The 72,089-nt window shown below is 37.3% G+C and overlaps 1 long non-coding RNA gene and 2 other non-coding genes across 3 annotated transcripts; 1 reads left to right on the top strand and 2 right to left on the bottom strand.

Moving 5' to 3' along the window:
* Positions 1 to 43,614: 43,614 nt before the first annotated feature.
* LOC128291919 (small nucleolar RNA R71) lies at positions 43,615 to 43,720 on the bottom strand. Its single transcript, XR_008281903.1, has one exon. It is a non-coding gene; the product is annotated as a small nucleolar RNA R71 (small nucleolar RNA).
* Positions 43,721 to 54,552: 10,832 nt separating this feature from the next.
* Positions 54,553 to 54,659, top strand: LOC128292281 (small nucleolar RNA R71). The gene has a single exon (XR_008282266.1). It is a non-coding gene; the product is annotated as a small nucleolar RNA R71 (small nucleolar RNA).
* Positions 54,660 to 55,416: 757 nt separating this feature from the next.
* Positions 55,417 to 56,541, bottom strand: LOC128291497 (uncharacterized). The gene is made up of 2 exons (XR_008281301.1): positions 56,461 to 56,541; positions 55,417 to 55,708 (listed from the first exon to the last, which is right to left on the bottom strand). It is a non-coding gene; the product is annotated as an uncharacterized LOC128291497 (long non-coding RNA).
* Positions 56,542 to 72,089: the final 15,548 nt, after the last annotated feature.

Here is a 72,089-nt window from a genome sequence, read left to right as displayed (position 1 = left end):
GACTAAGACACGAGCATGTCTCACTCACACGGCCTGGCCACACGGCTGTGCGACCCTTGTAGTTTTGAAAATTTTATAAGTTTTTAAAAAATTCTCTGAATTTCTGATTTAGTCCCAATTTTTTTCTAATACATATTTTGGGCCTCGAAGGCTCGTATAAGGACAATATGTATAAATTTGATTGGTTTTTGACATGAATGCTATATGTTATGTAATGTTTGAAAATTTTTGTCTGTCTGATCTGTAAGTCTGGTAATGCTCTGTAACCCTATTCTGGCAATGGATATGGAGCAGGGATGTTATATTTATTGGTATCAGAGCCACAGTTTAGTCAATTCTTAGACTGAATGTAGTGTATACGAGTCTAATTATACATGCCGTTATATAACTTGTTATAGTGTGGTATCTCTTGACTGTTTTAAAACATGTTTTTTATATAGCAATGACATCCAACCGAGTTGATTCTGATGTATAAAGTAGTACTCAAGCCTCCGTTCACGGAGTAGCTTCTAGTGGTACGAGGCCCGTATCTGAGGGCCAAGGAGGAGAGGCTAACGAAGCCTTCTTTCAGGTGATGAATGAGTAGTTCACTGAGTTTGTACGGACGAACCCGGCTGCTCAACAACCTTCATTGCCTCTTTTTTCCCAATTGGTTCTCCTTATTCCTCAAGGTACAAAACCAATCCGAGTTAGTAAGCCTCTTGCTAATAAGATTCATAAGTATAGGGATGAAGAATTTAGAGTTACCGTCGAAGATGATCCAGAGAGAGTTGAGTTCTAGCTGGATAATTCCATCAGAGTTCTTGATGAATTATCTTGTTCACCAACTGAATGTGTGAAGTATGTAGTATCTCTAGTAAAAGATTCAGCTTACTAGTGGTGGAATACATTGACTTCTGTAGTGCCGAAAGAGAGGATCACTTGGGATTTCTTTCAAGTTGAATTCTAAAAGAAATATATTAGTCAAAGGTTTCTCGATCAGAAACATAAAGAATTTCTGGAGCTCAAGCAGGGCGTATGTCAGTGTCTAAATATGACCGAGAGTTTGTTTGATTAAGTAAATATGCTCGAGAGTGCATTTCGACCGAGACTGCAATGTGTAAGTGGTTTGAAGATGGACTAAACGATGATATAAAGCTATTAGTCAGGATCCTTGAGTTGAAAGAATTTGTTGTACTAGTTGATCAGACACATAAAGCTGAAGAGCTAAGTAAAGAGAAAAGACATGCTGAATTTGAAGCTAGAGATTCGAGAAAGAGATTGATGGGAAAGTCATATCAATCAGCATCAAAGAAATCTAAAGAACATCACTACCATTTTACTGCTTCTACGGGACATTTCCAGTCCTAAACCTCAGGCTACATCTGTAGTGAGTATAGGTAGTGTTAGAAACACCAGGCTTGAGTGCAAGCACTATAACAGGCCGCATTTTGGTGAGTTTCAAATGAGGAGCAGAGCGTGTTTCAGATGTGGTTCTTTTGACCACTATATTAGAGATTGCCCAGAGAAATCTGAGAAAGAGAAAGCTCAGACCACGAGGCTGAGCAATATTGCTTCGAGAGGTAGACCACCTCGTAATCTCGGAAATATGAGTGGTAGCCGTGGTATAACGAAAGATTCTACTGTGAGATCCGAGGCACGAGCACCAGCTAGGGCTTATGCTATTCGTGCATGCAAAGATCTGATAAGTCATAACTTATACATATTTTTATCCCATGCTTAGCATATTTTTGGATGAATTATCATTAGATTTGTAGAATTCGATGCTCTTAATCCTTTAATTTCATGTTTTATACTTAGGTGAGCATAGAAGAGTAAAAAGAGTGAGAAACGGGCCAAAAACGGAGAAAATGGGTCAACTTGGGAAATCAACACGACCTAGACTTCTTCACATGGGTAGACCACACGCCCGTGTCTATTTAACAGATTCTAACATGACCTAAGCCACCTCATACGGGCATGTCCCTGTCGAGCCAAAGTCTAGTCCTATTCAAAAAAGGCCACTCTTGAGGATTTTGAAGCATTCTAAAGCCTATATAAACACCCCATGAGGTACCTAGAAAAGACACACGGAGTAGGAGGCAAGGAATTACTCGAAGAAAGCTGATTGATCCATCTCAGAAGCTGGATTCTCCTTCAAGACTGAAGATCTCCCTTCAATTTCCTTTAAGGGTTTTTGAGTTTTCTTTATGTTTTGTTATTATTATTCTTCTGAAATGTTTCCTTTTACACTTATGAAGTAAGTCCCCTAAATACCTAAGGGGAATGAAACCTGAGACGAATCTTGTTACTATTTTCTGAATTATATGATAAATACTTGATTTGTTCTTAATTATGTGTTCTTAATTCTTGTTTTAATATTCTAGGATATTGATTCAAGTTTTGATGTACTTATTCAGAGGAGCAAAAGTCACTGTCTAAGAGTAGATCTAGCATAATTAAGCGGAGTTGATTGCACCCCTAGACATAGGGCGACATAAATATGCCAGATTAGGGTCAAACCTAATAAGGGAATCTATAGATCGAGTTAATGCAACACTAAGGGTTTTAATTAGAAAGAGATTTCAATTAATCAACCTAGGGTTAGACGTTGTTAGTCTCGAGAGAGATAATAATATAACTTAGGGATTTCTACGGATCGAGTCAAGTGAAAAAATCGTCTGGTTCAGAGTCAAATAACAAGTGAAGTCTAGTTGGATTTTTCCTTGGGTATTGTCCAAATCAATCAGTTTTCCCAAAAGTATTTCCCCAATTTTCTTCCTGTGCATTCTTAGTTTACTTAATTAGTTTAGATAAAGTAAATCCCCTTATTTTTAGGCTAGATAATAAAAAGAAAGTTACTACTAGTACTTTTAGTTCCTGTGGGTTCGATATTCCGATCTTGCTATAAACTATACTACTGTTCGATAAGTGCGTTTGCCTTCATTGTGATAATAGTTAGTTTTCAAGTACGATCAATCATAAATATAAAACTTATCACGCATACATCAAGATGTTTTTGCGCCGTATGTTATTACCGGTACTTACTCTCTCTATGATACTGATGTAACTACTTTAATTGATCTCGGATCGACCTATTCATATGTTTGTACAAATTTAGTGTCGAGTAAAAGTTTATCTATTGAGTCCACTGAATTCATGGTTAAAGTATCGGACCTCCTAGGTCAGTATGTTCTAGTTGATAAAGTTTGTAAGAACTGTCCGTTGAGGACTTGGGGGTACAATTTTCTGGTTGATCTGATGTTATTACCATTCGATGAATTCAATGTGATTCTAGGTATGGATTGGCTAACTCTGCATGATGCTGTTGTAAGCTGTAAACGAAAGCTTATCGTATTAAAATGTTAGAACGGTGAGACGCTTCTTATTGAGTTAGATAATCCGATTAGGTTGCCTATTGTGATATCAGTTATGTCAGCGCAGAAATATGTAAGAAAAGGTTGCAATGCTTACCTTGCATATGTATTGGATACTAAAGTGTCTGAGTCGAAAATTGAATCAATGGCAGTGGTTTGCGAGTATTCTGATGTGTTTCTAGATGAGTTACCTGGATTACCACCGGTCAGAGAGGTTGAGTTTGCTATAGAACTTGTATCGGGAACATCACCGATATCAATAGCACTACACAGAATGGCTCTTACAGAGTTAAAAGAGTTGAAAGCATAGTTGCAAGAGTTAACTGATAGGGGTTTTGCTCGACCTAGTTTTTCACCTTGGGGTGCACCGGTTCTATTTGTTAAGAAAAGGGACGAATCGATGAGATTATGCATTGACTACCGTCAGTTCAACAAAGTTACAATCAAGAACAAATACCCACTAGCTTGCATTGACGATCTATTTGACCAGTTGAAAGGTGCCATAGTGTTCTCAAATATTAACCTTCGTTCTAGCTATTATCAACTACAAGTGAAAGATTCGAATGTGCTGAAAATTGCATTTAAAACCAGGTACAGTCACTATGAATTTCTTGTAATGCAGTTTGGTTTAACTAACGCACCTGTAGTATTTATGAATTTGATAAACAGAATCTTCAGACCGTATTTAGATAGATTTGTTGTGGTATTTATTAATGATATTCTGATATATTCCCGAGACGAGTCTGACATGCTGAGCACTTGAGAATTGTGTTGCAAAATCTGCGAGATAAATGACTGTTTGCTAAATTTAGCAAATGCAAGTTCTGGCTCCGAGAAGTCAATTTTTTGGGACATATAGTATCGGATGAAGGCATCAGAGTTAATCCGAGTAAGATTTTCGCAGTTCTTGACTGGAAACCACCGAGAAACGTATCTGAAGTCAGAAGTTTTCTGGGGTTATTTGGTTATTACCGGAGATTTGTAAAAGGGTTCTCAATGATAGCTACACCAATGACGTGGTTATTACAAAAAGATGTGAAGTTTGAATGGCCTGATAAATGTCAGCAAAGTTTTAACCAGTTGAAACATTGTTGACCGAAGCACCATTTCTGGTTCAGCCTGAATTTGGTAAAGAATTTGTGATTTTTAACGAAGCATCATTGAATGGTTTGGATTGTATTTTAATGCAAGAAGGTAAAGTGATAGCTTATGCCTCTATACAGTTAAAGCTACACGAGAAAAACTATCTGACACATGACTTAGAATTGGTAGCTATTATGTTTGCATTGAAAATTTTGCGACACCATTTGTTCGGTGAAAAATGTCACATATTTACAGATCACAAGAGTTTAAAGTATCTAATATTGCAGAAAGATCTGAATCTTAGACAGTGTAGATGGCTCGAACTGTTAAAAGATTATGAGTTAGTTATTGATTATCATCCGAGAAAAAAATATCGTTGTGGATGCTCTGAGTAGAAAGTTTTTGTTTGATTTGCAAGCGATGAAGATACAATTGACATTGTCTGATGATGGCTCGATTTTAGCTGAGTTAAAAGCTAAACCGATGTTTCTACAGCAGATTTGTAAAGTTTAGAAATGTGATAGTGAGTTGTTAGTTAAATAAATATAGTCTAAGTCGACTTCTGATCCAGAATTTCAGATAGGACTTGATGATTGTTTGTTATTCAGAGGTAGAGTTTGTATACTAAAGAATCCAGAGCTTATACAAAAAATTTTGCACGAAGCTCATAATGCTAGCTTGTTTGTTCATCCGGGGAGCAATAAAATGTAAAGTGATTTGAGACAGATGTATTGGTGGCAGGGAATGAAATGAGAGATTTCCGACTTTGTATCCAGATGTTTGATATGTCAACAAGTTAAAGCTGAACATCAGGTACTGGAACGATGGAAATGTGCTAGTGTACACAATCGCAACAAGTAATAAAGTGATAAGTAAATGTCGAGTTATCGTACCCACAGGGACTGTGCAAAGAATTATTTATAAATGCAATTTAAAAACACTTTGGTGAAGCAAAATATTTTGATTTAAGGAGGTGATTGAAAACTATGATTTTAAATAAGTAAAATAAAAAATAAAATAAAAGTTCCAATGCACAATTTCAAAAGATGATTTTAATCAAGATGACATAGTTGTGTTAGATTATTTACATTTCTTAACTTAGAATTATTAAACTCATGCTTATATTGTTACGAATAAATTCACGGTAATTCGGTAATTTGCTAACTTATGAACATACTTACCTACCAAAATCCATTTTTCTCTTGACTATATCTCTATGTCAATTCAACCGATTAAGCAAATATGTTAATGCACATACATACTTATGAAATTAAAATAATCTCTTGTACATATCATTATCCCAATTCGAACAATTAATTCAATCTCATAAGCACATAAAAAATTACGTGAGGTAACAATGTATTTCTACCTTGAAACAGTTTAATCACAATAATCTTGCAAGTTATGCAAGGCTAATGTATCATTAGATACCATTGCTAATTTAACCCTCAGCTACCTTTGATGATTAGACATGCACTAATTAAGTATTGTGTCAATTAATTACAATTTCAATTTATTTAAATAATTAATTCATTATTTACCTTAATTAATTCATTATTTACCTTACAATTGTAATGCAAGAATAGCTTAGTCATGATTTTACTTAATCAAACATCTTATCGAGACTTATAAGAAAACAAACACAATTTTAATAACTCAAGTAGATGAAATGCAATCAACCTAAGATGAATTAAATTTAAGCCATGTTAATTAAATTAAACGTATCAACATCACAAATATTCATAGACATGTTCATAACAACAACAATGAAATTAAAAGGATAAGGAACAAGAATCAAATTCGGTTTTTCTCCAAGGTTTGACTAGTTTGCTCCGCTCCTCCTTCTCTGCTTGTTCATGTTGAACCGAAGCTTCCAAAAACACTTGAATGCTGCTCCAAATGGTGGTTGAATGACTCTTTTTCAAGAGGTGAAATCCTCAAAGGAATTGGGAAGAAAATGAAGAACAATGGAAGGGAATGAAGAGAGAAAAGTGTGAAGAGAAGTGAAGAAATGAATGGGTTTGAGATGTGTTTGAAGTGAGCAGAAAAGGGGGTATTTATAGGTTGATATGGTTGCTAAAATTAGCAAAACTCAGCAGCCATAGAGCCCCCCATGGACGGCCACACATGTGGCAAGTTTGAAGGTTTCAAACTTGCTATTTTAAGGTAGGGGCAAATCTAGAAAAGCATAAATAGGGGAGGGTTTAAATACAATTTGAAAGAGTCTTCAAGGGCTATTTTGCAAGCCAAATAATCGGCCAAAAAATCTGATTGGGTCAGCATGTGGGATGGTTTTGGGCTGCCCAGTGCTCGATTGGATCAGTTTTCTCGGTTCAGCTCATCTAGGCCCCTTTTCATAATTAATTAACAATAATTTATTTAACCCAAATTAAATTGGATTAAAATTAAAATTAATTACATTATGAATTAATACACATAATTTGGACCATCTCAGGCTGGAAAATTAGTTCACCTTGATGCTTTAAAATTGCTTTTCAGTTTTGTGCTTCTAGTAGTATCTGTCGAGCCGTTTTTCGCCCTTTGTGCAAATATGTCAAAAATAATAAAAATTAATCAAAATTAATTATAAAATTAATTAAAATGCAACATGTTAATAATTTAAGTACAAAATAATTATTTTATAATAATTATATATTTTTCGACAAGAATTTTACCGAAACTGCATGAATTTGAGTTAAAAAGGGCATGAAAAAGTGTGTATATTTTTGTGTTTCCAAGTACCTTCAAGACTGTTACAGCCAGTGATGATGCTGGAGTGGAAACGAAATAGAGTTACTATGGATTTCGTATCGGGGTTACTCCTATCTCTGAAAAAAAAGATACTACCTGGGTTATTGTTGATTGTCTGACGAAGTCTGGACATTTTATTCTGGTACGTACAAATTTCTCACTTGACAGGTTCGCTAAGTTATATGTTTCTGAAATTTTCAAATTACACGGGGTGCTTGTATCCATTATTTCAGATAGAGATCCGAGGTTCACATCGTGATTTTGGAGAAAGTTACAAGAAGCTTTGGGTATGCGGTTGAATTTTAGCACTACATTTCACCTTCAGATTGATGGTCAGTTCGAGAGAGTGATTTAGATTCTCAAACATATGCTTCGTTGCTGTGTTTTAGATTTTGAAGGCAACTGGGAGAAATATTTACCGTTGGTCGAATTTACGTATAATAATAGTTTCCAGTCGAGCATAAAGATGACACTGTATGAGGCTTTATATGGTCGTAAATGCTGAACTCCATTATACTAGATTGAGCTCAGTGAGAAAAAAATACACAGGGTTGATTTGATTTGCGAGACTGAGGAAAAAGTTAAAGTGATCGGAGATAGTTTGAAAGCAGCCTTAGATTGTCAGAAATGGTATGCAGATCTTAAACGAAAAGATATAGAGTTCCAAGTCAGTTACAGAGTATTTTTGAAAGTTTCACCTTGGAAGAAAATTCTTCGGTTTGGTCGCAAAGGAAAATTGAGTCTGCGATTTATTAGACCGTATGAGATTACTGAAAGAATCTGATGAGTTGCATATCAATTAGACTTACTGTCAGAGCTTGAGAGGTTTCACAATGTCTTTCATGTGTTTATGTTATGACAGTATCGATCTGGCCCTTTACATGTTATCTTTCCGATGGATGTTGAGATTCAGCCTGATATGACATATAGTGAAGAACCGATCAGAATTCTAGAACGAGAGGTGAAAGAATTAAGAAATAAAAACATAGCTTTAGTGAAAGTTCTCTGGAAACAAAATGAAATAGAGGAAGCCACCTAGGAACCCAAGGAAGCTATGAGAAAGCAATATCCGAACATCTTTTCTGGTAAGATTTTCGGGGACGAAAATCCCTTTAAGTGTAGAGTTGTAACAGCCCTTTTTCAGTGAAATCTGAATAGTGGTTTCAGGACCACAAACCTGAAGTTAAAATATTTATTTTATTATTATTTTATGGCCTAGGCATGATAGTATTACTATATAAAAATTTTGTTAAGAAATTTTACGTTTACATGCTCAAATTTGATAAAAAGAACTAAATTGCGTAAAGTGCAAAAGTTGTGTTCTAATAGCTATAGAACTTTAAAGTTTAGGTCCTTAGATGGTAATTAGACCATTAGTGATGTTAGTGGATGTACATGGCTTGGTTTTATTGAAATTATGAATAATTTTGAAGGATATTTTGGTAATTAGAAAATAAAGTTAATATTAAATAAAAACAAATTGAACTCCATCTTCTTTAATTCTTCTCAATCGAATTTAGGGTAAAAGAAAAGCCATTTAAGGGCTTTTGATTTTGACAGCTTCTCTTTGTCTATTTGATCCGGTTAGACTTCGTACGGAGTTAGATCGAGGCAAAGGAAAAATATTAGATTAGTCGCCTTCGTATCTACGTAAACTCTCGAGGTAAGTTCATCTAATTAAATTGTGTAATTATATGCTTTGATTGAATTAGATGTATGTTATATGCATTAGCATTATATTTGAGTACCGATCACATATCCGATGACGTACGACTATTACCGAGCCTCGTTTGAACATTAGAAATTCGTAGGATACAAATGACATGTCATTAGGGTTAAAGATTTCAGCTCTTATGAGCTTATCGTTACTCAGCTCGTATGAGCTTACTGTTATTCAGCTTAGAGGAGCTTACCGTTATTCATCTCGTAAGAGCTTACAGTTTACAGCTCATATGAGCATACATGTACAGGAATTGATGAATTATAGTTCAATATACCTCGTGTGTACTACCCGTCTATCCAACGATATTCTAAGTGGTTCAATGAGCATTGTTCTGTTACGAGATTACATGAGTTTGATACAAACTACCATAGGTATTTACATAAGATTTATGAAAATTATTTGTACATGATATATAGATACATGATTTGGAAATTATATGTTCATGGAAGTTTGATTGTTGTTGAGCTCATACATGTTTCTAGATATTTATATGGATTACATGACTAACATGGTTGATGAGGATATGTGTCTAAGCTTTTGTCCAAATTGAGTTTGGATATGCTTTGTTTGTTTACCTTAAATTTGAGTAAACGGTAAGTTAATTTCTTTATTATACGAACTTACTAAGCTTAAATGCTCTTTCTGTGTTACTTTTTCGTGTCTTATAGTGATTCAGAAGCTCGTTTAGGTTGGAAGCTTGTCGAAGCTATATCACACCATCCATCGACTCTTTTGGTTCTTTTGGTTATCTAACTTTGGTTATAATGGCATGTATAGGTTATTTTTGCTATACATGTTTTATTATGTTTTTAGCCATTTGACTTGGCTTGTGTTTTGGTAAATTTTGATATGTAAATATAAATGGCCTTACCATGTTTGATGTGTGGTTTGGTATGGTTAACTTGTGAATTGATTTATGTTTGATGGATGAAAATTAAATGGTAGTTGAATATGCATATGATTATGTATTATAATTTGGAATGATTTAGTGCTTGTTGTGGAAAGCACATATGTATAATGATGTTACTTTTTGAATGGTTTGTATTGGTGTTTTTAGTGCACAAGTTACAAGTGACTTATATGACCATTTGATGCTAGAGATCAAGTATATAAATGGTACTAAATGGTATGTTTTGATTAATGATCACAAATATGCATATAAGTTAGTTAAATAATTGGATATATTGAATGTTTAGATTTACATGTTATAATATGTCATTTGAGGTGCCAAAGGGCATATTGATTGTATGTGGTGATATTACATGTTTTAAACTTGATTTTGGCTGATTTTAGATGCCTATTTATGACTTGGTTATATGAAAATTGTTGTGTTTAGGTTGGTACCAATTTGGGTAAGAAATGTGGCTTGTAAAATAGCCTAATTTCGTCCACACAGGTAGAGACACGAGCGTGTGTCTCAGCCGTGTGTGACACACAGCCAAATGACATTGTTGTGTGTCCCCTGTATCTTTTAAGAGCACAAGTCAGTATGCTCACACAGCTTAGCACACGGGCATGTGGCTTAGCCATGTGGCAGAAGTTTCAAGCACGGATATGGGCTGGGACACGGCCGTGTGTCCCTATTTCGAATGCCCACATGGTTTAAGGCACGGGCATGTCTCTTGGCCGTGCGAGTCACACGGCCATGTGACCCTTGCAGTTTTGAAAATTTTATAAGTTTTTGAAAAATTCTTTGAATTTTCGATTTAGTTTCGATTTGTTTCTAATACATATTTTGGGCCTCAAAGGCTCATCTAAGGGACAATATGTATGAATTTAATTGGTTTTTGACATGAATGCTATATGTTATGTAATGTTTGAAATTTTTTGTTTGTTTGATCTGTAAGCCTAGTAATGCTCCGTAACCCTATTCCGGTGATGGATACGGGTTAGGGATGTTACAAATAATTTATTTTTTCATCTGGGCGATAATATTGGTGTGGCCATTTGTCCAAGGTTGTGGATTCTTTTTGAGCCTATCATATAATGGTTTACATAATCAGCTAAGACCTGGATAAAAGTCTATGACATAATTAAGGCTTCCTAAGAATCTTTGTAATTGGACTTTATCAAGGATTTGGTCTGGGAATTTGCTCGAAAATTCTTTGAATCTTTCTATTTGTGAAATGGTTCATCGGGTAAAGTAACCTAAAAACCTTACTTTGGTTTGGAATAAACTTATCTTGTATTTAGAAACTACTAAACTATTATTTTTTATGACTTTTATAAAGATGGATAAATGTTTGAAGTATTTTTCTAAATTTTCTGAAAACACTAATACATTATCGAAGTATACTTTTGTGAATTGAGAGTATTGGTAAAAAAAACATCATTCATTATTCTTTAAAATTCGGATGGAGCATTTTTTAATCCAAAAGGCATGACATTCCATTCATATTGTCCAAATGGTACAATAAATGTCATTTTGTATCTTTCTTCTTCTTTTATTTGGATTCGCCAAAATCCTGATTTCATGTCAAATTTTTAGAAAATATTTGCATTGTAGAGTTTTTGTGACAAATCTTTCTTATGTGGTATTGGGTACGTAATCCATTTAAAGGCTTGATTGAGAGGTTTGTAATTAATTACTAATCTCGGGGTTCCTCTTTCAAGTTTTGCATTTTTTATTACATAGAATGCTGAACAACTCCAAGGAGAATACTTTTCCTAATTAATATTTTATTAAGAAGATCTTGTATTTCTTTTTTACAAAATTCTTCTATTTCTTTATTCATTTGTATTGACATTGCTTTTGTGGGTATTTGCCTTTCATCAAAATTATTTTCATATGGCAATGTTACTTCGTGTTTTTTCCTATTTTAAAAAGCATTAGGAATGTCAGAACTAATTGTTCATTCTATTTCTTCTTTGATTTGATTTATTCTTTTTTGGACTTCTCTTTTTTCTAATTGTTCAGTCAATTTTTTAAAACATATTTCTTCTTTCACAAAAGGGATTTGTTTTTTTTTATGATTAATTCAATTATTGATTTACCATATATGGATGGATAAAGATTTTAATAAGTTGAGATTTCTTATTTTGGGTTTTTCTACAAAAGGAAATTCTACTTTAATGTTTAAAACTTTGGTAGAGATTGAACAATTTGTTACTTTATATGGTTTGAGTAATGATATGAATGGTGTAACACCCCTCGCCCGTATTCGATGCTGGAACAGGGTTATGAGGCATTACCAAACTTGCATCATAACAATCATACAATTCTGAGTCCTAAATTTTCGATCAAATTAAAAATCAGTTGTATTCAATCATATAGTCCCTAATACGAGCCTATGAGGCCTAAAACATGTATTAAAAATGGTTCGGGACTAAACTGAGAACTTAGGAACTTTTTACAAAACTTAAAATTTTTTTACCATGTATAGGGGTCACACGCCCGTGTGGGTTGGGACACGCCCGTGTGGGCAGGCCCTGTGATCACACACGCCCGTGTCCCTAATCCGTGTAACTCTCTATTTTGCAATAAATGAACAAATTGAAGTCACATAGTCAAGCCACAAGCCTGTGTGCTAGCCTATGTGCTAGGCTGTGTGATTAATTACTTTTCATAAAATAAGTGCAAACTTCACACGGCCAGGACACATGCCCATGTCCGGGTCCGTGTCTCTCACACGGCTGAGACACACGCCTGTGTCTCTTCCCGTGTGCTCACATATGAGCATTTTGTTTCTTAAAACTTTAGGTGCAGGGGTCACATGGCCAAAACACATGCCCATACACACGGCCTAGACACACGCCCGTGTGTCTACCCGTGTGGACAAAATAAAGGCTATTTACCAAGCCATTTGCCACCCTCATTTACACATACACATATGCAAATTCAATGGCATAAACCATGGTATACTTAGGCAACCGAAACATCTACAATCATGACCAACACATGTCAATGCAATACCATCATCTATCATGCTCACAACATTCCATTATGCCAAATCAAACATACCAATTTCACATTCAAAACACCACTAAGACTACTTTCAATTTGCATTAACTTATTGATAATCCATTATACCAATAAACCAAACTCATCCATTTCACAACAACTCATTAAGCCACAATCAACATTTAGCAATCAATATAAACCACATCACCAAAGGGGCATTGGAATATACATGCATATATATTTATGAGCTTAAAATCAATTTAACCAAAATGAGCCCATTTACATGGCCAAATACCAAATCAAGCCTTTGAGAATTACAAGCCAATACATTTGGCCAAAATCATGATGACAAATATAACAAAATGACTAAGTCCCAATGCATGCCATACACTCAAAATGTTTAAGATCATCGATACCCAAAATGACAGTTTGATAGTGTGGTGCGATCTCTGATGATTCCCAATCCGAGCTAGCCTGATGACGCTATAAAACATGGAAAGTAAAACGAAGTAAGCTATATAGCTTAGTAAGCTTATATGAAAGAAATAAGCGAATCTTACCATATATTTAACATTCAAGTAATATATTATAAGATAATGTAATTTACCATAATCTCATGACCATAATTCATTCCATCACAAACTTACCTTGAAATCATCATTTCACGAATTTAACAATCATAAACTTTATGTATGTACCTGTACCATCTCGTAATAATTTCATACTTATTCTCATTGTTGGCATACCCAATGAACCACTCAGAATAAAAATATCAAATACTCCAGAAACCTTGCACACAAGGTGTCACATATGTAGCCATTGATACCTCTATCTCATAACACATATATGCTCGCTCTCGAGCCATCAACGGGCCTGCTCACACAAGCTGTCAGTCAAGACGTAGCTACACAGTGCTACTCACACAAGCTGTCAAGTAACCGTAACATATGCCGGAATACTCAGCCACCGATAGGACGTACATAACATAATACCCTAGTGACATGTCACTTGTATCCTAATCTATTCCTAAGGTTCAATTGGGATTTCTCGCTTGCCAAAACGTCGTCGAATGTGTTCATAGAGTTGTTTACACAATTCATACAAAATTAAAGCATTTAAAATAAAATTATAATAAAACTTATTAATGTACGAACTTACCTCGGTTACAAAAATGATGAAAATGATCTATTCGTTAATTACTTTGTTATTCCCGCGATCTATACCCGAACTTCATTTTTCTTGATTTATAATGCCACATTTAACTTATTTAATCATCAAGCTAATCAATTCAATCTAAAATCACATTATGGCAAAAATTACATTTATGCCCCTAACATTTTAACATTTTACGATTTAGTCTCTTGGCTCGTAAAATGAATTTCTTTCAATTTCTTCACAACCCATGCCTATCTGAACCTTAGCCTTACTCATAACAGCCCACATTTTACATTTAGTCACATTTTACCACACATTTTTCAACACTTTACAATTAAGTCCCTATTTGACTTTGTACCGAAAATCACTTTACAAATATTGTTTAACAAACAACAAAAATGCATTTTCTACCATCAAACATCAAGATAAAAACATATTCAACATGGGTAGAATTTTAGATTTTAATTTTCTTTCAAATTAGTCCTTGAAATAGCTAGATCAAGTTACAACGATCTAAAAAATATAAAAATCATAAAAAACAGGACAAGAACGGACTTACAATAGAGCTTGAAAGCTTGGCCAAAACCCTAGCTATGGCTTCCTCCAAAATTTCAACTGGGGGTCTAAATTGAAGAAGATGGACATCTTTTATTAGGTTAATTTGTCTTTATTTACCAAATTACCAAAATACCCTTAATGCAAAACTTTAAAATTTCACTTAATCATGTCCATTTTTGTCCATCCTAAAATATAATTGTCTAATTACCATCTAAGGACCTTCAATTTAAAAAATCATAACAATTAAACACATTTAGCTAAGGGAACTCAAGTTTGGCATCTATTGCAATTTAGTCCTTTTAGCTAAATTGAGCACTCAATCAATAAAATTTCTTAACGAAATTTTCACAAAATTACTCTATCATGCTGTAGACCTTAAAATAGTAATAAAATAAATATTTTTACTTTAAACTTGTGGTCCCAAAACCATTGTTCCAATTTGACCCAAAAACGAGCTATTACAACTCTCCCACCTTAGGGATTTTCGTCCCCAAAAATCTTACCAGAAAAGAGGTTAAGGTACTATTTTCTCATAGCTGCTTCAGGTTCCCACGTAGCCTCTTCGACCCCGTGTTGTTGCCACAAAACTTTCACTAGAGCTGTGCTTTTATTTCTCAACTGTTTAACCTTTCGAGCTAACACTTTGATCGGTTCTTCACCGTATGTCATATCGGGTCGAATCTTGATATCTGAAAGTGAGAGTACGTGCAATAGATCTGATGATATCGTTGCAACATCGACACATGAAATAGATTGTAGATCCTTTCTAACTCCAATGACAAAGCTAGTCGATATGCCACTAGCCCTATTCTTTCAATAATATCATACAGCCCAATGAAACACGGACTCAACTTGCCTTTATGACCAAATCTAAGAATTTTCTTCCATAGAGGCACTTTCAGAAACATTTTATCACCAACCTAAAATTCAATATCCTTCTATTTCAACTTCGCGTATGATTTCTGTCAATTCGAAGCTGTTTTCAAACAATCACAAATTACTTTCACTTTCTCTTCTGTTTCTCTGACCAAATCAACCTCGTGAATCTATTTCTCACTAAGCTCAGCCCAGTACAACGGAGTTCGACACTTGCGGCCATACAATGCTTCATACGATGCCATCTTTATACTCGATTGATAACTGTTGTTATAGTTAAATTCGACCAACGGTAGATATTTCTCTGAACTACCTTCGAACTCTAAAACACAACAGGGAAGCATATCCTCGAGAATTGGAATCACTCTCTCAGATTGACCGTTGGTTTGTGGATGAAATGCAGTACTAAAATTCAACCTTATACCCAACGCTTCTTGCAAATTTTTTTGAAATCGCGACGTGAACCTTGGATCTTTATCCAAAATAATAGAAGTAGGCACCCCATGCAATCTAACAATCAATGTACAATTCAGCTAGTTTATCAAGTGAATAATCCGTATGTATCGGAATGAAATGAGCCGACTTCGTCAGCCTATCGACGATGACCCAAACAACATCTTTCATCTTTAGAGTCAGTGGTAACCCCGATACAAAATCCATTGTAACTCTATCCCATTTCCACTCGGGTATCATTACAAGCTGAAGTAAACCCGAAGGCAATTGATGTTTGGCTTTTACTTTTTGACAAATCAAACATCTCAATACAAACACTGAAATGTCTCGTTTCATGCCCTACCACCAATATAATTGTTTCAAATCATTATACATCTTGGTACTTCCAGGATGAACAGATAGACAACCGTTATGTGCCTTATGCAGAATTTTTTGAATCAATTCAGTATCTATCGGTACACAAATCCTACCTCAGAACCTCAAACAATCATCGGATCCAATATGATATTCTGAATCTATATTCGATTTACATTGAACTCTTTTAGCTTGTAACTCATTATCACCTTTCTGAGCTTCAAAAATTTGCTGAAGGAATACCGTTCTAGCTCTCAACAGCCAAAATCGATTCATCATCAGATAAGGTTAATCGTGTATTCATCGCCCTCAAAGCAAACAAAGACTTTCGACTTAAAGCATCTACAACTACGTTGGCTTTCCCCGGGTGATAGTCGATCACTAACTCATAATCTTTCAATAGTTAGAGCCATATATGTTATTGTAAATTCAAATCTTTCTGAGTCATTAAATACTTTAAACTCTTGTGATCGACAAACACAATAGTGACTATGTAACAGCCCGCTTTTAGTCAAATCAAAAAAGTGGTTTTAGAACCATAAATCTAAGGTCAAAATATTAATTTTATTATTATTTTAATGTTTATAGCATGATTGTATGACTGTGTGAAAATTTCGTTAAGAAATTTTATCATTTAATTGGTTAATTTGAGAAAAAGGACTAAATCGCGTAATGAGTAAAAGTAGTGTTCTATTAGCTAAAGGTGTGAAATAACTATAGAACCTTAAATTAAAAGTCTTTATGTTGTGATTAGTCCATTTATAATGTTAGTGGAAATTATTAGACATGTGTTAGGTGAATTTAATGTTTTAATACTAAGGTTATTATGGTAAATGATAATTAAAATGATAATTTAATAAAAACAAAACACATAATTTGTGTTCATCTTCTCCAAAAGAGAAAGTAAAAACTAATTCTTTAAGAAAAAAAGAGGCTAGGCTTCGGTAACTTCAATTTTATGTACCGTATTTTTGATTCGTTTTTAATGATTTCTATGTTTTTGTGATCGTTGCATCTAGTACTAACTAGCCCAGGGACTATTTTGAAAGTTTCCACTGAAAAAAATATGTGTATTTTGAAGTTTCTTGATTGATTAAAATATATACTTGTTGATAGATATTCAAGTTTTGTTAAGTGATTTTTAGTGAAAATGCAAAATAGGGATTAAATTGAGAAATGTTGAAACTTTATGCAAAATAGGGATTAAATTGAGAAATGTTGAAACTTTGTGATTAAAATGTGAAATAAATGAAAAATATGGGCTGCTAGGGGTATAATGGTAATTCAGGTAGCATGGGTTAGTCTTGAATTTCATGAATTTGTGATTTTGTGTAATAAGGACTAAATTGTAAAAATGTGAAAGTTTAGTGGCTAATGTGTAAAATAGCTCAAATGCATATTTTGGATTGAATTGAATAATTAGAAGAATAAATAAGCTGATTTTGATTACTTATAGATCAAGAAAAGAGAAATTCAGACTTAGATAGGGGAAAAAGTAAAGTAATTGAATAGTCGGTTCGTTTCGTCATTTCCGTACACGAGGTAAGTTCGTATAATTGATCTTAAATGTGTATTTATTCAATTGATGGATGGTATTGAGATTGTAATTATCCTATAGCTAAATGAGTAGAATTTAATTTAAATGTACTGTTTTAGTAGACGAGTTGTTGAATAAGACCATAACAGGGCTATGGCAAATCAGAAAATAAAACCATAACCGGGTTATGGCATGTGAATGTAAGACCATAGTAGGGCCATGGAAATATATGCGTAAGACCATAGTTGGACTATGGCATAGAAAAAATCGATGTATTCGTACTGTAAGAATTAATAAGCTCGAAGTGGTTTGGTAAGAGAATTGGTGAGAAATAGATACATATCAGTACAGGTATGTACGAAAAACTATTCGAATAACAAGCTAATGGAAATTGAGAGCTTTATGTTAACTTAGTGATTGATGTTTTAATGCAATTTATGTCATCTATTTAGAAATGTTAATAAATGATGAAATTAGTTCATTTTTTTTACATACGAACTTACTAAACTTTATAGCTTACTTTGTTTATTTTTCTATGTTTTATAGTATTTTGAAGCTAGCTCAGATCCAGGGATCGTTAGGAACTTCATCGTATTATCGAACATCTATTTTGGTACTTTTGAAGTTGTGTAAATATGATATATGGCATGTATAGGCTTGAGTCATTTTGGTATGTTTGATAAACATGTATTTTGGTCATTTAAGTTGGTTTATGATGATGAATTTGATGATGTTTATAAATGTGCAAATGGTTCTATTTTGAGAATGGTAATTGACCTATTTTATGTGATTGAGGTTGAATTTATAATGCTTAATGATATTAGGTAATTTGATTGCTAAAAGGGTTGATAATTTGGGAAGTTATGCACTTGAGGATTGGCGAATGATAATGCATGTTTGGAATGGTTTAGTAAATTGAATTGTATATGTGAATTAGGTAAGTAGTTAGATGGCAAATTGTGACATATTTGTGACTTGTATGGTTGGTAATGAAATGGTACGATTTGTATATTGGTTGATGGCTGCTTATTTGTGTCTTGAAATGAAATTATTTGAGCTTGTTTAGGTATGTGCAAAATGGGTGGCAAAATGGCTTGGTAAATAGCCTATTTTTGTCCACACAGGTAGAGACACGGGCATGTGTCTCAGCCGTGTGTGATACACTGTCATGTTACACGGTCGTGTGTCCCCTGGTGTTGAAATTGAAGTCAAGTCAGTATGGTCTACATGGCCTCACACACGGGCATGTGACTTGACCATGTGGCATAAGTCAGTATACCCTACAGATTTGACACGGCCTAAGACACAGCCTAGTACACGGGCATGTGAGGCCACTTCGAAAGGTACACGGGCTAGGCACACTGTAACACCCCAAACCCGTGACCGTCACCGGATTTGAACACGTGGTGTTATCGGGCTTACTTCCCTTATTACTCTTTTTGAAACATTTGTTTTCTGCTTCGAGCGGGCTAGCTAAGCTGCGTCATTTGTCGCCTTAAAAATCATATCTCGAGTTTCAAAACTCAGAAACTGATTCCATAAATTTTACCTAAATTTAGACTCATATTCCATCCATGGATTTATTTCTAGAATTTTTGGTTGGGCCAATTAGTACAGTTTATTAGTTAAAGTCACCCATGTTACAGGGGTCGACTACACTGACCTTCGCGTGTTGCAACTTGAATATTTCTCTGTACAGGGCTCTAATACTGGTGCCGTTTATTTCTAATGAAACTAGACTCAAAATGGAATCTTCACATTAAGGCATGACTTCTAATTCTTTCTGGATAATTTATAGTAAATTTTCAAAGTCGAGACAGGGGATCCGAAAGCATTCTGCCCATCTCACGAGAACTTTAATATCTCTCGTTATACTGCTCATATGGTCGTTTCGTTTCGTCCATATGAAAATAGATTCATCAAGGTTAAATTTCATAATTTATTCACTATTTAATTCTACTTCTACTATTTTTAGTGATTTTTCAATCTCATATCACTGCTGCTGTCCGCAGCGATTCTTCGCGATGAACTATGCCAATTTCATGAATATTTCCTTGACCTTACTAATCATCCATCATACATGACACAAATTATGGCCACCTTATCAAAATTAAAGTTTCTAAGACTCGTGGCTATAGGTTCTAGCATCCCACTCAACGACCACATAGGCCATTTTCACATGGCTTAAAGTTTACAACCCACAATTCAACAAAACATAATAGCCTATACATGCCAAATGTTCTCCTAGTTCAACTACGAAGACAATACCAAAAGATTTCCGATCGGTGTGATGACTTCAACGACGGTTCGAAACACATAAACAATACGAGTCCAAGGGACCTAAAAGGGGTGACAAGAAAACACCGAGTGAGTTTATAACTCGATAAGTCATAAGCATTCAACCACCATCCATTAATAAAGTTATCACAACATGAAACAATAAGCGAGGCTAGGTACTCATCCATACCGAAACTATACCATAATTCCTCGGACCTTTCGGTTCAATCTCATACCAAGTCATACATCCACATTTCATATTCTACACAATAAGATATTTGAGGCATTTTCACACACTAACTCATTTTCACCACAATCACACAATTGCAATCATCACATAGATTTAAAGCTTACCAAGCTCAACCCCGAACATGAACATATTGCCTATTCGTCATGAGCTCAAGGTACTTACCCGATCCGCTGTCCGGGATTAACTCGATAATGTCGCACACTCAGTGCCAATTGTAATGCAAGAGCATATAGTGAATCCGCACACTTAGTGCTATATACATTCAGCTCGCACACTTAGTGCTATATAATCAAACTCGCACACTTAGTCTTTGTACAATTTTAAACCCGCACACTTAGTGCCAATCTTGTCACCGTGTCCATTTATACCCGCACACTTAGTGCCGAGACCAATACCTTATGCATTTTGCTGCCTTTATACATTCAACAATGGCATCATTCCATACACATACATTTCCATTTACACATCAACTCATTTAAACACATTTGCATATATATTATGATCATTTAAATCAACACCAAATATATGCTTAATGACTTACCTCGTGTTGGGTAAAATAGTTCCAAGTAGGCTACTCGATGACCTTCGTCTTTCCCTTGCTTGATTCTCCTTCTTTGACTCCTTGAGCTTGATCAATAAATCAACTAGTTTAACCATCTTGCTAAACATTCATAATTCAACTACACATGCATATGTATGCTTGTATATTCGGCAACCATTCTTACTAATCACCCATTTGGTCGATTATACACATAACCGAATATGCACCAAAACTTGATTCAACATCACCTACATACTCACCCTAATGGCCGAATATACTTGCAATTTTTACAAACATTCTCCAACAATTTATTCTTTAAACAAACACATTTATCATTTACTTCATAACCAAAACATCATGTGCAACATATATACACACATAGGTGCAAGGTCAATTTCAAGGTGTCCATAACCATCCAAAACACAAATTTTAACTATCATGCAAGAAGCATAAACCATGCTCATGAGCATACCATGGCGAATACCTCACACACCATACCTCTTTTAAATTTTTGGTCATGGTTAAACAAAGGACTCAATGCCCTACTCAAGAATACTAAAAGAAATTTCAAGAGTAGTCAATCCATCATTACATGCATCATTAGCAAGCTTCACATTTAGCATGCAATGGCCTCAACACAATATCAACCTTGGCCAAAGACCATTTCCATGGCATAACAAGGATTTGAACCATGGCTAACATGAACATCAAGTTAGCAACTAAAACATGCATGAATCTCATGACACAACCTCATACATACCTTAATCTTGATGCAAGTATAGCCAAATCTCCTTCTAGATCTCTTCTAAACCAAGAAATGGAGCAAAAATCCTTCCTTTTCCCTTAGTATTTTCGGCCAAAGAATTTAGAATGGATGAACAAATTTTTTTCTCCTTTCTTTTCCTCTACTCACGGCAACAAGGGGGCATCCATGCTCATTTTTTTGTTCATTTCTTTAATGCTAGTCTTTATTTTATGACTTCCTACATACACCACTAGCAAAACATGTTGGAAACATGTTCCTTGCCCATAACCTTGTCATGGCCGGCCACTCCTCCTTAGGAAGTGGATTATTTGACATGCAACTCCACCTTTTTGTTAACATGCACTAATAAGCCATTTAAAATTAGCCTATCATATTTCCCCATGTTTCACATTGATCCCTATTTAATAATTTCTCATACAATTGGTAAAATTAGAGAATGAAACTTCCACATATGCATGCACACACATAGTAAGCATAGAATATAACAATTAATTGTTTTTATGACTCGGTTTAGTGGTCCCGAAACCACTTTCCGACTAGGGTCAATTTAGGGCTGTCACACACACAGGCGTGTGGTTGGCCATGTAACCCAAGTCAGTAAGTTCACTTGTTTGGGCACGAGGTAGGACATGGGCTGGGACACGGCCATGTGCTCCAATTTCAAATGTCCACACGGCCTGTGGACACGGGCATGTCTGGTGGCCGTGTGAGACACACGGCCTGGTCGCTCAGGCGTGTGTCCCCTACTTTGGAGAAAATTTTCAAAGTTTTATGTAAGTTTCTTGAGTTATCGGTTTAGTCCTGAACCACTCCCAAAGCATGTTTAGGGCCTTGTTGGCTCGTATAAGGGATAAATTGATTGAGATTGAATGATGAATGCTTGAATTGAGAAAAAGTATGCTAAATGGATGTTTAATTGTTTAGTAAGTCTGGTAATGCTCCTTAACCTTATTCCGACATTGAACACGGGTGAGGGGTGTTACAGGCTAGTTCCAAGTCATGTGTCGGATAGTTCTTTTCGTGTAGTTTCAACTGTCTTGAGGCATAAGCTATCACTTTACCCTATTGCATCAACACACAACCTAAATCGTTCAATGACGCGTCGCTGAAAATCAGAAACTCTTTTCCCGACTCAGGTTGCACTAACACCGGTGCCTCAGTAAACAACGCTTTCAACTACTCAAAACTCTATTGTCATTTCTGAGACCATTCGAATTTCACATCTTTTTGTAACAATCTGGTCATAGGTGTAGTAATCATCGAGAATCCTTTAACAAAATATCGATAATAACCAGCCAAGCCCAAAAAGCTTCTAACTTTGGATACATTTCTCTGTGGTTTCCAATTAACAACTACCGAAATCTTACTTGGATCAACCCGTATACCTTCCGCTGAAACAATGTGTCCTAGAAATCTGACTTCTTGGAGCCAAAACTCGTTTTTCTTGAATTTAGCAAATAGTTGTTTGTCTTTCAAGGTCTGCAATATAATTCTTAAATGCCCAGGATGTTCAGACTCATCTCGTGAATAAATCAAAATGTCATAAATAAAAACAACCACAAATTTATCTAAATACGGTCTGAAGATTCGATTCATCAAGTCTATAAAAACTGTAGGAGCATTTGTTAATCCAAAAGGCATAACAGGAAATTCATAATGCCCGAACGTCGTTTTGAACACGGTTTTCGACACATCTGAATCTTTAACTCTCAGCTGATAATAACCAAATCTCAAATCTATCTTCGAGAACACTATTTCCCTTTTCAACTGGTCGAAAAAATCATCAATTCTCGGTAAAGGATACTTGTTCTATATTGTAACCTTGTTAAGCTGTTGATAATCAATACAAAGTCTCGTGGATTTGGCTTTCTTCTTGACGAATAACATTGGTGCACTCTAGGACGAAAAAATCAATCTTGCAAAACCCTTATCTGTCAACTCTTGCAACTGAAACTTCAATTCTTTCAATTCGGTCGGAGCCATTCTATACAGAACTATTGATACCGGTGAAGTTCCCGGTACTAAACCAATAAAAAACTCAACCTTTCTGATCGGTGGTAAACCAGGCAACTCTTCTGAAAACAAATCTGGGTATTCACAAACTACCGACTTAGATTCGACCTTCAATTTAGACACTTTCGTATTCAGTATATACGTAAGATAAGCTTCACAACCTTTTCTTACATACCTCTGAGCCGACATCGACGAAATCACAATAGGCAAATCACTCAAATCATTTGATTCAATTCGAAGAATTTCATTATCTTGACATTTCAATTCAATAATCTTTCATCTACAATTCACTACGACATCATGTAGAGTCAACCAATCCATTCCAAGAATTACATCAAACTCATTAAATGGTAAAAGCATTCTAAATCACTAAAGGACAGCTCTTGCCAACTTTATCATCTAAAACATATTTGCCTAAGGGGTTCGACACTTTAATCACATACTCAGTAGACTTAATAGGCAAATTCTTACTAGATACCAAATTCATGCAAATATAAGAATGAGTCGATCCAGGACCGTAACACCCCTTACCCGTATCCGAGGTCGAGCTAAGGTACGAGGCGTTACCAGACAAATATACAAACATTAAACTAAAATATGAGCCATAGAATTTTATTCATATTTCAAAGCGTTCATTCTCTTACACATAGTCCCTTATTTGAGTCTACGGAGCCCAAAACATACTTTAGAAAGGGTTTGGGACTAAACCGAGAACCTACAAAAATCTTGGAAATTTCATGCTTTAAGGCTCCACACGCCCGTGTCCCAAAGTCGTGTTCCATACACGGCTAAGACACATGGCCGTGTCTCTGCCTGTGTGGAATATACCTAGGCTATTTTCCAAGCTTTGGTCAACCTTGATCTCTTACACACTTATACAAAATCAAAAGCATATAACATGGTATTCATTTAATGATTAAACATCCTCAATTAAACCACAAACATAGCATTTGTATGTCATCATACATGTGTCTCTCATACTTATTTTACCTTGTTTATTATAGTACCACTTATACATTTATACCAAGATTATCATCTTACCAAATATCTTCAGCTTAATCATCAAGCATTCATATTTAAAGCCAGATCATATCTTTATAAAATACCACAATTCAGATGAGCAGAATAACATGTTTGCTTGAAACATTTCAATTCAATTCCATACCCAACAAGCATTACATTGAGACTAGTCATATATATATATATACATGTCATGATACATAACATTCTCTTTTGTTTTCTTATAAACACATATCATTTATTTCATTATATCAATATTTCATATACCATAGTTTCCATGTATTCCACATATATTTATTTTCCTCCTCCTCCTCTCCATTCCACATCCTTAATGTATATAGCATTCTTGTAAGTACGATTTCACAATTTACTAATAAATGTTCACATCAAACTGTCCACACGAGTCATAGTCACTTAATTATTTATAATTCGAGCTACAGAGCTCCAAATTAAGATCCATAAATTTTCCCTAAAACTAGACTCACATATATTTCCATCATAAAATTTTCATAATTTTTGGTTTAGCCAATTAGTACAGTTTATTCATTAAAATTTCCCTGTTTCACTTTCGACGATTCGACCTCTCTTCACTAAAAATAATTATCTCACAGTACAGAACTCGGATAATGTTCTTGTTGATTTATCTTGAAAATAGACTCATTAGGGATTTTAAAAATATAAGTTTAATCCTCTAATTATTTTTATCCAAATTGTTTTGATTTTCCAAAGTTAGAACAGGGGATCACGTAATCATTCTAAACCAGTCTCACAAAAACATAAATATCTCAAAATATAGAACTCATTTTCTTGATCTGTTTCTTTTATATAAAAATAGACGCATTAAGCTTTAATTTGATATCTCATTTAGTCTCTCATTCAATTTCTAATATTTTTGGTTATTTTTCAAAGTCATGTAACTGCTACTGTCCAAAATAGTTTTATTGCTAATTCACTCTTTCACACTTTCATTGTATTAACCTCATTTTAACATACATATCACAAATAATTTTCACCACATTTCATACATCACAAGTATAGACCCATGATCACAAGGTCACCATAAAATCATCCTCATGTATAACTTACTTGTTTATAACCTTACCACATGCTGGTCACTTAATGAACACATCATTCACATAACCAAGTTCCTGCACTTATTCATCACAAAACTCACAAAGCAATACATAGAGAGTCTCTCGTTGAACACTTCGGATCAATCCTCGATACTTGGTGGTTTCAGCATATAGCTCCACCGATCATATAGTTCAGCTCTCTTGTACACATGGTGAACACTTAGTACCACCCATGTGACCTAGCCAGTTTATCTCGTAGCTCTCTTGTCTACACGGTGTCCTTCACTTGGAACCACGCATGCGACCTAGCTACATATATCCTGTAGCTCTCTTGTCTACATGGTGTACACATAGTATCACCCATGCGACCTAGCTACATCATAATGTCTTGTAGCTCTCTTGTACACATGATGTGCACTCAGCACTATACATGTGACCTAGCTACATACCATATGTGTCATCCAATCTTTCCGAAGGTTCAACCGGGATTTCTCTCTTTTCCAACAATTTCACCAATCAAGTAATTATCCACAAACATATTTCCAATATTTTTATAAAATATCATAATACAAGTAATAGTGATGTATTACTTACATATAAACTTACATCTCATTTAATATCAATGCAATAACATTAAATTACACATTGTCTTATTAAAATCATATGAACTTACAATTTCCCATAATATCCATAATCATAGAAATCACATTTATGTATGATAATTCAATGCACTTCATGTACCATAGACATTTTTAAATCAATTCATAAAATTGGCACCATAATCATTTAATTTAACATAATTCAATTAATTCACTAAATTTAACTTTCAAATATAAATTACAGCATTATTGTTGTATTATTATCATACTAACTTACATACTTTCAACACCTCGGAGATCATAGTAAATATATCAATTTTACATTGAAACATGCATAATTAATGCTTATTATGCATATGAACTTACCTTGATATTAAAACGGCCATTTTACCAACTTTCCCAATTTTCAATTTTTCTCTCATTCTAGGTTCAAATCTCGTTTTTCGGGATCTAAAACATCATATTTTACTTATTTAATTAATGTACTATTCAAAACAGTCCTTAACTCAAACTTTGAAAAAATTACAATTTTGCCCCTAAACTTTTGCATATTTACACTTTTGCCCCTAGGCTCGGGAATTAAACTTCATCCCTTATTCTTATGTTTTATGACATGATGATCAATTTTCCTTCTATGGCAACATCAAATTCTCACTCTAACATATACTTATGACTATTAGGTATTTTTACTTAATTAAGCCCTTTTGCTCGCTTTCACTTAAAACCGAGTAGCACAAGTTGTCTAACATAATTTAAAACCTCATATTGTATCATAAAACACCAGAATACACAAATTTTACCGATGGGTATTTTTCCAAATATGAACCCTAGGTTGAATTATTGCTAGCATAAGCTAAATTAAGTTACTGGACTCCAAAACGTAAAGAACTTGAAAACGGGTTAGAAACGGACTTACAATTGAGATTGGGAAGCTTGAAAACCCTAGCCATGGAGTCTCCTTGGTATACACGTCCATGGTGAAGAAGATGAGAAAAATTGGCTTTTAATTTTGTATTTTAATTCATTTTACCCTAAATGACCAAAATACCCTTACTACTAAACTTTCCAAAATTCCATCCATGTCCAATTTTTGTCCATAACTTAGAAATTGGTCAAATTCCTATTTAAGACCTCCTAATTAATATTTCAAATCAATTTCATACTAGAAACTTCTAGAATGCAAGTTTTGCAACTTATTCAATTTAGTCCCTAACTTCGAATTAAGCACTTTATGCATAGAATTTCTTCACGAAATTTTCACACAATCATGCAATCATATCATAGACCTCAAAATAATCATAAAATAATTATTTATATCTCATATTTTGTGGTCCCGAAACCTCTGTTCCAACTAAACCCAATTTTGGGCTATTACAAGGACCAATCAATGCAACTACATTAGTATCATAGAGAGAAAATGTATCAGTAATAACATCAGCGGATGACGCATCTTCACGAGCGCGAGTAGCGTAGATTCTAACTGGTGCTCTGACATCTGATCTCGCAATTAAATCTTTCGTTGCACCTCTGATACTGCTCCCATTTCCCATATTTCTTGGTGGCCTCCCCTTAGTGGCAGTGTTGCTCAGTCTTACATTCTGAAAATTATATTTCTCAGCCATTTAGGGCAATCTCGAATGAAGTGATATGGGGAGACACATTTTAAGCAGGCCTGGTTATTCATTCTACATTCACTGGGATGTCGTCTACCATAGTGTTGACATTTAAGTCTATTAAACCTAGCATTACTAACGCTCGCGACTGACGTAGTTTGGGGCTTAGAAACCCGAATATTGCTTCCCACGATCTCTGTTAGGATACCCAGCTGAAACATTTGAACGAGTATATAAATCCCTTGATTTCTTTGACGAAGATTGAAATGACTTATTCCGCGGTTTTTTTCTTGAATCTCTAGTCTCAAACTCAGCTTTCCTCTTTTCTTTGCTCAACTATTCGGCTTTGCAAGCTCAGTCAACTAGCACAACAAATTCTTTCAACTCTAAAACCCCAACTAATAGTCTGATATCCTCATTCAACCCATCTTCGAATCTTTTACACATGATGGCCTCGGTGGAAACACATTCTCGAGCATACTTAGTGAGCCTAACAAACTCTCACTCATATTTAGTCAAAGACATACGACCATGTTTCAGCTCTAAAAACTCCTTGCGTTTTTTATCAATTAACTGTTAACTTATATATTTCTTTCTGAACTCATCTTGAAAGAATTCCTAGGTAACTCTTTCTCTCGGTACCACTAATATTAGATTATTCCACCACTGATATGCCGAGTCCCTCAGAAATGATATAACATATTTCAAGCACTCATCTGGTGTGCAAGAAAGCTCATCAAATACTTTGATAGAGTTCTTAAGCCAAAACTCTGCTCTCTCGGATCATCACCAACATTAGCTCAAAATTCTTTAGCCCCTTGTTTTCATATCTTATCAACTGAAGGCTTGTTCAGTCTTAACAATTCTACACCTTGAAGAGCTACGAGAACTGTTTGGAGGTTAGGTGGGGGTGGAGGATGTTAGGCAGCCGGATTTGTTCGAACAAACTTGGCAAACCACTCATTCATCCTTTGGAAGAAGGCTTTCCTAGCCTCTCCTCCTAGACTAACTGTTACTAGTTTATTTTTAGATGGTGCTGCCCCTTGGGTGGGAGCTGGCGCATTACTTTCAACATCATCAGCTACATCTCGGTCGGAATCCATTTACTATATGAAAATACAATTTAAATTGTTAGGAGTCGTCACACTATCATCAATTATATACGACATGATACCTAGACTTTCACACACGCTACGATAGTACGAGAATTGACTAAATCGTAGCTCTGATACCACTAAATGTAACAACTCTCACCAGTATTCGGCACCAAAACAGGGTTATGAGGCATTACCAGACTTACATTATAACAATCATACAATTTCGAGTCCTAAATTTTTAACCAAATTAAAAACCATTTGCATTCAATCATATAGTCCTTAATACGAGCCTACGAGGTCTAAAACATGATTAAAAAAGGTTCAGGACTAAACCGAGAACTTAGGAAATTTTTACAAAGCTTAGAACATTTTTACCATGTACAGAGGTCACAAGCCAGTGTGGGTTGGGACACGCTTGTGTGATCACATACGCCTGTGTCCTTAACCCGTGTAACTCTCAGTTTTGCAAGACATGAACAAATTGAAGTCACATGGCCAAGCCATACGCCCGTGTGCTAGGCCATATGGTTAATTAATTTTCATAAAATAAGTGCAGACTTCACACGGCCAGGACACACGCCCATGTCCGGTGCCGTGTCCCTCACATGGCTGAGACATACACCCGTGTCTCTACCGTGTGCACAATCTGAGCATTCTGTTTTATAAAAATTTAGGTGCCGGGACACACGGACAAAACACATGCCCATGGGCACGGCCTAGACACACGCTTGTGTGTCTACCCGTGTGGACAAAATAAAGGCTATTTACTGAGCCATTTGCAACCCTCATTTTCACATACACATAGGCAAATTCAGTGCCATAAACTATGGTATACTTAGGCAACCAAAATATCTACAATAATGGCCAACACATGTAAATGCAATACCATCATCTATCATGCTCACGACATTCCATTATGCCAAATCAAACATACCAATTTCACATTCAAAACACCACCAAGACTACTTTCAATTTGCATTAACTTATTAAGATAATCCATTATTCCAATAAACCAAACTCATCCGTTTCACAACAAGTCATTAAGCCACAATCAACATTTAGCAAATCAATATAAAACACATCACCAAAGGGGCATTGGCACATACATGCATATATATATGAGCTTACAATCAATTTAACCAAAATGAGCCCATTTACATGGCCAAATACCAAATCAAACCTTTGACAATTACAAGTCAATACATTTGGCCAAAATTATGATGACACTTATAACAAAATGATCAAGTCCCTATATATGCTATACACTTAAAATGTTTAAGATCATCGATATAGAAAATGACAGTTTGATAGTGTGATGCGATCTCCGATGATTCCCAATCCGAGCTAGCCTGATGATACTATAAAACATGGAAAGTAAAACGGAGTAAGCTATATAGCTTAGTAAGCCCGTATGAAAGAAATAAGCGAATCTTACTATACATTTAACATTTAAGTAATATATTATAAGTTAATGTAATTTACCATAATCTTATGACCATAATTCATTCCATCACAAACTTACCTTGATATCATCATTTCACAAATTTAATAATCATAAAATTTATGTGCGTACCTGTACCATCTCGTAATAATTTCATACTTATTCTCATCGTTGGCATTCCCAATGAACCATTCGGAATAGAAATATCAGATACTTGGGAAACCTTGCACACAAGGTGTCACATATGTAGCCATTGCTACCTCTATCTCATAACACATATATGCTCGCTCTCAAGCCATCAACGGGCCTACTCACACAAGCTGTCAGTGAAGACGTAGCTACACAGTCTACTCATACAAGCTGTCAAGTAACCGCAACATATGCTGGTATACTCAGCCACCGGTAGGACGTACAAGACCAGCACCCGGATTACATAACATAATACCCTAGTAACATGTCACTTGTATCCTAATCTATTCCTAAGGTTCGATTAGGATTTGTCGCTTACCAAAACGTCGTTGAATGTGACTGTAGAGTCGTTTACACAAATCATACAAAATTAAAGCAATTAAAATACAATTATAATAAGTCTTATTAACATACGAACTTACTTGGGTTACAAAAACGATGAAAAAGATCTATTCGTCAATTACTTTTTTTCCCCCAATCTACACCTGAACTTCATTTTTCTTGATCTATAATACCACATTTAAATTATTTAATCATCAAGCTATTCAATTCAGTCCAAAATCACATTATGGCAAAAATTATATTTTTTCCTAACATTTCAACATTTTACGATTTAGTCCGTAGGCTCGTAAAATGAATTTCTTTAATTTCTTCACAACCCAAGCCCAGTCGAACCTTACCCTTACTCATAACAGCTGACATTTTACATTTATTCACACTTTGCCACATAGTTTTCAACACTTTACAATTAAGTCCCTATTTGATATTTTTATCGAAAATCACTTTACAAATGTTGTTTAACAAACAACAATCATGCATTTTCTACCATCAAACATCAAGATACAAGCATATTCAACATGGGTAAAATTTTAGACTTTAACTTTCTCTCAAATTAGTCCTTGAAATAGCTAGATCAAGTTACAACGATCTCAAAAATATAAAAATCATTAAAAACGAGACAAGAACAGACTTGCAATCGAGCTTAAAAGCTTGGCCAAAACCCTAGCTATGGCTTCCTCCAAAGTTTCGGCTAGGGGGACTAAATTGAAGAAGATGGATTATACGTGATATTCGCGATAGGTTTTAAAAATTTATAATTAATCGTTCTTGAAACTAACTATTATCATGATGAAGGCAAGTGTACCTATCGAATAGTAGTATAGCTTTAGCAAGACAGGATTGTCGAACCCAAAGAAACCAAGAGTACTAGTAATTACTTTCTTTTTATTATCTAGCCTAAAAATTAAGGGATTTGTTTGTCTAAACTACTCAACTAAACTACGGGTGCACAGAGAGAAAATTGGGAAAAACGCTTTTGGGAAAACTTGATTGATTGTAACACCCCAAACCCGTGACCGTCACCGGATTTGAACACGTGGTGTTACCGGGCTTACTTCCCTTATTTCTCTCTTTGAAATATTTGATTTCTGTTCCAGGCAGGCTAGCTAACTGCGTCACTGTCACCTTAAAAATCATATCTCGAGTTACAGAATTCGAAAATCAGTTCCGTAAATTTTCCCTGAAACTAGACTTACAATACCATCTACACATTTATTTCTAGAATTTTTGGTCGAGCCAATTAGTACAGTTTATTAGTTAAAGTCACCCATGCTACAGGGGTCAACTACACTGACCTTCGCGCATTACGACCTGGATATCTTCTCGTACAGAGCTTCAATGCTCATGGCGTTTGTTTCTAATGAAACTAGACTCAAAAGGGAATCTGCAAATATAAGGCACGACTTCTAATTCCTTCTGGATAATTTATGGTAAATTTTCAAAGTCGAGACAGGGGATCCAGAAACCGTTCTGGCCCTGTCTCACGAGAACTTTAATATCTCTCAGTATACTGCTCATATGGTCGTTTCGTTTCGTCCATATGAAAATAGATTCATCAAGGTTCAATTTCATAATTTATTCACTATTTAATTCTACTTATACTATTTTTAGTGATTTTCCATCTCACCTCACTGCTGCTGGCAGCATCTGTTACCAAAGCAAACAATGACTATTTCATAAATCTTCTATGGCCAACTATTACATCATACATAATACAAACTATGGCCACCTTATCAAAATTTAGGTTTCTAAGGCTCGTAACTATAGGTTTTAGAATCACACTCAACCGACCACATAGGCCATTTTAGCATGGCTTAAAGTTTACAACCCACAATTCAACAAAACAAAATAGCCTATACATGCCAAATGTTCTCCTAGCTCAACTACGAAGACAATACCAAAAGATTTCCAGCCGATGTGATGACTTCAACGACGGTTCCGAGCACGCAACAATACGAGTCCAAGAGACCTAAAATGGGTGACAAGAAAACACCGAGTGAGTTTATAACTCAGTAAGTCATAAGCATTCAACAACCATCCATTGATAATGTTATCACAACATGAAACAATAAACGAGGCTAGGTACTCATCCATATCGAAACTATACCATAATTCCTCGGACCTTTCGGTTCAATCTCATACCCAGTCATACATCCACATTTCATATTCTATACAATAAGATATTTGAGGCACTTTACACACCAACTCATTCACACCACAATCATACAATTGCAATCATCACATAGATCTAAAGCTTACCAAGCTCAACCCCGAGCATGAACGTATTTCCTATTCGTCATGAGCTCAAGGTACTTACCCGATCCATGTCCATACTCAACTCGATGGAGACACACCCTCCATATAATTGTTCGATCGGAGATATATATATATATATATATAGAGAGAGAGAGAGAGAGAGTACGCACACACAAGGCTTAATACTCAATTTCGCACACTTAGTGCCATGCGATTTAAGCCCGCACATAGTGCCATACCCTTGAGCTCGCACACCCAAAGGTCAGTATATTTCCAGCATGCACACTTAGTGCCATATATTTCCAGCATGCACACTTAGTGCCATATATTTCCAGCATGCACACTTAGTGCCAATCTCACACCGTACACACGTATTGCCCAAGACACTTAGTGCCGAAAGCAAACTTTCTACACATTTCACTATTTCTTTTACATTCAAAAATGTCATCACTCCATACACATACATTTTCATTTATATATATATCATCCCATTAAACACAATTGCATAGATTTTACAATCATTTAAGCAATATCAAACATATGTGCTTAATGACTTACTTTGTTTTGGGTAGAACGGTTCCAATTCGGCTACTCGTTTGCTTTCTCTTTTCCTTTGTCCGATTTAGTTCCCCTTTGCTCTTGAGCTAAATCAAACAATTTACCTCTCCATCAAACACAAACATACGGCATTCACATACATTATTATGATTATTGCGAATACTTAACACAACTAAGCTGAAAATTTACTCAATCTCATCTTAATTTATTGCTACTTATTTATCAAAATTTCCAATACAAGGTATTTAACACCTATGCCCATTTATACCCCATATGGTTTAATGTATGTATATATATATATATATATATACAATGTCAACTATAACATCTTTTAAACACCTAATTTCACCTCATGAACACTTAATCAATTTTTTCCTAATCTAGCATATATTTTCACATCCATTGTATCATCATGTAAAATCACATATAACTACCTTTCTTAAGTTCTACATCTCAAGCAACTTAACCCATCCATATAATTAGCATGATAATAGCATCAAGGTATCAACCAAAAATGTTTTTGTTAGGCTCCTTAGCCAATTCTAACTCTCCATCAATAGTAAAAATTCAAACCATGGGCTAGGTAGAACTTAAACTAACAACTAAAACATGCATGCATCTCATGGAATATCATCAAACATACCTTAATCTTGACACAAGTATGACCAATTCTCCTTCTAGTTCCTTCTAAACCAAGCATGAAGCAAAAATCCTTCCTTTTTCCTTGGTATTTTCGCCAAAGAATTGAGAATAGATGAACAAATTTTTCTCCTTTCTTTTCCTCTACTCACGGCAACAAGGGGCATCCATCCACTTTTTTTCTTTTTTTTGTCAACATTTTCTTTATTGCTAACACATTATTTAATTGCTCCCAACATGCCTCACTAACCCAACATGTTGGAAACATGTTTTCCTTTGCCCATCACATCCATCTTGGCCGCCACTATAGAATAATTTGGGCAATTTTGACATGCAAGTCCACCTTTGTGTCAACATGCACAAATAAGCCATTACAATTTAGCCTATCATTTTCACCATGTTTCACCTTGATCCCTATTTAATAATTTCTCATACAATTGGTAAAATTAGAGAATGAAACTTCCACATATGCATGCACACACATAGTAAGCATAAAATATAACAATTAATTATTTTTATAACTCGGGTTTGTGGTCCCGAAACCACTTTTCGACTAGGGTCACATTAGGGATGTCACAACTCTCCCCACTTAAGAAATTTTGGTCCCGAAAATCTTACGGTAAATAGGCTCGGTATCGCTCTTTCATAGAGTCCTCAAGTTCCCAAGTGGCTTCTTCAATTCCGTGTTTATGCCACAACACCTTCACTAATGGGATTTTCTTGTTTCAGTAGCTCTTTTACTTCACGCATCGAATGCGAACCGGCTCTTCTTCATAACTCAAATTAGGTGAACCTCGACCTCGGATGGAGTAATTACGTGTGTCGGTCGACCTATATCGTCAAGCATCGAAGCAGGAAAACGTTGTGAATCTTTTCGAGCTCGGGGTAAAATTAATCGACGCCATCGCCCAACTCGTTCGAGATACTTCATACGGACCGATGAACCTCGGACTCAATTTGCCCTTACGGCCAAATCTAAGCACCTTCTTCCAGAGTAGACTTTGAGAAATACCTTGTCTCCAACCTGATATTCAATGTCTTTCCTTTTCAAATCCGCATACGACTTTTGGCGATCTGAAGCAGCCTTCAAACTTTCACGAATTACTTGAACTTTTTTCTCGGCATCCTTAACCAAATCAACCTCAAGAATTTACCTTCACTAAGTTCACCCAGAATAATGGGTACGGCATTTACGACCGTATAAAGCCTCGTAAGGCGTCATCTTAATACTTGATTGAAAGCTATTGTTGTAAGCAATTCAATCAAAGGCAAATACCGTTCCCATGAACCACTAAACTCAAGGATGCAACATCTCAACATATCCTCGAGTATTTGAATTATTCGTTCGGATTGACCATCGGTTTGGGGGTGAAAGGCGGTGCTGAAATGCAACTTGGTACCCAAAGCTTCTTGCAACTTCTTCCAAAATCGCGAGGTAAATCTCGGATCTCTATCCGACACGATGGAAATAGGCACCCCGTGTAGTCTCACAATCTGAGAAACGTACAATTCGGCTAGTTTGTCCATTGAAAAATCCGTGCGTCACGGGGACAAAGTGAGTGACTTAGTCAATCTATCTACAACGACCCAAATCGCATCCTTCTTACTTGCGACAATGGCGGTCCGGATACAAAGTCCATTGTGACTCGATCCCATTTCCACTCGGGTATCGTGATCGGTGAAGTAATCTCAAGGCACTTGATGTTCCGCTTTCACTTGTTGACATATTAAACATTTCAAAAAAGTCGAGATGTCTCGTTTCATACCATGCCACCAAACCGACGTTTCAAATCGTTGTACATCTTCGTACTCCGGGTGGATTGCCATTCGGCTACAATGGGCTTCGTTCGAATTATCGAAATAAGTTCAATTCTTTGGAACACACAGACGACTTCAACCTCAAACAATCGTCATCATCGATTTGAAATTCGAGTCCTTGTTCGAACACACTCATCCCATTTTGCAACCAACTCATCGTCGACTTTCTCGAGCTTCACGAATTTGACGATCAATAATGGTTTGGCTTTCAATTCACTACTAACACATTGTCGTAGAAACGCATAAGTGTACATTCATCGCTTCATAGCGCAAATAGTGATTTACGACTTAAGGCGTCGCAACCACATTAGCCTTTCCCGGTGATAGTCAATGACCAGCTCATAATCCTTTAACACCGAGCCAACGTTTTTGTCGCAGATTTAAGTCTCTTTGAGTCATCAAATATTTGAGACTTTTGTGATCCGAATACACATGGCACTTCTCACCAAATAAGTAATGTCGCCATATCTTTAAAGCGAATACGATGGCGACCAATTCGAGATCATGGGTGGGATAATTTTTCTAATGTGGCTTTAATTGTCTCGACGCATAGGCCACAACTCGCCCTTCTTGCATCAATACGCAACCCAACCCAAGTAGGGATGCGTCACTATAAATGACAAACTCTTTGCCCGATTCGGGTTGCACTAGAATTGGGGCTTCAGTCAAATAAGTTTTCAGTTGATCAAAACTTTTCTGACATTTCTCCGTCCATTCGAACTTAACATCCTTTTGGAGTAGCTTCGTCATTGGCGTGGCTATAGTCGAGAAACCTTTACAAATCGTCGGTAATAACCTAAAGCCCTAAAAGTCCGAACCTCGGTAATATTTCTCGGAGGCTTCCAGTTAAGTATGGCTGAAATTTTGTTCGGGTCAACTCAAATACCCGATGCAGATACCACATGCCCCAAGAAGCTAACCTCTCTTAACCAGAACTCACACTTGCTGAACTTAGCATATAATTGCTTATCTCGTAAAACTTGCAACACTAGCCTCAGATGTTCAGCATGTTCAGTTTCATCTCTCGAATAGACCAAAATGTCATCGATAAATACAACTACGAACCGATCCAAGTATGGCCTGAAAATTCTATTCATTAAATCCATAAATACCGCAGGGGCATTAGTGAGCCCAAACGGCATCACTAGGAACTCGTAGTGACCATATCTCGTTCTGAAGGCAGTTTTGGGTACGTCCGAATCTCGAATTCGCAACTGATAATAGCCCGATCTCAAATCTATTTTCGAGAACACTGAGGCTCCTTTTAGTTGATCGAACAAATCATCGATCTGTGATAACGGATATTTGTTCTTTATTGTCACTTTATTAAGTCGACGGTAGTCGATGCACGACCTCATGGTTCCGTCCTTCTTTTCACGAACAACACCGGCGCACTCCAAGGTGAAAAACTCGGGCGAGCAAAACCTCTATCCACCAATTCTTGCAATCGAGCTTTCAACTCCTTTAATTCGTTGGTGCCATACGATCTGAGCTATCGAAATTGGAGTGGTACCGGTACCAATTCGATGCCAAACTCTATTTCCGAACAGTGGTAAACCCGAAATTCTTCAGGGAAAATATCCGGGTATTCGCAAACCACTGGCACAGATTCGGGTTTCTTTTCTAACTCCTTGTTGTCTAGTACATACGCAAGGTATGCTTCGCACCCCTTTCTTACGTATTTCCGGGCCAACATTGCTGATATTACACCGCAACCCTTTTAAGTCCGTAGACTCAACCCGAATTATCTCGTTATTCGTACACCTCAAATCAATAGTCTTGCTTTTGCAATTTACAACCGCATCGTGCATGGTCAACCAATCCAAACCAAGAATAACGTCAAATTAATTCGAACGGCAAAAGCATCAAGTCCGCGGAAAACAAGAACCTCGAAATACTAGGGACTTTTCTTACACATGTTGACAAGCACGTAATGACCCAAGGGTTTGACACCGAATTACAAACTCAGTAGACTCAATAGGCAAAGTCTTATTGGATGCTAAGGTTTCGCATATATAAGAATGAGTAGAACCAGGGTCAATCAAAGCAATCACATTAGTATCGAAAAGAGTGAAAGTACCGTGATAACGTCGGGGAGGATGCCTCCTCTCGTCTGCGGATGGCATATGCTCTAGCAGAGCACGGGCCTCGGATCGAACAGTAGTGTCGAGGCTCCTCTCGATTGCCACCCCTACCTCCGAAATTCTCGGGGCCTACCTCTAGCCATTGTTCCACTAGGTTTTGCACCTTGCATCTTATTCTTCTCATCTAGCTCTGCAATCTCTAATGAAGTGGTCCTTGAACCGCATCCATAACAGCCCTATTAATGACTTACCCCAACATTCACCTAGGTGTCGTCTTCCACATTGGGGGCATTCAGTCTCTCTTGACGATTATTGCCCACACTAGCTACCAAGTAGCTCGGAGTCCGTCGATGGTCGGGCTCTAATGGAAATTCCACACGCCCTCGACTTCTTGGTGTCCTCCCGAACCTCTTTACACCGAGAACGGAGCTTTACTCGTTGATCTTTTACGGTAATCTCTTGCTTCAAATTCAGCCTTCTTCTTCTCCTTCCCAAGTTCTTCCGCTTGCAGCTCGTTCGACTAGTGTCACGAACTCCTTTATCTCCAAAATTCCCACTAGTAACTTTAACTCTTCATTCAATCCTTCTTCAAATCTTTTGCACATAGCAACCTCATCACCACACACTCCGGGCATACCGATCGAGTCTTACGAACTCATGTTCAGATTCAGATCTTCGTCATACGGCCTTGCTTGAGTTCTAAGAATTCCTTACGCTTCTGATCGATGAACCGTTGACTAATGTATTTCTTTCGAAATTCTGATTGAAAGAAATCCCAAGTAACTCGTTCGTTTGGGACTATGGAAATTAAAGTCCTCCACTAATAGTAAGCTGAGTCTCGCAACAAGGATATAGCACACTTAAGACATTCATCGGGTGTGCATGACAGTTCATCTAACACTCGAATGGTGTTATCGAGCCAGAACTCGGCCTTTTCGGCATCATCAGTAACTATGGCCTTGAACTCCTCAGCCCGCTTCTTAATCAGTCTGGTGGTTTACTCAGCCTCACGGATCAAGAATCAAGGCATTACGGGCTCTTAGGGTGGAGTATTTAAATTTGGGAATGGTTGGGCAGTAGGGTTGGTTCGGGCATATTGCTCGACCCACTCATTCATCATGGTGAAGAAGGCTTGTTTCGCCCTTCATTTTGATTATTCGCGGATGATGAGGCTCAACAGTGGTGTCCCTTGCGCGGAGCAGCCGCTACACTTTCAACATCATTCGCCAAGGGTCTCTCTATCCGGGTTCCATCGCTAATCAAAACAAAAATTTCAACCGTCGAAGTCATCACATTATTAAGCACTAACAATTTGGCATGTATAGCTAGACTCACACGCCTATGGTAGTCCTAGAACCGACTAAACCATAGCTCGATACCAATTAAATGTAACACCCCAAACCCGTGACCGTCACCGGAGTTGAACACGTGGTGTTACTGGCTTACTTCTCTTATTTCTCTCTTTGAAATATTTGATTTACATTCCAGCAGGCTAGCTAACTGCGTCACTGTCACCTTAAAATCATATCTCGAGTTACAGAATTCGAAAATCAGTTCCGTAAATTTTCCCTGAAACTAGACTTATAATACCATCTACGCATTTTTTTCTAGAATTTTTGGTCAAGCCAATTAGTACAGTTTATTAGTTAAAGTCACCCATGCTACAGGGGTCAACTACACTGACCTTCGCGCATTACGACCTAGATATCTTCTCGTACAGAGCTTCAATGCTCATGGCCTTTGTTTCTAATGAAACTAGACTCAAAAGGGAATCTGCAAATATAAGGCACGACTTCTAATTCCTTCTGGATAATTTATGGTAAATTTTCAAAGTCGAGACAGGGGATCCAGAAACCGTTCTGGCCCTGTCTCACGAGAACTTTAATATCTCTCAGTATACTGCTCATATGGTCGTTTCGTTTCGTCCATATGAAAATAGATTCATCAAGGTTCAATTTCATAATTTATTCACTATTTAATTCTACTTCTACTATGTTTAGTGATTTTCCATCTCACCTCACTGCTGCAAGCATCTGTTACTAAAGCAAACAATGACTATTTCATAAATCTTCTATGGCCAACTATTACATCATACATAATACAAACTATGGCCACCTTATCAAAATTTAGGTTTCTAAGGCTCGTAACTATAGGTTTTAGAATCACACTCAACCGACCACATAGGCCATTTTCGCATGGCTTAAAGTTTACAACCCACAATTCAACAAAACAAAATAGCCTATACATGCCAAATGTTCTCCTAGCTCAACTACGAAGACAATACCAAAAGATTTCCAGCCGTGTGATGACTTCAACGACGGTTCCGAAACGCAACAATACGAGTCCAAGAGACCTAAAATGGGTGACAAGAAAACACCGAGTGAGTTTATAACTCAGTAAATCATAAGCATTCAACAACTAAAATTAAAATAATGTTAAAGGAAAATAAAATAAAATGTACTTAAAGAAGATAAATAAAGATAAAAGTGAAAATAAAAATAATAAATAAAAGGTTTTTAAACATCGTCATCGCCGGATGGTTTGCGAGGTGGTGGTGAAGAGTGGCATCAATGTGATCAAAGCGCTGAAAACACTGCTGCTCAAATCGGTTAAGGCGCTTAGAGATGTCAGAGTCTGAAGCCGCTGCATGAACTGGACGATGGATGGGTGGTGGCTGAGATGGTAGGTCCTCATGTCGTGGAGGGACATCATCAGTAATGTACTTTGGGTCCTCCTCCTCGGTTGATTGGGCGAGGCGATACTGAGGAGGGTGAGTTCCACGTCGCTTCTCGATCATCCTTATATGTAACATGCTCGAGATGCCTTGTGGAGACATCTGGCCAATGAGAGTGAGGGAGGATGATTGGACCGCTGTGTTGAGGAGCCCGAAGTATTGAGCCAATTGAGTCACATAGGGGCCAATGGAGATGAACCCCCTTCGATGTCGCTCCGTCTGATGGCGGATGGTGAGGGCAATGAAGTAGGCAAGGTCGAAGACGTGCTCGTTCCCCATGCTCCACAAGAAATAGGCGTCGTGAGTGTTGACGACGCTGGTGCTCTCTCACCGTCCCGTTAGAGTGTGGGCCAAGAAGGCGTGTAGGTATCGCAGGGATGGGACGAGGGCTAATGCCTTGGAGCGGCTAGGATCGTAGGTGGCCGAATTAGGGACCATGGCCATCCAACATGATAAACGCCAAATTATACATGTTTTTACCCTAAATACTTAGCATATTTATGGATTTTTACTATTATATTTGTGGATTTTGGTGCTCTTAATCCGGTTATTTCATGTTTTGTACTCAAGAGAGCACCAAAGGTCAAAAGGAGCCAAAAAAGAGCTAAAAAATGACAAAACGGACCAAATCGAGAAGACCACACGGGCAGCTCATACGCCCGTGCCTTTCGAGGGTGTCGACTAAGGTTTACACGACTCACACAGCCATGGCAATTTAACGGATCGAACATGGCCTGGCAACCACGTCACACGGCCGTGGCACACGGGCGTGTCCCTTTTTCAAGGAGTTGTATTTTACAGGTAAAAAGGATACTTAGGGGGCAAGAAAGCTAATCAAAAGCCTATATAAACACCCTAAGATGACCTAGAAAGGGCTCTTTCTCTAGAACTTTTCTAGAACACAGAACCACATGCCGGGAATTACTTGAAGGAAGCCAGACGATCCATCTCAAAAGCCGGAGTTGCTCTAAGACTGAAGATCTCTCTCAGAATTCCTTCAAAGGTTTTAGAGTTTTCTTTATGTTTTGCTATTTTTATACTTTTGAGATGTACTCTTATTTTATTATGAACTAAACCCCTTAGATACCTAAGGGGGATAAAACCTATGATGAATCTTATTATTATTATCTTAACTATATGATAAATACTTGATTTGTTCTTAATTATGTGTTCTTAATGCTTGAGTTAATATTCCGGGTATTAATTCATGATTTGATGTGCTTATGCAGAGGAGGAATAAACCCTACCTAAGAGTAGATTTGGCATAATTAAACGGGGTTGATCAGGTGCCTAGAAATAGGGTTACGAGATTTTTTCGGATTAGGGTGAAACTTGATATGGGAGTCCATAGATCGAGCTAATGCAACCCTAGAGTGTTAATTAGAGAAAAGTCTCGGTTATTCAATCTAGGGGTTAGACGTTATTAGTCTTGAATAGGGATTATAACATAGGTTAAGGAGTCTCACGGATCAAGTTAAGTGAATAAATCGTCCGGTTCAGAGTCAGGTAACAAGTGAAATCTAGGTGGATTCCTCCTTGGTGTCTTTTTTATCAATTTCTTTTCTTCAAGTCTTTTTCCAAACTTTCTCTTTTCTTTGATTAAATTAGTTAATTAGTTTAGATAATTAGTTTAATAAACAAACCCTTTTATTTTTAGGCTAGATAATAAAAAGATAGTTATTACTAGTACTTTTGGTTCCCTTGGGTATGACATCCCGGTCTTTCCATTACTATACTATTGTTCGATAGGTGCGCTGCCTTTTCGTCATGATAATAGTTAGTCTAGGTTTGATCTTCATTACAAAAATTTATTACTTGTTACGAATCATTGTGATCAAGTTTTTGGCGCCGTTGCCGGGGACTTGAAATATTAGGAACACTAAATTTTTATTACTTTAGCCATTTATTTTTCTTGCAATTTAATTTAATTTTATTATTATTATTTATTAATTTACTTTTTCTTTCTCTTGACAGGTTTTTATAGTTTATGACTAGAATAAACCCGTCAGGACCTTTACTTTTTGACGAAGAAATCGATCAAACAGTTCATAGAAACCAAAGAGAAATAAGGCGTAGTTTACAATACATAGAAAACAAACAAGAAAACAATACTCAACCTCCAACCGATGAGATGGCTGAAAACCAAGACCATCAGCTGCCTCCTACAATTGCAGCTAATCAAAATCCTACTCTACGTATTATGTATGACTATGCTAAACACTCTTTACAGGAACTGAATCAAGTATAGTTAGACCTGCTATTGTTGCAAATAATTTTGAATTAAAACCTAACAATATTCAGATGATATAGTAGTTTGCTCAGTTTGATGGTTTGCAGGATGAAGATCCCAACACTCACTTAGCAAATTTCCTGGAATTTTGCGATACATTCAAAATCAATGGCGTTTCTGATGCTGTCATCCGTCTTTGGTTATTTCCCTTCTCACTGAGAAACAAAGCTAAGCAGTGGTTAAACTCGTTACCACGAGGGTCTATCACTACTTGGGAGCAAATGACTGAGAAATTTTTACTAAAATATTTTTCGCCAGCTAAAACGGCTAAATTACACAATAATATCTCTTCTTTTGTGCAGATGGACTTAGAAACACTTTACAATGCATGGGAGAGATACAAGGATCTATTGAGAAGGTGCCCTCACCATGGGTTACCTCTATGGCTGCAAGTTCAAATGTTCTACAATGGTGTGAATCCCTCAACAAGAATAATGATTGATGCAGCTGCTGGCGGAACCATCAACAATAAAACACCGGAAGATGCTTATGAATTTATAGAGGAGATGTCACTGAATTACTATCAGTGGCAAGTTATGACGACAAAACCGACGAAAACAATCGGCGTTTATAACTTCGATTCAGTCACCATGCTCTCTAATCAGGTAGAACTTCTCAATAAGAAGATTGATAGTTTTCTTGGTTCTATGCAGGTACATCCAGTAATGAGGTGTGACTCAAGCGGAGGAGGTGTGCATATAGAATACCAATCCTTCAATCCTACAACTGAAGAAGAACAAGTCAACTATATGGGTAACAATAACTTGTGATCTCAAAATAACCCATACAGTAATACCTATAATGTAGGTTGGAGGAACCACCCAAATTTTTCCTGGGGAGGTCAAGGGAATCAAAAGCCACAAAATCCTCAGGGTTTTCAACAGCCACCTTATCAACAAGAGAAGAAGTAGAACCTTGAAGAGATGCTTTCAAAATTCATCTCGATGTCAGAAACCCGTTTCCAAAATACCGAGACAGCACTTAAGAATCAACAAGCATTCATCCAAAGACTCAAAACTCAGGTAGGCCAGCTATCCAAACTAATCTCCGAGCGACCACAAGGTAGCTTACCAAGTAATACGAAACCTTATCCGAGGGAACACCTCAATGTAATCAGAGCCCAAGATAAGGAAGGATTTCATTGCACCTGAGCCAGAATTACAGCAAGACAATGCGATGAACAAAGGTCGAGAAGAGGTAAACGATGATGATCCTAAACAGGTAAGTACGAATTATGAACCTCATGTGCCATATCCTAAAGCGATGATGAAAGACAGAACAGAAGAACAATTCAGTAAGTTTGTCAAACTCTTAAAAAAATTACATATTAACTTACCATTTATTAAAGTTCTTTCACAAATGTCCAACTCAGCAAAATTCTTAAAGGAACTTCTGGCTAATAAAAGGAAATTAGACGCTACATCGCATGTGGAACACAATGCAGTCTGCTCAGCTATTCTGAAGAATAAGCTACCTAAAAAATTGAAAGATCCAGGGAGTTTTACAATTTCTTGCTTAATTGGTAGTTTATCTGTGAATAATGCTTTAGCTGATCTAGGGGCAAGTGTAAATGTTATGCCATATAAAATGTTTAAACGACTAGGTCTCGGTAAACCCAAATAGACTAGGATGAGCATACAATTGGTTGACAAAATAGTTCAATTTCGTAAGGGTATTATTGAAGATGTTCTCGTTAAAATTGATAAATTTATTTACCCAGTAGACTTTGTCGTCTTAGATATGGATGAGGATAACGAGGTACCTTTAATTTTAGGATGACCCTTTTTAGCAACTACCAGAACCATTATTAATGTAGGCATAGGGGAGTTAACACTTCGTGCAGGTGACGACACAGTAACACTCCAAGCACGAGACTCAGTCAAAACCCCTAAGACTCAGGATAATGCTATAAAACCCGTCGATGATAAAACCAATATTCAAACGGCCTTGTAGGAACCTTCTCAAACCAAGACAACAGAGACAGTGCGCTACTATCATGAAAAGAACAAAGACATCCATGAAGAACGAAGGCTACGGATAGAGAAGCTAAACGAATGGCGAAAACACAAACCGAGAACACATGATAAACCAAAACCACGCCAAAACAAGCCCGATACCTCTCCTAATCAACTTAAGGTAGGCGATAAAGTCTTACTAGATGCCGTTGATCCTCACATTGTCACTACCACACTGAATGAGGAAATCCTCTTACAAGATTCCAAGATATTTTCCATTGATGCGGTGGAGGTGAGTCATCCCAAGTTCGGCACTTTTAAGGTAAACAACACCCGATTAAAACCTTGTTTTAAGATTGATAGCAGGAACGAGGTGTATGAACTCCTCAACCCACCATGATAAATCAACGGAGAGGTAAGTCGAGCTTAGACTATAAATAAGCGCTTCTCAGGAGGCAACCCGAGCACTAACATATTTTGATTTCTTTATTTTTAATTAATTTCTAACACTTCAAATCATTAACTTTATCTTTGAATTGCAAAGTCTTTCAGCACACACGACCAAGCACACGGGCATGCCTGAAGCCGTGGCCAAACAGGAGAAGAGACATGGCCGTGAGAGACGGCCGTGTTGAAGTAGGACATGATTTCCCCAAAACACGGGGTGCGATAAATCCCCACGGCCGTGCTACATGGCCGTGGGTGAACTTGATAGGAATAACACGTGCATCGGATAGAAAACCATGGGCATGCCAAAGACAAGGCTCGATTTTGTTTCTTTGACACGGGCGTACGACACGTCCGTGCCATTCAGCCGTGTACAACAATACAGGGGCGTGGTACCATAACACAAGGGCGTAGGAGAAGCGAATAGTGCTAGGCACGGCAGTGCGACATGGCCGTGTGCCACACACGCCCAAGACACATGGGCGTGTGATAGCAGCCAGGCACGACCACATTTGAAAAAATTTGAAAAACACAGGCTACCCTGACAACACACAGGCGTGGCCCTAGGCTGTGTGGCCCTTCCCTATATAAACAAACCACTGTTCATCTTCTTCCTCCTTTCAAAACCCTAGCCGAAATCCACCCTCCCCCAACCTCTATTCTCTATTTCGGCCACCATTCCCTAGATTCTCACTTCCCCAACCCTCAAACCACCCTCAAAGTCACTCCACTTGCATTAATCCCTATTTTCCCCTCCCTATACCCTCTATTTTCCCACCACACGTTTTCCTCTCCACGTCACACGCCTGTGCTCACCATCACACGATCGTGCACCGCCTTACAATAGCCCTTGGTTCACTTTCTTAACCTTGTCTTTCCAATTTGTGTTGTTACATTAGTATTTTTCATGCTTTACATATATATTGTTACTATTACAAATATGTTTTAGACAAGTTAAGAATTTGCTTTAGAATTTTCTATATTTGACTTATTTAAAACACTAAATAGCATATACTAGTTTTAGGCCAATTGCTTAACTATTGATGTATCTTGGATTCTATCAATGCTCATGTATTTTCAGGTATATTATGTTATCATCAAGGGGCAAGAAGGCCGCGGTCCCATCCTCAAAGAGATGTAGGGGACCAGGTTCTTCATCGGTACGAGCTACAGCCGAAGTTTGGCACCCGTTCCTTGAATTTCCACAAGCTTCGCAGGAGGAGCTATTTCAAATACTAGGCGCATGACCCATCACCACAGGTCGTTGCATTGACTGGGCTACCGTATAGCAAGTCCAGCTCGCTGATGCCATCCATACCCTCTTGTCTACAGACCCATGGGAACGGTTCTTCGCTATTATCGGGCCCACTTATTTAGAGCTAACCTTAGAATTATGCTCTACTTTTCATTTATAGGTGGTGATGACGAACAATGAGGACCTAGGCACCATTCACTTCTAATTAGGCGGTATAGTTCATGTGATGAGTGTCCCAGAGTTTGGAGTTGCTCTGAGACTTTACACTGATGAGTTTATGGAGGAGGAGGACATGAATGCACTCCTACGCAATATCCACATCTCCTCGTCCTTGTGTTGGAAGGCTTTGGCACCACTCTTTTCCACCTACGACCCCAGCCACTCGGAGGCCTCAGCTCTCCCCCTTTCCCTCCGCTATCTCTATGCCATATTGGCTCGTATATTGACAGGGAGGAGAGAGAGCACCGGTGTCGTCAACACCCACGACGCCTAATATTTATGGTGCATGGCGAACTCACATGTGACTGATTTGGCATACTTCATTGCTTTCGCCATTCGCCATCAGACCGAGCGGCATCGGAAGGGAGTGATCTCCATCGTCCCCTACGTGACGCGCCTTGCTAAACACTTCGACCTCCTCGACACCGTGGCCCAGTCTTCCGCGCTTACACTGATCAGTCAGATGTCCCCACAGGGCATCACGACTATGTTACACATGAGGATGATCGAACGCCGACGTGGGACCGATCCTCCTCAGTACCAACTCTCTCATGCCATTGATGAGGAGGATCTTAAGGACATCCCTGATGATATTCTCCCACAGCATGAGAAGCCTTCCACCGCGCCACCTAGGGAACGACCAGTTCATGCGGCTGCTTCATTGGCGCACCTTTCCGACTGACTCGCTCACTTCGAGCAATATTGCACTACACAGTTCGAGATGATTCACAAGCGAGATTAGCGACGGGACCGACAGATGGATGACATGCAGGCCATGATGCAGTAGTTGTGCCAGCACTTCCACATCGACACTTCAGCACCACCACCTGAGGATCCCACCAACGAGGATCATTGAATCCTCTTATTTTTTTTATTTTTATTTTTATGTTTATGTTTATTTTTCGTTATAAAGACATATCTATATTAGTAAATTTTATTTTTTCCCATTTTCTGGTCTTTCTAACAAGTAATTCCACTACGCTCTCTTCCACACCAACTCTTAATAAGCTCTTCATGATTCTACAAACTTCCAAGCAAAGCTGCTAGGAATATTTTACGAAATGAGGAAACAAATAGGGAACAATACCTAACGAGTGCCATGTTAAACGACCCAATTTCTTCATCTAGCCAAGAATAGTAGCCGCTACGATTTTCCCCAAACACTCCATCCTCAGAATCAAGCTCTGCATCCTTCTAACAATGAGTTTCACCTCTTTCCCTCTTATGATTTTCTTTATGTTGAATAGTCTATCTTTGTACATTGAGGGCAATGTACATCTTAAGTATGGGGGTAAACATGAAACCTAACTTTTTGCATTATTTTCAAATCCCTGAATTTGGTCTTGTGTTTAAGTGATGTTCTCATAATTCTGATCGAATGAATCTTGATTGATCTATAATTATTATTGATATGTCATGAATTAGACCAAGGGAATTATGCATGATTATTTGATTATAGGACATTAGAGAATCAAGCATGATAAGTTGATAATTTGAGAACTAAAACTTTTAGGCTATTTTCCTGAATTGAGGTATTATCTTGAAATCTTAAGTATATAGGAATGACATAAAAAATCTAAATTTTTGGTGAGATTTTTGATCCTTTTGAGCATATAGCTTTCTTTCTTGCTCACTTCTTTTGTGGTTTGAGTGTGTCAACATTGAACTGTTATTCTAGAACTTGCTTCGATTATACATGTCAAGATCACACATATGATCTGATATACTGAGATGATAAAGGCACTTAGGATTTAACCCACTTATTCCATAAAAAGCCTTCCCACATAATTAAACCCTTAGTGAACCCCCTGTTGGGCCTACTAACCCTTTTTCATTGATTAACCCTCTAACTTAATTTAACCCTTTTTATCGAGATTGAATTTAATATCGTTACCTCACTATGTTCACCATTTTTTGTTACTGAATCATGAAGTATAATTTCTGTATTGTATTAACTTGATTTTTTCTTTAAAAAAAATGTGTGTGTAATTCTCAGCAAGCTAAAGTTGTCATGAACTCATGTAAAATAGTTCTAGCTATTTGTTTGTGATTCAGTGATTAAGTTTTTGATAGTGGGGTAACATATTGAAATTATCTCGATTCTAACCCCTGTTCTTCAACCTGTATCCATACCTGTAACCTAAACCCCATTACAACCATGGAAAGACCTTTGGATTAGTGTATCATATCATTTACAAGTGGTAGAGATTTGATTTTCATGCAAGCCTATGGTTAATCTTGACCCTTAAACACTTTGGGTGATTTGAGTGAATCTTTAGTGAGGATGTCATCTCTTGTGTATTTAGGACTAAAGTTAATTATTTAAAGGAAGGAGCTTACCTATAATTTTATTATCGAGATATCCGATTTAGATTGTTTGAGGCTCTTAATGCCCCTATAGTTAAATTCTCAATGTATAAATTTCCGTGGAATAGTTTGTAACATTATCAATAATGATTATATGATTGAAAAGAATGAATTCTAGCAGCAAGTGAGAATTTTGCTTGAGGACAAGCAAATGCTTAAGTGTGGGGGTATTTGATAAACGCCAAATTATATATGTTTTTACCCCAAATACTTAGCATATTTATGGATGTTTACTATTATATTTATGGATTTTGGTGCTCTTAATCCGGTTATTTCATGTTTTGTACTCAGCAGAGCACCAAGGGTCAAAAGGAGCCACAAACGAGCTAAAAATGGACAAAACAGACCAAATCGATAAGACCACATGGCCTAAGCCTTGCCACACGGGCAGCTCACACGCCCGTGCCTTTCAAGGGTGTCGACCAAGGTTTACACGACTCATACGGCCTAGCCATTGAGCCTACACGGTCATGGCAATTTAACGGATCGAACATGGCCTGGCAACCACGTCAGACGACCGTGGCACACAGGCGTGTCCCTTTTTCAAGGAGTTGTATTTTACACTGAAAAAGGATACTTAGAGGGGATAAAACCCCTTAGATACCTAAGGGGGATAAAACCTATGATGGATCTTGTTTTTATTATCTGAACTGTATGATAAATACTTAATTTGTTCTTAATTATGTGTTCTTAATGCTTGAGTTAATATTATGGGTATTAATTCATGATTTGATGTGCTTATGTAGAAGAGGAATAGACCCTGCCTAAGAGTAGATTTGGCATAATTAAGCGGAGTTGATCGGGCGCCTAAAAATAGGGTTACGAGATTTTGCCGGATTACGGTGAAACCTAATATGGGAGTCCAATAGATCGAGCTAATGCAACCCTAGAGTGTTAATTAGAGAAAAGTTTCGATTATTCAATCTAGGGGTTAGATGTTATTAGTCTTGAATAGGGATGATAACATAGGTTAGGGAGTCTCACGGATCAAGTCAAGTGAATAAATCGTCCAGTTCAGAGTCAGGTAACAAGTAAAATCTAGGTGGATTCCTCCTTGGGTGTCGTCTTTATCAATTGCTTTTCTTCAAGTCTTTTTCCAAACTTTCTTTTTGCTTTGATTAAATTAGATAATTAGTTTAGATAATTAGTTTAATAAACAAACCCTTTTATTCTTAGGCTAGATAATAAAAAGATAGTTATTACTAGTACTTTTGGTTCCTTGGGTACGACATCCCGGTCTTGCCATTACTATACTATTGTTCGACAGGTGCGCTTGCCTTTTCGTCATGATAATAGTTAGTTTAGGTTTGATCTTTATTATAAAAATTTATTACTTGTTACGAATCATTGCGATCACAACACTTCGATGGGGAGTAGTGGATGTGGAAATGGAGGGTGTCGAGCTCGTTATCTTCCATGAATTCCTCCGTGTAAAGGCCCAATGCGACACCGAACTCAGGCACACTCAACTGGTAGACTAGACTACCGAGACAGAACTGGACCGTTCCAGGATCATCGAAATTGGTCATGACGTCTTGAACATGGAAGGTCGAGCAAAGCTCAAGTGTGAGCTCAAGGTATGTCGGCTTGATAATTGCAAAGAAAAGTTCCAATGGATCGGTTGACAGGAGCGCTCTGATCACGTCAGTCAGTTGGACTTGTTCAAGTGCGGCCCAGTTAATACAGCGTCCCACACCTAGAGGTCGGGTTTGTAATATTTGAAATAGCTCTTCTTGGTGTCCTAGGGGGAACTGGAGAAAAGGGTACCTAATATCCATGGTAGGACTCGAGGATGATGCTGCTCCTTTTCTCTTCTTCGATGCAAGGAGAATGGTTTTCTTCCCATGTGAAGATGACATGGTATGTCTGCAGTGAAAAAAAAGAAAAAAAATCGAAGTTCAACCAATATACCCTAAGAATAGCATGGAAAAACAAAACTAAATAGGAATATTTCATGAGACTCACGTACTGGATGAAGAAAAAAAAACTAAAAAAAACTAAAGTAAATATATCAAGTTATTAAAATAGGATTATGAGAATAATGCTATGGGAATATCTAATGCATGAATGCATGTGGGTAAGCATAAAATCCATAGAAACAAGAAAAATGGATGAATGTAATATGAAAAATGGAAAAATTCTTTAATAACAAGCATGAGTATTTCTATTATTCTACTATGAATATTCACTTAAAATAGTCAAATGGATTAGAGAAATCATGAAATAAGTAAAATATTTAAAGAAAATAGAGAGAAAAGAGTAAACAAATACAAAAGGAAGAAGCTTGGGTCGTCGGGAATAGTGTTGTAAGCAGTGCACGGGTGTGGCAGGTAGGGCGTGTGAAGTTGCAGCGGCTAGGGTTAGGAATTTTTGGGGAGAGGATGATGAATAATAAGGGGTTTATATATATTTTGGGGCACACGGCCGTTTTATTTTTTCCCGTGTGTTTCGCGATTTTTAAATTTGAATGTGTTTGACATTCGGCCCACGCCCGTGTTCTTTGGGGGTGTTGGTGCACATGACCGCATGTCTTTCTTCATTCGCTTCTCCCACGCCCGTGTATATAGGTCCTTGTCCGTGTTAGTTTGACAGTGTCGACCACGGGTGAATGGCACGGGCGTGTCGCACGCCCGTGTTAAATTCTCAGTTTCAACCACGGTTTCAAAGCACGGGCGCGTCTCTCACTCGTGTTGTTTTGACAGTTTCGCCCATGGCCACGGCGATAACTTATCGCATCCCGTGTTGGGGAAAAATTTTGCCCTATTTTTACACGACCGTATAGCACGGCTGTGTCTCCTCCTGTGGTGTGAGCATGGCCTAAGGCACGCCCGTGTGCTTGGCCATGTAGATGGGAAAACCCTGTGTTCCAAGACTTAGTAGTACGTTATATGTGAAAAACTAGAATTTAAAGAAATAAATACTGTTAGTGCTTGGGTTGCCTCCTGAGAAGCGCTTATTTATAGTTTGAGCTCGACTTACCTCTTTGGTGTGTGATCATGGTGGCTCGAGGAGTTTACACTCCTCATCCCTGCTATCAACTTTATCAATATAAGGTTTAAGACGAGTATTGTTTACCTTAAAAGTGCCAAATTAAGGATGAATTACCTCGATGTACCATATGGGAAAATACTGAGTATCGTGAGAGGAATTTCTTCATTAGGTTCAGAAGTGGCAATGTGAGGATCTGCTGCATCTAGTAGTACTTTGTCTCCAAGCTTAAGTTGATTTAGTGAGGTATTGAGCTCATCCTGGCTCGGTTTCAGTTTATGAGGTGTTCTCGATTTCTGTGTCCGCCATTCATCTAGCTTCTCGATTTGTAGCCTTCGTTTTCCATAGATAGGTCCTTTGATGTTGCTTGAACATGGCTCATATATGTTCTTCGAACTTGTTTCCTGTAAGGTAGGTTGCACCCCATGGTCAATTTTAATAGTATGATTTATACAACCACCTTCAATTTTCGATGTGTTATTCGAATTACGAGCTTGAAGGGTGATTGTTTCATCTCCCACATGAAGTGTGAATTCACCTGTGCCAACATCAATTATTGTTCTAGCAGTTGCTAAAAAGGGCCTCCCTAAAATTAAAGGAACGTTACTATCTCTTCTATGTCTAGAACAATGAAATCAACTGGGAATATAAATTTGTCAATTTTAACGAGTACGTCTTCAATCAACTGGGAAATCTGATTGTTTTATCATCTAATTGAATACTCATCCTAGTTTGTTTGGGTTTCCCAAGACCTAGTTGCTTAAACATTTTGTAAGGCATGACATTGATACTAGCCCCTAAATCAACCAACGCATTATTAACATCTAAGCTACCAATTAAACAAGGAATCATAAAACTCCCTGGATCTTTTAATTTGTTGGGCAGCTTATTCTGTAGAATGGCTGAGCAAACTGCGTTTAGCTCACATGCTATGCTTCATCTAACTTCCTTTTATTTGTTAAAAGTTCTTTTAAGAATTTGATTGTGTTTGGCATCTGTGAAAGAGCTTCAATAAACGGTAAGTTAATATGTAATTTCTTTAAAAGTTTAAGGAATTTACCAAATTGTTCGTCTGAGTGGTCTTTCCTTGTCACATAAGGGTATGGTACGCGACGTTTATATTCTGTACTTACCGGTTTTTGCTCATTGTGGCTTACCTCACCTTTATCTTTACTTACCACAGTTTCTTGCCTCGGTTCTGGTTCAGGTGTAACTAACCCTTCCTCATCTTGAATGGTAATTTCATTCATTTGCTCCATTGGGTTAGATTCAGTGTTACTTGGTAGACTACCTTGTGGTCATTCAGATATCAATTTAGTGAGATGACCTATCTAAGTTTCAAGCCCTTGGATCAATGCTTGTTGATTTTTAAATGCTGTCTCGATATTCTGAAAATGAGTTTAAAACCACCGAGATGAATTTTGTTAGCATCTCTTCAAGGTTCGATTTTTTCTCTTGTTGGTAGGGTGGTTGTTGGAAGCCTGGAGGTGGTGGTGGTCTCTGATTCTCTTGGCCTCCCCATGAAAAATTTGGGTGATTCCTCCATCCTACATTGTAAGTATTGCTATACGAATTATTTTGAGATCGAGGATTATTACCCATGTAATTTAACTGAGCGTTCTCTATATTGTGGCCATAGGGTGGGTATTCTGGATTGCTCGATCCACCTCCACTTGCTTCGCATTGCATTACTGGATGAACCTGTGAAGAACTAAGAAACCATCAATTTTTTTATTCAAGAGTTCTACCTGATTAGAGAGCATGGTGACCGAATCGACGTTATAAACACCGGCTGGTTTTGTTGGCTTTGTCCTCATGACTTGCCACTGATAATTATTCAGTGACATCTCTTCTATAAATTCATAAGCATCTTCAGGTGTCTTATTATTGATAGTCCCCCAGCGCCTGTGTCAACCATTTGTCTAGTCGAGGGATTCAGGCCATTGTGAAACGTTTTGAACCTGTAGCCAGAGTGGTAACCCATGGTGAGGGCATCTTCTCAAGAGGTCCTTGTATCTCTCTCATGCATCGTAGAGTGTTTCTAAATCCATCTGCACAAAAGAAGAGATATCATTACGTAATTTGGCGATTTTAGTTGGCGGAAAATATTTTAATAAAAACTTTCCGGTCATTTGTTCCCAGGTAGTGTTGACCCTCGTGGTGACGAGTTCTGTAACACCCCTAACTCGTGGCCGACGCCGGTGTCGGACACGAGGGGTTAACGGCCAAACCCTCTCAAGATACCAACCAATTTGACATTACCAGTCAGGCTGGAAAACTGCGTCCCCGTCGCCTTAAAAATCATATCTCGAGTTTCAAAACTCGGAAACTGGTTTCGTAAATTTTCCCTGAATTTAGACTCATATACCCATCCATGGATTTATTTCTAGAATTTTTGGTCGGGCCAATTGGTACAGTTTATTAGTTAAAGTCACCCATGTTACAGGGATCGACTGCTCTGACCTTTGCGCGTTACAACTTGAATATCTCTCTGTACAGGGCTTTAATACTGGTGCTGTTTGTTTCTAATGAAACTAGACTCAAAATGGAATCCGTACATATAAGGAATGACTCCTAATTCTTTCTGGATAATTTATGGTAAATTTTCAAAGTCGCGTCAGGGGACCCAGAAACCGTTCTGGCCCTGTCTCACGAGAACTTTAATATTTCTCAGTATACTGCTCATATGGTCGTTTCGTTTCATCCATATGAAAATAGATTCATCAAGGTTCAATTTCATAATTTACCCACTATTTAATTCTACTTCTACTATTTTTAGTGATTTTTCAATCTCATCTCACTGCTGCTGTCCGCGACAGTTACTGCAGTAGACTATGCCAATTTCATGAATCTTTCCTTGGCCTTAATCATCCATCATACATGACACAAATTGTGGCCACCTTATCAAAATTAGAGTTTCTAAGACTCGTGGCTATAGGTTCTAGCATCCCACTCGACGACCACATAGGCCATTTTCACAGGGCTTAAAGTTTACAACCCACAATTCGACAAAATATAATAGCCTATACATGCCAAATGTTCTTCAACAACGAAAACAATACCACAAGATTTCAGCCGGTGTGATGACTTCAACGACGGTCCCGATCACGCAAGCAATACGAATCCGAGAGACCTAAAATGGGTGACAAGAAAAAACACCGAGTGAGTTTACAACTCAGTAAGTCATAAGCATTCATCAATCCACTAATAAAGTCACTACAACATGTACAAAAACGAGGCTAGGTACTCATCCATATCGAATCTATACCATAATACCTCGGACCTTTCGGTCCAATCTCGCACCAAGTCATACATCCACATTTCATATTCTACACAACAAGATAATCAAGCATTTTTACACATTAACTCATTTTCCAGCACAACCATACAATTTCAATCATCACATAGATTTAAGGCTTACCAATTCAACCCCAAGCATGGACGTATTTTCTATTCATCATGAGCTCGAGGTACTTACCCGATCCGCTGTCCGGATTAACTCGATAATGTCGCACACTCAGTGCCAATTGTAATACAAGAGCATATAGTGAATCCGCACACTTAGTGCTATATATTTTCAGCTCGCACACTTAGTGCTATATAATTTTCAGCTCGCACACTTAGTGCTATATAATCAAACTCGCACACTTAGTGCTGTACAATTTTAAACCCGCACACTTAGTGCCAATCTTGTCACCGTGTCCATTTATACCCGCACACTTAGTGCCGAGACCAATACCTTATGCATTTTGCTGCCTTTATACATTCAACAATGGCATCATTCCATACACATACATTCCCATTTACACATCAATTCATTTAAACACAATTGTGTATATATTATGGTCATTTACATCAACACCAAATATATGCTTAATGACTTACCTTATATTGGATGAAACGATTTCCAATCGACTACTCGATTATCTTTCCTTTGCCTTTGCTTGATTCTCCACCTCTAGCTTCTTGAGCTAAATTTAACAAATAAATTGGTTTTATCATTTGAGCATCGGAAGAGGAATTCAAGATGCCTAGCCAATATATAAATATCTACTCATTAGGCATCAAAGTCGCATATGTACAAAATCATGAATCGAACTCAACACCTTAGTTAGTATTCCTCTTAGCGAATTTTCTAAGCCAAGAATAGGCATCAATATGCTTGCCTCTAACCGAATGCATGCACACCAATTTCCCCTCATGTGGCGAATATGCATGTCCATGTTGAGGCCGATTATGCACTTAATACCACACAAAAACAGCATGCATTTTACTAACTAACGATTACATATTGTAGCTCAATACACATCTCTCATGTACTACATAACCGAAAACATCATCCCAAGCAAATATATACCTTGAAATAGTATATATGTCATACCAATTCATCATGTGCAAACACATATTCAAAGCTCAAATCTTACCTACCATGCAACATGCATGAATCATACTTGTGGATATACCATGACCGAATACATCACAACACCATCATTTTGGTCATGATTAAGCAAAGAACTTAATGTCTCACTCAAAAATACTAAAAAGAAAGTCCAAGAGCCATCAATCCCCATCACATACACCATTAACAAGCTTCATATTTAACATGTAATGGCATTAACACAAAATCCACCTTGGCCAAATACCATTTCCATGGCATAACAAGGATTTGAACCATGGCTAACATGCACATCAAGTTAGCAACCAAAACAAGCATGAATCTCATGACACAACCTCAAACATACCTTAATCTTGATGCAAGTATAGCCAAATCTCCTTCTAGTTCTCTTCTAAACCAAGCATGAAGCAAAAATCCTCCCTTTTCCTTAGTATTTTCGGCCAAAGAAGAGAAAATGGATGAACAAAATTTTTCTTTTCTCTTCCACAATGCACGGCAAGGGGGGTTTCACCACACACACACATTTTTTTTTCTTTCTTTATTACCCATACTCATTTGTTTATTGTTTCTCCTAGTGCACCAACAAAACATGTTTCATGACATGTTTAGCCCATGATTCCTTGTCATGGCCGGCCACTTCATGTTAGGGGAAATTTGACATGCAAATCCCTTATTTTTGCATGCATTATCAACTAGTCATCCCACATTTCCCCATCATACTTTCAATGTTTACTACTAGGCCCTTTCTAGTGAAATTCACATTTATAACTCTAAATCGAAACATCAAAAATGTCACACATGAATTAACACATATTATAGGCATCAAAATAAATTATAAATTATTTTTATGCCTCGCTTTTGTGGTCCCAAACCACATCCCGACTAGGGTCAATTTTGGGATGTCACAACTCTCCCCACTTAAGAAATTTTCGTCCCGAAAATCTTACCGTAAATAGGCTCGGTATCGCTCTCTCATAGAGTCCTCAAGTTCCCAAGTGGCTTCTTCAATTCCGTGTTTATGCCACAACACCTTCACTAATGGGATTTTCTTGTTTCAGAGGTCTTTTACTTCACGCATCGAATGCGAACCGCTCTTCTTCATAACTCAAATTAGGTGAACCTCGACCTCGGATGGAGGAATTACGTGCGTCGGGTCGACCTATATCGTCAAGCATCGAAACATGGAAAACGCTGTGAATCTTTTCGAGCTCGGGGGTAAAATTAATCGGTACGCCATCGCCCAATTCGTTCAGATACTTCATACGGACCGATGAACCTCGGACTCAATTTGCCCTTATGGCCAAATCTAAGCACCTTCTTCCAGGTGAAACTTTGAGAAATACCTTGTCTCCAACCCGATATTCAATGTCTTTCCTTTTCAAATCCGATACGACTTTTGGCGATCCGTAGCATCCTTCAAACTTTCACGAATCACTCGAACTTTTGCTCGGCATCCTTCACCAAATCAACCTCAAGAATTTACCTTCACTAAGTTCACCAGAATAATGGGGTACGGCATTTACGATCGTATAAAGCCTCGTAAGGCGCCATCTTAATACTTGATTGAAAGCTATTGTTGTGCGAATTCAATCAAAGGCGATACCGCTCCCATGAACCACTAAACTCAAGGATACAACATCTCAACATATCCTCGAGTATTTGAATTATCCGCTTGGATTGACCATCGGTTTGGGGTGAAAGGCGGTCTTGAAATGCAACTTGGTACCCAAAGCTTCTTGAAATTTCTTCCAAAATCGCGAGGTAAATCTCGGATCTCTATCCGACACAATAGAAATCGGTACCCGTGTAATCTCAATAACTGAGAAACGCATAATTCGCTAGTTTATCCAATGAAAAATCCGTGACGACGGGATAAAGTGAGCCGACTTAGTCACCTATCAACAACAACCCAAATCGCATCCTTCTTACTAGTCGACAATGGCGGCCGGACACAAAGTCCATTGTGACTCGATCCCATTTCCACTCGGGTATCGTGATCGGTGAAGCAACTCAAGGCACTTGATGTTCCGCTTTCACTTGTTGACATATTAAACATCTCAAACAAAGTCGGAGATGTCCCGTTTCATACCATGCCACCAAAACCGACGCTTTCAAATCGTTGTACATCTTCGTACTCCCGGGTGGATTGCCATTCGGCTACAAAGGGCTTCGTTCAAAATTATTGGAATAAGTTCTGAATTCTTTGGGACACACGACGACTTCGAACCTCAAACAATCGTCATCATCGATTTGAAATTCCGAGTCCTTGTTCGAACACACTCATCCCGCTTTGCAACCAACTCATCGTCGACTTTCTCGAGCTTCACGAATTTGACGATCAATAATGGTTTGGCTTTCAATTCAGCTACTAACACATTGTCGGGTAGGATAGACAAGTGTACATTCATCGTCATAAAGCAAATAGTGATTTCGCTTAAGGCATCCGCAACCACATTAGCCCTTCCCGGTGATAATCAATGACGAGCTCATAATCTTTTAACAACTCGAGCCATCGCTTTGTCGCAGATTTAAGTCTCTTTGGGTCATCAAATATTTGAGACTTTTGTGATCCGAACACACATGGCACTTCTCACCAAATAAGTAATGTCGCCATATCTTTAAGGCGAATACGATGGCGACCAATTCGAGATCATGGGTCGGATAATTTTTCTCATGTGGCTTTAATTGCCTCGACGATAGGCCACAACTCGCCCTTCTTGCATCAATACGCAACCCAACCCAAGTAGGGATGCGTCACTATAAATGACAAACTCTTTGCCCGATTCGGGTTGCACTAGAATTGGGGCTTCACCAAATAAGCTTTCAGTTGATCGAAACTTTTCGACATTTCTCCGTCCATTCGAACTTAACATCCTTTTGGAGTAAGCTTCGTCATTGGCGTGGCTATCGTCGAGAAACCTTTACAAATCGTCGGTAATAACCGCAAGCCCCAAAAGCTCCTAACTTCGGTAACATTCCTTGGTGGTTTCCAATCGACTATGGCTGAATTTTGTTCGGGTCCACCGATATTCGATGCGACACCACGTGCCCCAAAAGCTAACCTCTCTCAACCAAAATTCACATTTATTGAACTTTGCGATAATCGCTTATCTCGTAAGATTTGCAACACTAGCCTTAGGTGTTCAAATGCTCGGCCATCTCTCGAATAGACCAAAATGTCATCGATAAATACAACTACGAACCGATCCAAGTATGGCCTGAAAATTCTATTCATTAAATCCATAAACACCGCAGGGCATTAGTGAGCCCAAACGGCATCACCAAGAATTCAGAGTGACCGTACCTCGCTCTAAAAGCGGTTTTGGGTATGTCCGATTCTCGACCCTCAACTGATAGTACCCGACCTCAAATCTATCTTTGAAAACACCGAGGCTCCCTTTAATTGATCAAACAAATCGTCAATTCGTGGCAATGGATATTTATTCTTTATCGTCACTTTATTGAGTTGACGATAGTCGATGCACAACCTCATGGTTCCGTCCTTCTTCTTCACAAACAATACAGGTGCGCCCCATGGAGAAAAACTCGGTCGAGCGAAACCTCTATCCGTCAATTCTTGCAATTGAACCTTCAATTCCTTTAATTCCGTTAATGCCATACGATACGGGGCTATTGAAATCGGCGTAGTACCCGGTACAACTTCGATGCCGAATTCCACTTCTCGAACCGGTGGCAATCCCAGAACTCCTCGGAAAAACATCCAATACTCACAAACCACTGGTACCGATTCGAGTTTCCTTTCCGTCTCTTTACTTCCAAACACATACGCAAGGTATGTTTCACACCCCTTTTTCACATACCTCCGAGCGGTCATAGAAGATATTATCGCTGGCGCTCCTTTTAAATCAGTAGACTCGACTCGGACTACCTCATTATTTGCACTCCTCAAATCAATGGTTTTCCTTTTGCGTCCACTCATCGCATCATGTACGGTCAGCCAATCCATACCAAGAATAACATCGAATTCATTAAATGGTAGAAGCATCAGATCGGCCGGAAAACAGGATTCTCGAATTATTAGGGGGCATCTCTTGCACACTTTATCAACGAGTACGACGACCCAAAGGGTTTGACACTCGAATTATGAACTCAGTAGACTCAACAGGTAGAGTCTTACCGGATGCTAAGGTTTCACATACATATGAATGAGTAGAGCCGGGGTCAATCAATGCAATCACACTAGTATCAAAGAGAGTAAAAGTACCAAGGATAACGCTCGGGAGGATGCCTCCTCTCGCGCGAATGGCATATGCTCTAGCAGAGTACGGGTCTCGGATCGGACAGCCGATTAGAGGCTCCTCTCGATTACCACCCCTACCTCCAGAGATTCTCGGGGCCTACCTCCACTTGTCGTTCCACTAGGTCTTGCACCTTGCGTCTTATTCCTCTCATCTAGCTCCGTGCAATCTCTAATGAAGTGGTCCTTCAACCGCATCCATAACAGCCCTATTAATGACTTACCCCAACATTCACCTAGGTGTCGTCTTCCACATTGGGGGCATTCAGGTCTCTCTTGACGATTATTGCCCACACTAGCTATCAAGTAGCTCGAGTCCGTCAATGGTCGGGCTCTAATGGAAATTCCCGCATCGTCCTCGACTTCATCGGTGTCCTCCCCGAACCTCTCTACAGCCGAGAACGGAGCTTTACTCGTCGATCTTTTACGGTAATCTCTTGCTTCAAATTCAGCCTTCTTCTTCTCCTTCCCAAGTTCTTCCGCCTTGCAGCTCGTTAGACTAGTGTCACGAACTCCTTTATCTCCAAAATTCCCACTAGTAACTTTAACTCTTCATTCAATCCTTCTTCAAATCTTTTGCACATCGCAACCTCATCAGCCACACACTCCCGAGCCTACCGATTAAGTCTTACGAACTCATGTTCAGATTCGAGATCTGATCATACGGCCTTGCTTGAGTTCCAAGAACTCCTTACGCTTCGATCAATGAACCGTTGACTAATATATTTCTTCCAAATTCCGTTTGAAAGAAATCCCAAGTAACTTGTTCCTTTGGGACTATGGAAATCAAGGTCCTCCACCAATAGTAGGTGAGTCTCGAACAAAGATATAGCACACTTAAGACATTCATCGGTGTGCATGACAATTCATCAAACACTCTAATGGTGTTATCAAGCGAACTCGGCCTTTCGGCATCGCTCGGTAACTATGGCCTTAAACTCCTCGGCCCCACGCTTCCTAATCAAGTCCACAGGTGGTTTACTCAGCCTCACAGGATCAGTAACTGATGGCATTACGGGCTCTTGGGGTGGAGTATTTAAATTCGAAATGGTTGGACAGCCGGTCGGTTCGCATATATTATGCGACCCACTCATTCATCATGGTGAAGAAGGCTTGTTTCGCCTTCATTTTGATTATTCGCGGATGACCGAGGCTCAACAGGCGGTGTCCCTTGTGCGGAGCAGCCGCTACACCTTCAACGTCATCCGCCAAGGGTCTCTATCCCGGGTTCCATTGCTATTTAAAATAAAAATTTCAACCGTCAAGTCATCACATTATTCAGCACTAACAATTTGGCATGTATAGCTAGACTCACACGCGCTATGGTAGTCCTAGAACCGACTAAACCATAGCTCTGATACCAATAAAATTGTAACACCCCTAACTCGTGGCCGACGCCGTGTCGGACACGAGGGTTAACGCCAAACCCTCTCAAGATACCAACCAATTTGACATTACCAGTCAGGCTGGAAAACTGCGTCCCGTCGCCTTAAAAATCATATCTCGAGTTTCAAAACTCGGAAACTGGTTTCGTAAATTTTCCTGAATTTAGACTCATATACCCATCCATGGATTTATTTCTAGAATTTTGGTCGGGCCAATTGGTACAGTTTATTAGTTAAAGTCACCCATGTTACAGGGATCGACTGCTCTGACCTTTGCGCGTTACAACTTGAATATCTCTCTGTACAGGGCTTTAATACTGGTGCTGTTTGTTTCTAATGAAACTAGACTCAAAATGGAATCCGTACATATAAGGAATGACTCCTAATTCTTTCTGGATAATTTATGGTAAATTTTAAAAGTCGCGTCAGGGGACCCAGAAACCGTTCTGGCCCTGTCTCACGAGAACTTTAATATTTCTCAGTATACTGCTCATATGGTCGTTTCGTTTCATCCATATGAAAATAGATTCATCAAGGTTCAATTTCATAATTTACCCACTATTTAATTCTACTTCTACTATTTTTAGTGATTTTTCAATCTCATCTCACTGCTGCTGTCCGCGACAGTTACTGCAGTAGACTATGCCAATTTCATGAATCTTTCCTTGGCCTTAATCATCCATCATACATGACACAAATTGTGGCCACCTTATCAAAATTAGAGTTTCTAAGACTCGTGGCTATAGGTTCTAGCATCCCACTCGACGACCACATAGGCCATTTTCACAGGCTTAAAGTTTACAACCCACAATTCGACAAAATATAATAGCCTATACATGCCAAATGTTCTTCAACAACGAAAACAATACCACAAGATTTCAGCCGGTGTGATGACTTCAACGACGGTCCCGATCACGCAAGCAATACGAATCCGAGAGACCTAAAATGGGTGACAAGAAAAACACCGAGTGAGTTTACAACTCAGTAAGTCATAAGCATTCATCAATCCACTAATAAAGTCACTACAACATGTACAAAGAACGAGGCTAGGTACTCATCCATATCGAATCTATACCATAATACCTCGGACCTTTCGGTCCAATCTCGTACCAAGTCATACATCCACATTTCATATTCTACACAACAAGATAATCAAGCATTTTTACACATTAACTCATTTTCCAGCACAACCATACAATTTCAATCATCACATAGATTTAAGGCTTACCAATTCAACCCCAAGCATGGACGATTTTCTATTCATCATGAGCTCGAGGTACTTACCCGATCCGCTGTCCGGGATTAACTCGATAATGTCGCACACTCAGTGCCAATTGTAATACAAGAGCATATAGTGAATCCGCACACTTAGTGCTATATATTTTCAGCTCGCACACTTAGTGCTATATAATTTTCAGCTCGCACACTTAGTGCTATATAATCAAACTCGCACACTTAGTGCTGTACAATTTTAAACCCGCACACTTAGTGCCAATCTTGTCACCGTGTCCATTTATACCCGCACACTTAGTGCCGAGACCAATACCTTATGCATTTTGCTGCCTTTATACATTCAACAATGGCATCATTCCATACACATACATTCCCATTTACACATCAATTCATTTAAACACAATTGTGTATATATTATGGTCATTTACATCAACACCAAATATATGCTTAATGACTTACCTTATATTGGATGAAACGATTTCCAATCGACTACTCGATTATCTTTCCTTTGCCTTTGCTTGATTCTCCACCTCTAGCTTCTTGAGCTAAATTTAACAAATAAATTGGTTTTATCATTTGAGCATCGGAAGAGGAATTCAAGATGCCTAGCCAATATATAAATATCTACTCATTAGGCATCAAAGTCGATATGTACAAAATCATGAATCGAACTCAACACCTTAGTTAGTATTCCTCTTAGCCAATTTTCTAAGCCAAGAATAGGCATCAATATGCTTGCCTCTAACCGAATGCATGCACACCAATTTCCCTCATGTGGCCGAATATGCATGTCCATGTTGAGGCCGATTATGCACTTAATACCACACAAAAACAGCATGCATTTTACTAACTAACGATTACATATTGTAGCTCAATACACATCTCTCATGTACTACATAACCGAAAACATCATCCCAAGCAAATATATACCTTGAAATAGTATATATGTCATACCAATTCATCATGTGCAAACACATATTCAAAGCTCAAATCTTACCTACCATGCAACATGCATGAATCATACTTGTGGATATACCATGACCGAATACATCACAACACCATCATTTTGGTCATGATTAAGCAAAGAACTTAATGTCTCACTCAAAATACTAAAAAGAAAGTCCAAGAGCCATCAATCCCCATCACATACACCATTAACAAGCTTCATATTTAACATGTAATGGCATTAACACAAAATCCACCTTGGCCAAATACCATTTCCATGGCATAACAAGGATTTGAACCATGGCTAACATGCACATCAAGTTAGCAACCAAAACAAGCATGAATCTCATGACACAACCTCAAACATACCTTAATCTTGATGCAAGTATAGCCAAATCTCCTTCTAGTTCTCTTCTAAACCAAGCATGAAGCAAAAATCCTCCTTTTTCCTTAGTATTTTCTACCAAAGAAGAGAAAATGGATGAACAAAATTTTCTTTTCTCTTCCACAATGCACGGCAAGGGGGGTTTCACTCACACACACACATTTTTTTTTCTTTCTTTATTACCCATACTCATTTGTTTATTGTTTCTCCCTAGTGCACCAACAAAACATGTTTCATGACATGTTTAGCCCATGATTCCTTGTCATGGCGGCCACTTCATGTTAGGGGAAATTTGACATGCAAATCCCTTATTTTTGCATGCATTATCAACTAGTCATCCCACATTTCCCCATCATACTTTCAATGTTTACTACTAGGCCCTTTCTAGTGAAATTCACATTTATAACTCTAAATCGAAACATCAAAAATGTCACACATGAATTAACACATATTATAGGCATCAAAATAAATTATAAATTATTTTTATGCCTCAGTTTTGTGGTCCCGAAACCACATCCCGACTAGGGTCAATTTTGGGATGTCACAAGTTCAACCACTGTTTAGCTTTGTTCCTCAATGAAAAAGGGAATAACCGAAGGTGAATGGCGTCATCAGAAACACTATTAATTTAAAATGTATCACATAGTTCCAAAAAGTTTGCCAAGAGAGCGTTGGGATCTTCGTCCTGCAAACCATCAAACTGAACAAATTGTTGTATCATTTGAATTGTGTTAGGTTTCAGTTCAAAAGTATTTGCAGCAACAACAAGCCTAACTATGCTCGATTTAGTTCCTATTAAAGAAGTTTTAGCATAATCATACATAGTGCATGGAGCAGGATTTTGATTAGCAGCAATCGCAGGAGGTAGCGGATTTTCCTGGTTTTCAGCCATCTCCTTGGTTGTGGTTGAAATATCTTCCTCTTGCTCTTCCTCTGTGTATCTTAGGCTTCACCTTATTTTTCTTCAGTTTCTGTGAACTATGCGGTCGATCTCACCGTCAAAAAGTAGTGGTCCTGACGGATTTCTTCTGGTCATAAACTAGAAAAACCTGTTAGAAGAAAATAAATGAATAATTAGAAAAGAAAATAAAAATTTAAATTGTAATAAAAGTAAAATGGATAAAGTAATAAAAATAGAGTGTTCCTAATATCTTAGTTCCCCGGTAACGGTGCCAAAAACTTGATACGTGATATTTGCGATAGGTTTTAAAAATTTATAATTAATCATTCTTAAAACTAACTATTATCACGATGAAGGCAAGTGTACCTATCGAACAGTAGTATAGCTTTAGCAAGACCGGATTGTCGAACCCAAAGGAACAAAGAGTACTAGTAATTACTTTCTTTTTATTATCTAGCCTAAAAATTAAGGAATTTGTTTATCTAAACTACTCAACTAAACTAAGGGTGCACAGAGAGAAAATTGGGAAAAACGCTTTTGGGAAAACTCGATTGATTAAGATAATTCCCAAGGAAAAATCCACCTAGACTTGACTTGTTATTTGACTCTGAATTAGACGATTTATTCATTTGACTTGATCCGTAGAAATCCTTAATTTATATTATTATCTCTCTCGAGAGTAATAACGTCTAACCCTAGGTTGATTAATTGAAATCTCTTTCTAATTATCGTCCTAGTGTTGCATTAACTTGATCTATGGATCCCCTTATTAGGTTTCACCCTAATCCGGTAAAATCTTATCACCCTATCTCTAGGCGTGCACTCAACTCCGCTTAATTATGCAAATTTACTCTTAAACAGGGTCTATTCCTCCTCTGAATAAGAGCATTAACTTGAATCAATATCCTGGAATATTAAAACAAGAATTAAGAACACATAATTAAGAACAAGTCAAATATTTATCATACAATTCAGAAAATAATAACAAGATCTGTCTTAGCTTTCATTCCCCTTAGGTATTTAGGGGGTTTAATTCATACTTATGAAAGAAAACATCTCACAAGAATAAAAATAACAAAACATAAAGAAAACCCAGAACCCCTGAATGGAAATTGAAGGGAGATCTTCAGTTTTGACGATGAATCCAGCTTCTGAGATGGATCAATCGGCTTCCCTTGAGTAATTCCTTGCCTCCTACTCCGTGTCTCCGTTCTAAATGCCTCCTCTAGTGTTTAAATAGGCTTTAGAATGTCTAAGACCCTCAAAAGTGGCCTTTTTCGAATTGGGCTCGGTAGGGACACGCCCGTGTGCGATTACTCCTGCCTGTGGTCAAGGCTGTTGAATAGGCACGGGCGTGTAGTCTACCCATGTAAGTCATGGTTCGATCCTGCCAAATGGACATGGCCGTGTGACACGCCCATGTGAGAAAGTCCAAGCCGTGTTGATTTCCCATGTGGATCCATTTTCTCCGTTTTCGGCTCATTTCTCGCTCTTTGTACTCTCCTATGCTCACCTAAGTATAAAACATGAAATTAAAGGATTAAGAGCATCAAATTCACCAAATCTAAGGAGAAACCATCCATAAATGTGCTAAGCATGGGATAAAAACATGTATAAATTATGGTTTATCAATGGACATCTTTTATTAGGTTAATTTGTCTTTATTTATCAAATTACCAAAATACCCTTAATGCAAAACTTTAAAATTTCACCTAATCATGTCCATTTTTGTCCATCCTAAAGTATAATGATCTAATTTCCATCTAAGGAACTTCAATTTAAAAATTCATAAAAATCAAACACATTTAGCTAAGGGTAATCAAGCTTGGCACCTATTGCAATTTAGTCATTTTAGCTAAATTGAGCACTCAATCAATAAAATTTCTTAACGAAATTTTCACACAATTACTCTATCACGCTGTAGACCTTAAAATAGTAATAAAATAAATATTTTTACTTCAGACTTGTGGTCCCGAAAAAATTGTTCCAATTTGACCCAAAAATGGATTGTTACAAATAGGGTTCCTAATATGACATATTGGGTAATATCTTTTACCATTAAAAAACATGTTTTTGATATTTTATACATTTTTTGTATATTTCTGCATTGGGAATTTTGTAAGTAACATTTAGTTTTTTACCATTTGCAGCTTTAAGAGATTCTGATGTTTTGTTATAATATTTTGTTAGAATTATCCCTTTTCTAATACAATTTTAGTCTGCCCCTGTATCAAAAAGTGTAACCACCCATAACCCTTTTTCGACATCGGAATAGGATTACGGAGCAGTATCGGTCACTACAGTTTATATCACAAATCAGACAAAATTTATCATTATAAAATTCAGTAATTTATCTTTTTGACTCTTAAATGGACATTTGGGGCCCAATGAAGATATTAGAAATAAATCGATACCTAAATAGAGGCTTATCATTTTTTTATGAACAGTACCACACGCCGTGTGGTTTAGAGACACGCCTGTGTGCCTCTATAACACGCCCGTGTTTTCACCTCATGTGACTCACACGGTTAGGACATGCCCGTGCTTTTTACCCGTGTACTTCTCTGACTTATTGCTTATAAATAAACTAGTTACACATGGCCAAGACACATGCCCGTGTGTTTAGCCCATGTATAATTATTTTCAATTTGAATTTAGTGCAGTTTTTACACAGCCAGGCACATGCCCGTGTACTGTGGTCGTTTGCTTCACACGACTGAGACACACGCTTGTGTCTCTGCCTGTATGACCATACTTGAGCATTCTATTTACATTATTTTAGATGCAGGGGACACACGGCTTGCTCACATGTCCGTGTAAGGGCCGTGTGTCTCACACGGTCTAATCACACGCCCATGTGCCAGGCCATGTGGACTCAAAATGAACCTTATAGTCCAAGTTACCAACCCTGCAAAATTTAATAACAAGCAACTTAAAATTTAACCTTTCAACCAATCCAAAACATGATTAAATACATCCATTTCACCTTAAAATCATCAATGTTACGATCCAAATCGAGTGTATTAGTAAGTGTTTAACATAGAGTCTTCAAACAGTATACTTTGGTATTATTCAAAATCAATTCATATTAAACTATAAAAAGACCATATTATATGGCATAACTTTTCATGGCCTAGCCATTATCATTCTTACACAAAATAGCTTCAAAGACAACCTTGGCACATGCCATTTCTCAAAGTAAAATACATCATCGAGTATTTGAGTTTGGGCTTGGCTTGGATACTGAGTTGTTAGTTACTTTCGTACCTAACCTGCGCACAGAAATAAACCTTACACTGAGTATACACTCAGTGGTATTTCTATAAACCAACACTTAAATCAATATTAACACAAAATGCACTTAAGCTATTAACTTCAAATCTAATATCACTACTTATATTCAAAGTTCTATCTCAATGAAGAATTTAATTCAATAATATATTAATCAATAACAGTAGATTTTCAGTACAGTAGCACAGTCATTCAGTTGTCCAGTACAGTAAATTTGACCCTATTAACATAATTCGGACTTTGGCGGATACACGGATCCAACCAACACACCAGTACGGCACATTATGCCTCATCGGCTTTGCTAAAGTAAACAGTAGCAGTACGGTACACAGTACCTAATCGGATTAAACCGAAGCATCAGAAATAGTACGACACATGAAGTGCCTCATCGACACAAAGTCGAAGTAACAGTTCGATACTATTAGTGCCTCATCAACCCATGGTCCAAGTATCCCAGTACACTTCTAATCCTATGGCATGCCAATTATATCCAACCTAGCCCAACACTGTTAATAGGGTATTTATGTCACTTAAACTTTCAGATAATAGTCAATATACATTTCAGTTTAGATATTCACAACTCCAATCAATTCAATACAATAATAACACTACTTACCTCTATACTACTTATCATATATATATAATGAATGCAAAAATAATGATTAAGTTTGGTTTATAGAAAAACAAACCGTAAATTTTTCGGATTACTCCCCATCAACTTTCTCTTTTCTTTTCTTTGTCGATGTCTCCGGTACTATGTTAGCTACGGAAATTAAACAATTTATACTATTAATACAATAACAATTCACAATAAATAATTGAATTTCTATTCAATTCAAACTTAAATTTTCAATTTAATCTTAATTAACACTTTTACTTTTATCACTCAATTCATACTTCATTACCATTCAATTTCTCATCACATTCACTTTAACATTAAATATTCATGGTAAAAACCCTAGTTTCAATTTATTTCAATTTAGTCCCTCAAACATAAAACTTATAGCTTCTTTTACAATTTAATCCTTTAATCAATTCTAACTTGAAATTTATTCAATTAAATTCCTAATTCAACAATTTGTTCAACATAACCCATGTCTAAAAATCATCTAACTTTCAAAATTTTTACTTACATCAAGTAATATTTGTCTCTAGGACTCCAAAAACATCAAATTTATAAAAAAGGGGACTTAATTGACTTACCAAATTAATCTTGAGGCTTCAAAACCCTAAATTTCCCTTTTCTTTTTCTTTCTTTATTTCTTTTTCTCTTTTTCTTTTCTTTCTCTATTCTTATTCTTTTGTTTTGTTTTATTTCTTTTATGTCTTTTATGTTTTATTATATTATTAAATTATTATATTATATACTTAAGTATTAAGTATAAATATATGTATATTATACATACAAATGGAACAATATTTTCCATACATTTGGCACTATTCCTTTTGGGGTTATTTACTAATTTATTCCCTTCACTTTTCTTTTATCTATAACTAAACTTTTACGCTATATTCAATCTAGTCCTTACATTAAATTAACCTTAATTCAAGCTAATTCACTTAACTAAAATCTAATTAATCACTCAACTAGCTTTGTAAATATTTCTAATAAATATTTACGAACCCAATTTTTTGAAATAGTAAGCCGAAAACACGATTTTCGATACCCGTAAATTTTCAGGTAATTACTCAAAGGGCTATTGTTTCTAATTGAAATTCATTATTTATACCAATATTTATTTTTATTAAATATCTTTAGATAGATACTTTAGTTAGAACCATCATATATTCATATGTATTTTCTTCAGGTTCGGGTTCAGTTTTTGACAAACTATTTTCTGGGATTTCATGTTTTAATGTTTGCATTTGTTTTTTAATTTCTTTTTGTTCCATTTTAAGCTGAGGAAGTTCTAATTTAATTTGTTTTATTTCTAATTGTAATTTAGAATTTGTAATTTGTCCGGTTTTATTTTTCATATTTATTTAATATTATATCTTGTATATTGTACATTTGTGATTGACTAGAAATAATCTCTTTTTCATTTTTTGGTTTATCTTTTAATGAAGATTTTAATTTCAAAAGTATTCTTTTTAAGTTTTGGGTTTTGAATTTTATCAATAACTTCAATCATGAATTCTTGGTCTTTGGTTAACATGTTAATTGAAGGTTCATTTTCATCATCAGAAGATTGGAATATTGTATGTAATACATCTATTTGTAATTCATCTGTTTCAGTAGATGTATCATTTCCCGAAGAAGTTGTTTCTAAGACAATCTCATTTATTTTTTGTTCTATTTCTTCATCTAGATTTAAATTATTAAATTTTCTTTTAATTTTTCAATATTTCGAGATGTGTCCTGGTTTTCCACATTGATGGTCACTAAACTGACTATAATTACGAAAAAGACAAGCGTGCCTATCGAACAATATTATAGCTATGGTGAGTAAGGAATATCTTATCCACAAGGACTAAAAGTACTAGTAATTACTGATTTTCTATTATTTAGCCGATAAATTAGGATGATTGTTTTTAATCTAAATTTACTAATCTAATTAAACTAAGAATGCAACAGAAAATGAAATAGAAAATAATTGAACATAACCAAAGAGAAAGACAATACCCAGGAAAGAATCCACCTAGTCTTCTCCTATTATTCTGAATATGAATTAAACGGTTTATTCACTTGTGCCTTGATCCGTAGAAATCCCTAAATTATG

Source organism: Gossypium arboreum, chromosome 4 (assembly GCF_025698485.1).
Source record: "Gossypium arboreum isolate Shixiya-1 chromosome 4, ASM2569848v2, whole genome shotgun sequence".
NCBI lineage: Eukaryota > Viridiplantae > Streptophyta > Magnoliopsida > Malvales > Malvaceae > Gossypium > Gossypium arboreum.
The sequence above is the reverse complement of the archived record's forward strand: the minus strand, read 5'-3'. Positions and strand labels throughout refer to the sequence as shown.